The sequence below is a fragment of the Cajanus cajan genome, chromosome 8, assembly GCF_000230855.2.
Source record: "Cajanus cajan strain Asha chromosome 8, NIPB_CcT2T_4, whole genome shotgun sequence".
In the NCBI taxonomy this organism is placed as follows: Eukaryota; Viridiplantae; Streptophyta; class Magnoliopsida; order Fabales; family Fabaceae; genus Cajanus; species Cajanus cajan.
Window position 1 is genome coordinate 49,997,956 of NC_138524.1, and position 72,089 is coordinate 50,070,044.

General features: G+C 37.3%; 1 long non-coding RNA gene, 1 other non-coding gene and 1 pseudogene across 2 annotated transcripts; all 3 read right to left on the reverse strand.

Annotated features, from left to right (window-relative positions):
* Nucleotides 1-16,949: 16,949 nt before the first annotated feature.
* LOC145950982 (small nucleolar RNA R71) lies at nucleotides 16,950-17,056 on the reverse strand. The gene has a single exon (XR_014428808.1). It is a non-coding gene; the product is annotated as a small nucleolar RNA R71 (small nucleolar RNA).
* Nucleotides 17,057-39,357: 22,301 nt separating this feature from the next.
* Nucleotides 39,358-40,088, reverse strand: LOC145950938 (uncharacterized). Its single transcript, XR_014428764.1, has 3 exons — nucleotides 39,975-40,088; nucleotides 39,771-39,828; nucleotides 39,358-39,591 (listed from the first exon to the last, which is right to left on the reverse strand). It is a non-coding gene; the product is annotated as an uncharacterized LOC145950938 (long non-coding RNA).
* Nucleotides 40,089-40,801: 713 nt separating this feature from the next.
* Nucleotides 40,802-43,182, reverse strand: LOC145950499 (autophagy-related protein 18a pseudogene; annotated as a pseudogene).
* Nucleotides 43,183-72,089: the final 28,907 nt, after the last annotated feature.

Below are 72,089 nucleotides of genomic sequence, written 5' to 3' on the forward strand. Positions count from 1 at the left end.
TACAATTGTGTCATGGTCAGTTCCAGCCATCAAGCACAGGTTGTTCTCCTCACATTCAGATTCATCACTTGATGTGCTTGAGTTATTATCTTCCCAAGCAATGTAGGCTCTCTTCCCTTTTCCATTTTTCTTAAATTTCTTCTCCTCTTGTTGCTTCTTCAAGAGATTTGGACACTCAGCTTTCACGTATCCCGGTTTACCACATTCAAAGCAATTAAAGGAGGATGTGCTTGCTTCCTCTTTCTTGTTTGACTTCTTATTGAATTTGTAGGGGTAATTCTTCTTTCTTCTCATGAACTTTCTGAACTTCTTTACCAGCAGATTGAAGTTCTCGGTTTCGGAATCATCGGAGCTTGTTTCTTCACACACCTCTTTACCTTTGGTAGATTTCAAGGCTTTCAATGACACTCCTTTGCCTTTCTTATCGTGCTGCTCATGTTCATCAAATATGTGCAGCTTTTGCTCATGCTCCCTTAACTTCCCAAAGAGAGTAGCTAATGTCAAGGAGGTCAAATCCTTTGATTCTTCAATGACTGTCACCTTTGCTTGCCATGATCTGTCCAAACATTGCAGCACTTTTAAATTCAGCTCTTCCTTCTCAAATTTCCTGCCAAGGTCAACAAGGTGATTTATCAAGTGTGTAAATCTCTTTTGAAAATCAGAAATAGATTCACCATTTTGCATTCTAAACAGCTCATATTCTCTTATGAGAGTATGCTTTCTTGATCTCTTTACATCACTTGTTCCTTCATGAGTGACTTGCAAAGTATCCCACATTTCTTTAGCAGATATGCATTGTGAAATTCTAAAAAATTCATCAATAGACAATGCAGATGTTATAATGTTTTTGGCTCTCTTATCATTTTGGGCTCTTCTCTTTTCCTCATCACTCCACTCACTCCAATGTTTTTCCTTAAGCTCACAATCATCATCTTTTTTCATAGGTATATAGGGTCCATTTTCTATAGCATCCCATACAGCAATATCAATAGCTTCAATGAAAATTCTCATCCTAATTTTCAAATAGACATAGTTTTCACCATTGAAAACAGGAGGTCTATGAATAGACACACCCTCACCATAGGGTAAGTTGTTGTTGGCCATTTTTGAAATCTTGAATAACTCTCAAGAACCTTGCTCTAGATACCAATTGATAGAAAAGAATGGCACAATCCAAGAGGGGGGTGAATTGGATTCAATGACCCTTTAAAAATTTATCAGAGTATTTTGGATCTTAATTTCAATCAAAACTTTTCTATGACAGAATTTCCAAATGAAGCTCTTCTAAAGACTTGTTACAAAAATATGAATGCAATATGCTCACTTGATTACAACATAATGAGGTTCAACAATAATGTTCAATTACAGATTTAAACCATCAAGATTCACATACACTTGTTAATCAAGTTTTATCTTCTTTAATATTCAATTAAGCAATTACTCAAAGTAAGAGATAAGGTAGAAGAAGATTGCACAAGTCTTTTATACTAGTTCAGCCACTCCACATGTGACCTACATCCAGTCCTTAATCAACACCTGATTAAGATTTGTTCCACTATCTTTAATCAAGAAGGTTTACAAGCAAACACACATGCATATACTTCTATACTAAAGATAACCACTTTCTTGACCCCAAGAAAACACCCCTTGTAGAACCCACTACAAGAAACCTTATTACTTGAGAAACCCTTCTCAAGATTTTCCACAAAGATTCACAAAGAATAAAAGGAACGAATTCACCTGGAATTCTTGAACAAATCTTTATCTTCCCCTTTCAAGAATATGATGATGATGATCTCCTATCAACGCTTTTCACAAACGTTTTCACTCTTGGATTTCACAAAGAAAACTCTCCAAGATGTCACAAAGACTCACAAAAACGTTTTTCACAAATTGTTTATTAGTTCTAACTCATGTCTGAAGTTTCTCAAAGTTCAAACTATTTATAAAAGTTTCAGACACAGATAATCGATTATTTTAAAGAATAATCGATTATTTTGTTCTTCAGATTTTCTGGAAATCAACCAAGAACAATATAATCGATTATTTAGCTGGATAATCGATTATTCTAGAGAGTTGTTCCTGGGATAATCGATTATTTCGGCAAATAATCGATTATTACAGCAAGGCATTCCACTTAGCCTATTTGCTGAAATAATCGATTATTTTGAGTTAGTTCTTAAAACTTCATTTTAAGACTCAAAATAACTTTCCAATGTTTTTAACTCATCATCATATACTCTCTACTTGGTTTAGATAAGATTTGATTATGCACAAAGCATACCAAGCACACAAAATATAGAAACACATTCACAACAATTTATATCCTAAGTTCTATTACATAGCTCCAACTCATAGCATTTTCTTGACTCTTCTTTGACTTTGTTTTTGTGCTCCAAGTTTTTGTTCTCATGTTGTGATCATCAAAACTCTTTAAGCTCTCCTAAGCTCAACAAACAGTCCCCCTTACACCCGGGGCCAAGAGTGAGATAGCCATAGAGAGTGTTTAGTGTACGGGCGACTCAAGTGATGGCCTTGAGCTTGTAGGTTGTTGTCAGAAATCACACTCAAGGTGATAACTGATTACTCTAGCTCGAAATACTATGACAGACCCTAAAGTCTACTAGGTGATAGCGACAAAGATACTGGGTCCCTATAATGGGGGCACCTTGGGAGCCTTTTAAAGACCGATGAGAACAATCATAACCACCTTATACGATGCACCTTTCTTTGTAGGGATACTAACCCATGGATTTGAATGTGATTATTCGTGGGTGTACATTGTATTAGCATATGTGTGTTGCATTTATTTGTTTACATTGTTTATTTTTAATAAGAGTGGATTGAAATTTTAAAACAAGCAAACAGATAATAAAAATAAAATAAATAAAATAATTAATTAATATCCCTTTGCTCATTATTAGGTCATCATTCCATTAACATCACATAGGCAAGTTCTTTTTAGTAAAAAAATGAATAAAAAAGCCTTATCTTTACCATGCATCATCTCTCATTAGATAACAAAAACATGATAAAGTATAGGCAAAAAAAATTGTTGTACATTTTCAGGCTAGCTCATTACTCGAACATGCATTTATTTTCCTTAGATTATGGAAGGATTAGGTAGCATTATGCCTAGATAGTTAAGAAAGGTGAATGTTTTAATAATATATGATAGTATCACTACAAGGAAAATGATGAATTACGACGGACAAATTGCGACGGTTATCCTGAAATCGTCGTCGCTTTGATATTGCGACCCTTCATACGACGGTTTCTCCCAACCGTCGCAAAATTTTTTAACATTGCGACGGTTTCTCCCAAAACTGTCGCAAAATTTTCCAACATTGCGATGGTTTCTCCCAACCGTCGCAAAATTTTTCAACATTGCGACGATTTCTCTCAAAACCGTCGCAAAATTTTCCAACATTGCGAAGGTTCCTCCTAACCGTCGCAATTTACAAGATAAAAATTGAAATAAAAATTCATACAAAGTCATGCACACTCCAAAATTATATAATTTTACTTTCAATAATAATAATAAAAATAATAATGACATGTAATTACGTTTAGAAATGTTAAAAAGGAAAAAATACTTATACTATATTAATTTTATTTCTCTATCTTTTAAATTATTTTAGAATAAAAAAGTTTTATGTTAATCCTAGGAAGCTAAAAATATATATATATATATATATATATATATATATATATATATATGTTACATTTTTTTATGTGTTAGTGAAATTAATAATACATCTTAATTGTGTATTAAATCGAGAATATTGAAAAAATAATAAATAATTTATGAAATTTATTATTTTAATGGTTAATTAAATATGAGATATTTGATAAATTAATTATCTTTTCTCAAATAATAACTTAAAAATCACTTTTAGGTTTGAATATAATACACACACACACACACATATATAACCCCTATTTAATTAGAATTTAAAAGTTATTTTTAGTACAAACTAAATATTATTTTGTTCAAAAATTACGGTGAAATTTGATAAAGTTTAGGATTAAAAATACATTTAATAGTAGATTAGACCAAAAGTAATATTTTTCTTTTGGAAGTATTATATTATCTTAATAAACTTCTATTTTATTAACAATTTTATATATATATTGTTTAATATAAGATACACAATTATCATCAAAAAAATTATATATATATATATATAGAGAGAGAGAGAGAGCGAGAGAGAGAGACAGAGAGAGAGAGAGTAGGGATGGCAATGGGGCCGCATGGGGGCGAGTAATAGTAAACCCGCCCCCGCCCCGCTATATGAAAATTGGTCCCATACCCACCCCATATCCGTTCGGGTATCCATTAAGCGGGTATCCATGAATTTCTTGAATACCCACGGATATCCATGGATATTTATAAATTTTTTTAAAAATTAAAAAAATTATATTACAAATAATTTTAAGTTTATATTTAATGTCATTGAAATATTAAAAATGAAAATTCAATGTTAATTTTAAACTTGTATTTAACGTTAATTTTGTTAAAATAATAATAAAAATGTAAGATAATTAATAACTTAAAATACATCAATCTCACAAGTAAGATAAAGTCTCATCACAAAGCTACAATAATTCAATCTCATAATTCCAAACGAAAGTAAACAACTTAAAATACATAAATTTTATTGGTCCAATCAAAGCTAGAAAATTAATCAAATTACATCCAACATAATTCTATAACATGCTTAACACATGTTGGTAACTTCATCAACCTCACTTTTGTAAGAAAATAAGATGAGAGAGTGTAGTTTTAGGGTTATATGGTACAAGGATAATTAGGATATTTAAGAAATATTATTAAACGGGTACTCGCGGGTATGGATATCATCATATACCCGCCCCCGTCCCGTTTATAAATGGGTAAAAAATTATCCGTCCCCATTATCCACGGGTACCCAATTAGCCTATCCATTTATTATCCATAGCGGATTTTACCCGCAGATACCCGCGAGTGCGGGTATTTTTGCCATCCCTAAGAGAGAGAGAGAGACAAAGAAAGGAGGAGGAGGAATCAAATAACTCACAAAGTAACTCTTAATAAAGTTACTCCGCTCAATAACTCATGGTATAAGTTAAATTTTATCAATCCAATTATTAAATTAAAAGTTATTAAATTTTACTAATAATTAATATAGAAAAAATTCATTAGAAAATAAAACAAGGATAAATACATTTTTTGAATTTCATATCTTAGATTTAAGATGAATAAATAAATTAAGTTAATTAATAATTTATTTAAAATGTTAAAATTTAATTTATAAAAATAATATTTTAAAAGAGAAAGGTTATAATAATATCAGTGTAACTTTTACTTACACCACTCAATAACTTTATATTAAATGTGAATTTTATAAATTCAATCGTTAGATTGAAAGTTTTTTACTCTTAGATCATATATACAAAATTTTATATTAATTCAAAATATACTAAAATATGAACACTTTGATTACCTTCAAGTTGTTTAATTTTAACAAAATTTGATATAAACATATAAAGTGATATGAACTTTCAATCCAACGGTTGGATTTATAAAATTCACATTTAATATAAGATTATTAAGCGGTGTAATACTTAGTAAAAGTTACACCAATGTTATTATAACCCTTCTCATTTTAAAATATATAAATTATTATTTAAACTTTTAAATTTATAATAAATAATTTAAATTATATCATAATATTAATTTTAATTAGAAATAAGTAGATTGTTAATTATAAAAGTAAGTATATATATAAATAAAGATTAATTAAATATAATATAATTATTATTAGTAATATAATTATTATATATTTATAAAAGTTCGGACACACCAGAATGAGAGGGATCCAAAGATAGTATAAGTATGAGATTGTATAGTTGAGAATGACTTAAATGAATTAATTTGTACTACTTATATTGACAACATGTATCTGTTTTTCTGTAGCTTATGTCATCAGAACTCCACAGTTAAGTGTGCTTGACTTGGAGTAATACAAGGATGGGTGACCTTCTGGGAAGTTTCCTAGAAACTGTGTAAGTAAGGACAAAACATGCTAAAAAGTGAAGTATTGTGAAATAGAATCCTTGATAAGAATAGCAACCGAATTTGAGACGTCTAAAAAATTTAATAAAATAAAAAATAAATATTTAGCGACTGATTTAGATGCAGTTAGTGCGACGGGTGCTATAAGGGTCGTAATTCCAATTTTGTGACGGTTTGTGCAACAGTTCTAGTAACCGTTGCAAAATTCACTCGTGACGGACATTTCTGCGACGGTTGGTGAACCGTCGTAATGGTGTCTTTGCGGCAGTTCTAACCGTCGCAATGTAGGTCATATAACTGTCGCAAAATCATCATTTTCTTGTAGTGTATCTACACTATAGACAAAGACCCAAATCAATTTGAAAAAATACTATGGTTGACCCTCGTTTTGATTTAAAAAGTATATATCTGTTGAAACAAGCTGTCTTGGAATCTAATCTGCACTGCTTGCAAAAGCCCATTAGAACAAAAATGCAAAAAAATGTTCTAAGAAAAAGTACGGGTAAATTATGAGCTCACCTAAAAAAATATTAAATAAAAAAAACAAGCAGTGTAGACTTATGCATTAATAAAGCATGTTGCGCACAAACATCAATCACCTTGAAGTCTCTTTAGAATCTTTTGTAATATTGTCAAAATCTATTTAAGCATTCACCAATAAACAAATCAATGAGATTGATATTTATCAATTCTTAACTTTCTTTAAAATGCATTCAGTTAGAACATATCCTTCTTTGTAAATGAATAAATAAGAATAAAAAAGAAAATTAACCTATGCGCGTTAATCACGGAAAGTAAGCCACTGGTAATCAAGCCCGTACTTTGGAGCAGGGCATGCTTAAAGGCTAAACCAGTTACAATCCAAGTGGGTAAAGGGTAAGGAACGTCGAAACAGCTAACGATTAAGACGCCAAGTCTTTCCCCATACCATAAGGTAAAGCCATGCCATGGGTTCGCGAAATCGAAGCATCATCATCAAAAGATCCATCCAATATCATCGGGGTTGGAGGAATAACTAGGAGTGGCTAGGTCTACACTCCTAGCGAATTGCAAGCTAATATCTCCAAAAAGGAAAGAGTAGTTCAAAGAAGAAAGGAAAGGAACCTGAGGAGGAGGATAATTTTCTCAAACATATGAGGTGGAGTAAATCGAGCTTTCTCACCAAGATACTTGAAGGCATTGCTTGCTAAGAACTCACTAGGATGAAAACTCGCAAAGGGCGTTCTAGGAAAAAATTAGGGTAAGAAAAAAAAGGCCTGCCAAGACAAGGGTCTTAGGTAAAAAAAAAGGCTAAAGATCCCGATAAGATATGTCCTATACAAAAGTTAGAGATAAAAGAATAAAAAAATAATGTTTTCTCGAGTTAAAACCTGAAAGGCAGCTCAAGTATTCCCTCTGAGAAGCAAGACTCCATGAAAAGTTCCACTCCAAGCTATATTATTGCTCCTACTTACAATCATCTCCTAGGAAAGGCCATGGATGCATCAAGCACAAGTTGTACCCTCCTCGTTCCACCAAAAGTTAAGTTTGTGGTGGATGGCAAGCCGACAGTGATCTAAGCTGAGGATGATTTACTTATCAACATTTCTTATGTAGATACGATAGAGGAAACCCTAGGGATCACTCACATAGATAGGGTCTCGAGCAATGGAAGGTTTGTGGCACATATACTACTTAAAAAGGGTACCAGCCAGGACCTGGGCTTGGTATAAATGTTTAAGGAGTGACTAAGCAATCGTACTTTCAAGATAATCCAAGGTGATTGGGTTTAGGATATGAGCCAACCACATCTTTAAGGGAGGAGAAGTTGAGATGTCTCCCTTTGCATAAGGCTTTCCAAAGCCCCGACATGTAAACATCAGATAAAGGCTTTGGTGGACTAATGGACCAAACCTCTTTAAGGGGCACCCTCCCTCTTATTCTTTATGTACGAATCATGAACTCGGGGCATGCCCAGTCCCTCAAGATATACTAAATAGGCACGTGTAAATTGAAAATTCTATTTTAATGCCACAGATATTTCTACTTCATTTCTTTTCTTTATTTAATCTACTTTAAGCCTCAATAACGAACCTTAGATGAACAAGTACATTTGAAATAGGAATGTCAGTGAAAATAATGGTTTAATACGCAATAAGAATAGATAACACATAAAGATCAATTAGAATAACTCGACATGACTTGTGGATAAAAGTCCAAAAAAAATTAGTGCAAGGGGCATCCCCCTTTTAATGAAGGAATAAAAGGTGATCACAAATGTTGCAAATAAAAAAACAACAAAATCCCAGCAAGAAACCCACTAAGAGGGCTACGCAAAAATTAGGGCGGGACCCGTTAGGTAATAAGGAGAGAAACCTAGGCAAAAGTTAGGGTTCAAAAATAAATGTCCGCTAAGAATCCCACAAAGAAGGCAACCTAGGAGCAACATTCCGAGTAGAAAATTGAAAGGTGGTTCGGGAAGTTCATTTAATCAAAACACAATCCCAAGTCATCGCTTAACTTTGAAGGAAATAACAAGCTAACACGAAAAGTGGTTTTCCCATTTTGAATGTGCTTGTTCATCAGCCTAAACACCAACCAACCTTGGCCAGCCTTTCTTCTAAAAAAAATTTTTTGAAAAAAAAATCCTTTTAAATGAACCTTTTGAAAAGTCAAAAATATCCCATTTCTTTCTCCTCTTTTGACCTACATGACATTAATATAATATTGAGAGATACACGGAGTATGCACAGTGAACACTCATAAAGAGAAGTTGGAGGTGTCCTAGAACAGGGTCTAACCTAATGATGGAATAACACTAAGGTCGAGAAGACCAAGAGGTGATATACTAAAGGAGGCAAGAGGAATGAGATAGTAAGGCCATTTTTGGACCTTAGCTCCTAGGTTTTATAGCATTTATTTCTTTATTCCTATTTTGCCCTTGTCTTTAATTTCCTATTTTACCCTTGTATTTTGGGGTGTTTAGGACTTAGAATTTATTTTCTTTTGTATTTCCCATTTTACCCTTGTATTATGGGGTGCTCTAGATTATTAGGGTTTTTAATTTTGGGCTAGGGTGTTAATTAGAGGGTGACACATTTTTGGTGCTTATTGGGTCTATTTTTGGTGTTAGAAAGGCTTAGGCCCAAGTGGAGGGCAAAGGTTGCATGGTCTTATCATGCAACTAGATATAGCCAATCTAAACCCAAAGATTCCATCCTTGGCCACCAAGTTGCATCTAGGGTTCATTTGCATTTCATTTGGAATGCATTTGCCTACTCCAAATGCAACCCTAGATGCCTCCCCTCCTATAAATACCCAACACCCCACCACTTGTAAATACTTTGGATTATATAGATTTTGAGTGAGCATTCTTATGCCTCAACGTCTCATCCTTAGTCCCTAGGGTAAGTTTCGGCTATCCCCCTCCTATCTCCACTCTTGGAGAGTAGGAAACCTAGAGTGGCCTCCACCTACCTTGGAGTGAGCCAACTTTGAGCACCCAAACACCACCACCCTAAGTGCTTCCGCCCAAACACCATCATTTCCACGCCAACTTCCTTTTCTTCACCATACACCTTCCTTTTGTCTACCTTGTTGAACCTAGATCAAGGGCCAAGGCTTTCTCCCTTCAATCCCTACGTCATTCATGGAAGGAGGAATCCATCAAGTGGTATCAAGAGCCAAGGTTCTTCAAGGGTAACATCTAGTCTTTTCTTGTCTCCTTGAGTCTTTTTTTTTGCTTTCGGTCATTCCTTCTTCTTGTTCTTCTTTGTGTGGCCGAATAGCTTTTGGTTCATGTTCTTGTCCTTGTGAACCTTCCTTTAACATTTTAGGATTCCATTATTAGGTGTTGCCATGTTTTTCTAATTTTTAGGTTGAGTCTCACATGAAAATACCATGAATATGCTTTTCATTTTTGAATCCACCTAAAAGTTTTGTCTCTGTATGTTTCCTATAATTTGTCAAAAAAAATAAAAATTCCATGTATGTGCCCAAACACTTTGCATGACTACATGAACAAAATATATGCCATATTGCATAATAGTGGGCATGACATTTAGAAGCTTTTTAGAGGTCATTCATGCATGCTAAATAGTCCTAGCATGTTCCTTGTAATTTTGAGTTTCCATGTGTGAAATGCTTCCTTGCACATGCATATAACTTGCTGCCCACTTTTCCTTTGCATTCCACTTGTTTTGGTTAATTTTGTATGCTTAAAGGATCCCTAAAAGAATCTAAGAGGTGGCTGAAAAAAAAAAAAAAATTTGTGCAAACAACTTGTACTAACTAGTACAAAACCTTTTCCACTAAAAAGATTCCTTAAGGTACCTCTAAGAAACCGCCACTTGTCATCACTTCTTCTCCTAAATTTTAACCTAAATTTTGACCATCCACAAGTGCAAAACCTAAGCAACATATGGGCTTAATTTAAAAAAAAAATTTCGGATCCAAGACTTATAAAGAAAAGAAAAGAACAAAAAAAAAAATAATAAATTCTTGAACCAAAAAGGACTTGTTGCTAGACTTGTGGACTTGGACCAATACCTATGCATTTAGGAGTTGGACTTATGACATTTTGACCTTAATTTGGGACCTTACCTTTGGCTGGACCGAAACATATAAAGGACTTAATCAAGTGGACTAAACACTAACCTAATTCTAGTGCCTTTCTAGGATTACTCTTTGTGTGCTTCCTTTCTTTGATTGAGTCTTAATTTTTTGCTTGTCTTTCTTGGCCTCTTTTGTTTTGTCTCCATAAATTCTCTCTGAGTTTAGCCTTTCCTAATTGTGCTTTTCAGTTTTATTTCTTGGACTCTTGCTTTGGGTTGGTTTCATCTTGATTGTAGGTGAAAAACCACTCTAGTCAATTTTCACACCTTTGGTGGATTTGAGTGGAGGGGTGAACCGAATCCAAGCCTAGCCTTTGGAGGGATTTACACCACATCAAAAGGAGTGAACAAACACTTGGAGAGCTCTAACAAGTTTGCTCATTGTGAAGGAACCCAAGTGGAGGAGTTTGAAGACTTAAATTCTTGTTTTGCATAATTTTTGCTTGAAATTTTCTATTTTCGGCCTCTTTGTTTTTGGCCTTGGTTTAATTCTTTTGGTTTGTAATTTGGCCATTTCTAAACCTCTTCAACTTGGTTTTAGTTCGTGTAGTTGAAGGTGATTTGAAAACCTTCACCTAGGACCTCGACTAGAACATGTTTTAAGTGCTTTCCTTTTGCATGTTTTAGAGCTTTTGGTAGCATAATTGTTTAGGGTTTTATCTTTGTCTCCAAATCCGTTTAGAAGGCTTGCTTTGGCCTACTAGGGGTAACGTGCACACACACACTTTATTATTGTGCCAAATTGTTTTGTGAGAAAAGTAGAAAAGGCTTAGTGATTTTTACTTGATAGGGCTTGGTTATTAAGTGATTCTTTGTAGTCCACCTCCCCTTGAAAGTTCACTTTGTACACTTAGGCCTTTTCCTACCTATCTTGCACCTTGAAAACCCTTTTTGTAAAAATATTTTTATCACTCACTCTTTGTGAAAACCATTTTAAACCCTTTTTGAAAACAATTTTGTGAAAACCTTTTTGGATCAAAGATGAGTGATCATTCTAGTGTCCATGGTCATAATTCTCGTAGTACTAGGTCTAGTGTTAGGGATGAACTTAGGGAATTGAAAGAGTACCTAAGAAAAAATATAAAAAGAGAGGAAGAATTAAGACAAAAAGAAAAAGAGTTTGAAAAGAATAATGAGGAAATAAGAAATTTACTTGCAAAGTTGGTAGAAACTAGTGGATCCAAACCTAGGATTGTTCCAACTAGATCTCAAATAGGAAAAGAAGTTAGAGTCCCTAGGAGTATGCATGAGGAAGAAAATACAAAAAAAGAGGAAGAACTTGAAAGAAAAGAAAAAGAAAAGAAAAGAGAAAAGAAAGAAAAAATAAATAAAAGTATAAAGAAAGTTCAAGAGTGGTTAGAAAATAAAACACAACCAACACTCTTAGAGAAGAGTAAGGAGGATAATTTTTCTTCCAAAGGGCTTATGCTTGAAGAGAGTCACTTTCCCATTGAAAATGATTTAACAAAGACTTTCTTCATTCATCAAGACCTTAACTCTTTCTCTCACGTTGCCACTAGTCATGAAGTGAAGATTCAAAAACAAATCCTTTTTTAAAGAAAAAGAATCTCAACTTCAAGATTTAGTGAAGAAGAAGTGGACTTCACTTAGTTCCACTTCTTGTGCTACTTCCTTGGTGGTGCCCAAGGTAGATAGCCTTCCTTTGTGTAGGACTTTTCCTACCTTAGTTGTGTCAATAATGCACCCAATTTATGGAATATATTATTTGTTGGATATAACATATGAACCTTCAAGGTTCCTTGTGACAAATTCTTTTCAAAACTATCCAACAAATAATATAATCCAAAATTGCTTAGGAAATTTTCTAGTTGTATTTCCTTTGTTTTCTAGGAAATGCCTAGGTTACCACATAGGGTACTTTAGGCAAGATGTTCTAGTTTTTAGGACTAATGCATTAGTGTGCTATAGTTTTAGTCTTTTTACCTTTTTAGGTTTTAGTTATACACCTAGACTTCATCATGGGGAGGATCCTATCCTTAGCATTAGGGAGTCTAGTCTTTTTAGTTTAGAAAATCTTTTTAGCATTTTTAGTGGCACTCCTCTTAGGATGCACTTTCCATCTATATCATATACTATTACCTCTCATGCTTACTTTTGTGTTTTTGTTGGTCATGACGTCCACCATAAAGAACCTCTTGATTTGAGGTCAAATCCTTTTCAAGAGGGAGGGAATGATGGAATAACACTAAGGTCGAGAAGACCAAGAGGTGATATACTAAAGGAGGCAAGAGGAATGGGATAGTAAGGCCATTTTTGGACCTTAGCTCCTAGGTTATATAGCATTTATTTCTTTATTCCTATTTTGCCCTTGTCTTTAATTTCCTATTTTACCCTTGTATTTTGGGGTATTTTAGTCATACAATTTATTTTACTTGTATTTCCAATTTTACCCTTGTATTTTGGGGTGTTTAGGACTTAGAATTTATTTTCTTTTGTATTTCCCATTTTACCCTTGTATTATGGGGTGCTCTAGATTATTAGGGTTTTTAATTTTGGGCTAGGGTGTTAATTAGAGGGTGACACATTTTTGGTGCTTATTGGGTCTATTTTTGGTGTTAGAAAGGCTTAGGCCCAAGTGGAGGGCAAAGGTTGCATGGTCTTAACATGCAACTAGATATAGCCCATCTAAACCCAAAGATTCCATCCTTGGCCACCAAGTTGCATCTAGGGTTCATTTGCATTTCATTTGGAATGCATTTGCCTACTCCAAATGCAACCCTAGATGCCTCCCCTCCTATAAATACCCAACACCCCACCACTTGTAAATACTTTGGATTATATAGATTTTGAGTGAGCATTCTTATGCCTCAACGTCTCATCCTTAGTCCCTAGGGTAAGTTTCGGCTATCCCCCTCCTATCTCCACCCTTGGAGAGTAGGAAACCTAGAGTGGCCTCCACCTACCTTGGAGTGAGCCAACTTTGAGCACCCAAACACCACCACCCTAAGTGCTTCCGCCCAAACACCATCATTTCCACGCCAACTTCCTTTTCTTCACCATACACCTTCCTTTTGTCTACCTTGTTGAACCTAGATCAAGGGCCAAGGCTTTCTCCCTTCAATCCCTACGTCATTCATGGAAGGAGGAATCCATCACCTAAGAACCTGACAAATCATATCCTGTATAGGCAAGAAATGGCCAAACTGTAAAAACCTCATGTTCAAGAAATAGCACTCGGAATGAATTCAGCACAGGCTAAACACTTGTCAAAACCCAAAAAATTCTGATCTTATCCACAGGTGGTTTCAACTTCCATTTAGAAAATCTCATCGATTACAGAATGCTCGGACCCTAGACTAATCTCTAACTAATGGTTTTGAAATGAGTTAGAAGGAGTCGCCACCGATGTTTGACTCAAAACATCAAAAAAGGAAAAAGTGATTCTTAAACGTACCAAAAGTGGCCTTCACAATCAAGATTGGGTTCGAGGGTCGGTTACGTGTAGGGAAGGTGTTAAGCACCCTACAAAGCCCTAAATTGGTACCCTTATGATGAAACTAGCGCAATAACGAATAACAATTTAAATATTTTTTCCCCTTTATTAATGATTATTTACATGCTTTGAAGAATAAGGACAAAGAAATGATGAGGAGCAAGGAAGACGAATGAATGGTATAGGTAAAACAGGTATCATCTTATCTACTCAAATAAAGCATGTTCTATATGATATAAGAGTAGATCACATCTGATGCACTATAATACTTATACATGTACCACTCCGTATAATTAGAAACACAGTAGGAAAGTAAACGCGGTAAACCACTGCGTCTTAATATCTCTGAAAATGTTGTAAGAAATGACAGCATCTAAAACTCTTCGTCCTACGAAGAATGTAAACCTCCTTTTTCTACGTTCGAACATTCAGTTTGTCATACTCTCAGTGAACAATCCTCGTTAATAAACTCAAAAGAGTTGGATACAAACATTCTCCACATTTAAGGAATACAACGATTAAATTATTAAATGACAAAACCATTGTTTGGGATTTTCTCTTGAAAAGACAAATCCTTTACCCTAAAATTAATGCGAGTTGTACGAAATTCTACACAAGGAAGGCAAAAGGGTGCCACGTCATGCGAATCATAAGGGAAATAAAAATAGAAAATATCCTTTTTTTTCAAAAACCTTATATCTTCCCTCGTATTCGAAAACGTACTCCCTACGCTTCATACCTTTGAAACTCAAAACTCTTCATTTCTTTCTTAGATCTCTAAACCCTAATCTCTCATCTTAGAAACCTTTCTCTTCCACTACAATGGCCGCATGATGTTGTGTATTTTACTCATATTTTAGCACTTTAATTCACAAGAATTCATAGCATAATCATGCATATCTTTCATGTTTTTAATAAATTTTTATATCATTTTCCTATTTTATGCTTTTCTTGGTATGTGTTGTGTTTTCTCTGAGCAGGATCAAGATTTAAGAATTAAAGAGAAAATGCTGAGCTACAGGGAAAATCACGGCCGTGATTCTAAATCACGCCCGTGATTCACCAGAGAAAATCACGGCCGTGATTCCCAATCACACCCGTGAACGCCACTGACCCTTCATAGATGTGCTCCAGAGAAGATCACGGTCGTGATTTTCAGTCACGGCCGTGATTCACTTCGCGTCCCAGCTTTTTAAGTTTTATGTTTTATTTTTATTTTATCTTTGTAATTTTTATCTTGGTAGTTTTACCTTTTTACCCTTTTAGGTTATAAATTAGATTAGGTTAGCCTAGAACCGGGACTCTTTTGGGAGAGAGTTTTTAGTTTTTGACACTTGGAGAAGGTTGGGCGCCTGTGCCATCGACTCTAAGGTTTGCTTTTCTTTTATTCTTATTTTCTTGGAGAACTACTATGAACTCCTGTGAGTAGTTTCCCTTTTTCTGGGATCAGGGCTTAGCCTCTGAGAACCTCTTTATTAATGCATTATTCAGTTTCTTAATTTTATTCCAATTCTTGATCTGTTCTTTTATATTTTATATATGAACTTTAATATTATTGTTTTCATAATAACATTAATTAAGGATGAACTGAGAGGAGAACTTGATTATAATTATGATAAACAATTAATCTTAATTTTCATAATCATAGATAATTAGGGATGAACTGAGAGGAGAACCTAATTATCGGAACCTAAAGGAATAGACTTGAGTGTTAAATCACGAGAGTAGATTTAAGCTTTCGAGGAGCAATAGATTAACAAAGATCTTAACGGGTTTAATTGAACGTAATTACCACGAGAGTAGGGATTAATTTTAATTAAACACGTCCTCGTAGCCTGAGAAGGTGCAAGGATTAAATTAGGTTAAGACTACCTTCAAGATGGAATAGAATTAATTAATGAAAATAATAATTCAATAATGTTGGAACTCTTTGTGCGAACCCTAGATTCCCGGAAATCTCCTTATCTTATCTTAAAGTTTTATCTTATTCATTAATTGCATTACTATCTCTTTTACCATGAAATCTGATCTTATCATATCAAAACAGAAATTCCATCTGTTTTAAAATTCAAATTAAAATACTAGTAATTCTAGGTCAAACACGTAGTCCCTGTGATTCGATATTTATTACTTGACGACAACCGTACACTTGCGGTTTTTCATACATCAAGTTTTTGGCGCCGTTGCCGGGGACTACGTCTCTTGATTTAAATTACAATTATTTTAATTCGAATTTTTTTTTAAAAAAAAAAAAATATATATATATATATATATATATATTTAATAAATAAATAATATTTTTTTTTTTAGTGTTTACTTCTCCAATTCAGATTTCACGGGTCACTTTCTTTTTTTTTGCAGTGCCTTAGGATTAATGCAAAAGAGATCTCTACGTCTTGGGAAACCAACACCACTTGATCCTGAGATTGAAAGAACTCTCCTGAGAAGGAAAAGAAACCTTTCTAGAGAATTTGACATGGCTGCACAACGAGATAATTTACCGCTTCGGGATTACTCTGCACCCGTAGCTCGTGGGATACCTGGAGGGGAGATGCGAACTGGAGCTACTGTACCAGCTTCTCTGGTGAATATGCTCAAACAGAACACCTTTGGAGGACTACCATCAGAAGATCCTAATGACCACTTAGAGTGGTTCTTGGAAATCTGTGAGACCCAGCAATTTGATGATGAAGTTTCTGATGGAATGCGACTCCGCTTATTCTCACTCACCTTGAGAGATAAGGCAAAGGTGTGGCTAAGAACAGTGCCTAGAGAAAAGATAGCAACTTGGGAATTATGTGAAAGAGCTTTTCTAGAGAAATTCTTTCCTCCTTCTAAAACTAAAGAATTGAGGAAGAAAATCACTAATTTCCAACAAGGCACTGGAGAGACTATTTATGAAGCATGGGAGCGGTTCAAGGGATATCTTCAAGCATGCCCACAACATGGCTTCAACCGTTGGCTTACCATCCAATTTTTCTTTGAAGGATTGGACCAACAAAGCACCATGATATTAGACTCAGCAGCTGGAGGATCTTTCATGGGGAAACCTATTAATGACTGCATGATTATTTTGGAAAATGTAGCCTCAAATCACAGCCAATACAGTGAAAGAGAAGTCACAGCAAGGAAAGGAACTCCGGGGCGATATGAAGTGAACAATATTGAGTTACTCTTAGCAAAATTTGATACTCTTAATCAAAGGTTAGACAAGATGGAAAAAGCTAAGGTTAATTCAGTGGCTACAAATCAAGTATGTGACCTTTGTAGGGAACAAGGGCACACTGCAGTAGATTGTACCTCAATTTTTACTGGAGAAGAAGAAGATACTACTGAACAAGTGGCAGCTTCTCATAATTTCTATGACACTCCTCGAAGAGAGAAGAGTAATCCATATTCCAACACATACAACCCTGGTTGGAAGAATCATCCTAACTTTTCTTGGAAGAATAACCCAGTTCAAGGAACTAGCAATCAGCAACCTAATTTCCGTCCGTCCAATCACTTCATTAATGGGGAAGGAAATCCAGTACAGACACCCTCAATTCAACAAAGTGTTTCAAGATTAGAAAACCTTATGGAGAATTTTATCACTAATCAAAAACAGACCAATGATTCAATGGCAAATTCTATTCAAAACCTTGTTGTCAAGGTTGAGAATATTACTCTCCACAACAAGATGCTGGAAAATCAAATTGCACAGTTGATGCCTAGTTCAAACAATTCTCCAGGTAAGTTCCCAGGTAAAACAGTTGCAAACCCAGCTGAAAATGTTAATGCTGTTACTTTAAGGAGTGGGAAGAAATTAGACAGACCTGTGTCTAATCAAAATGATAATATTGAGATTGATGAAGACGCTTCTCCTATGGTTGAAAAACCTGAAAAAGAGAGATTAGAAAAAGAAAAAGTATCTTCATCAAAGCCTCAAACTGTTTATCACCATCCAATTCCTTTTCCTCAAAGGTTAGCAAGGACTAAACTTGATAGACAATTTGAAAATTTTTTAAATATGATCAAACAAGTGTATGTAAACATTCCATTTGTAGAATTTTTGAAAACTCACAAAGAGAATCACGGCCGTGATTTACAATCACGCCCGTGATTCCCTGCTGACGCTCAACAGATACAGCCTGTGATTTTTGCAATCCCCCTTTCCCTTATATATTTTTCCCCCTCCTTTTACATTCTCACTTCTCTCAAACTTACGTGCCCATTCTCTCTTTTCTTCTCTCCCAAACCCTAGCTTCTCACTTCTTCTTCCTCTTCTTCCCTCTTCCTCCCACATTCACTCCTTCCGTTCATCCATGGCTCCCAAGCGCACCCGTACCGTTGGTTCGTCCTCCACCGCTTCCGATACCCACAGTTACGAGGAAGAAGCAAGTGAAATTCCGCACCTTCCTCCGAGGTTCTATCGGAACGATGAACAGCGTGAGCGGAACGAGGTATTACGCTTCCGCACTATCCATCCCACCAGGTATCTCGACTTCCCATTTATTCGTAAGTTGGGTTTACGTGCTGATATCAATTTCATGTTAACTAACATTGGGTGGACAACCTTTGCTACCATGCATAATGATGTTGTTTATCCTCGACTAGTTCTTGAGTTCTTGAGCTCTCTCCACACGGAAATATTATCTGGGCCAAATTGTTCTGAAGGTTTGATTTCTTTCCGTATGTTTAACCAAGAACACGAATTAACCCTGGCTCAGTTCAATAATATTTTTGGATTTCCCACTGGAGGGAGCACGAGAACCCCAAGTTCTTTCAACCCTGGTTCTTTTTGGTATAGTTTGACAGGTACAAGTAATTGGGTCGCTGGAAAATGTAATTCCTCTGCTTTCCGCCATCCCGCCATCCGTATTATGCACCGCTTTATTGCCTCTACTATTTTGGCCCGAGGTGATTCTGAAGGAAAGGTTCGTTTGAGCGACCTTTTACTTTTATGGGCTATGATGGAAAACAGAGAGGAGCCTATTGATTCTGGCAGTCACTTGGCACGACAGTTCCAGAGTATTTCCAATACCAGCCACGGTGCGATTGTGAATGGCGGCCTCATTACCACTATAGCCAAACACCTTGGCTATCACGCTTGGCTGGACCAGTTAGAACCACTCCCTGGAAGCCGTACTATTAATTTTGCTACCTGCTCTTCTATGAACTGCATTGCGAAAGATGAAGATGATAAATACTACTTTGTAGTAACCCAGTCGGGAGTGCACCACCAGTTACCAAATCCAACATACACCGTGAAGAACCGGGCTACATGGCAGTTTCCACTGGAGCCATTAGAGGACCTACCTCTAGCAGCTGAGGAAGCGGCTCCTGCAGATGAGGAAGCAGCTCCTGAACAACCCCCTCTACATCCTGGACCTGAGGTGGACAATGCTGCTATCCTAGCAGCTATTCAATCAATGGATAACCGGCTCAAACAAATGGATGAACGCCAGCAGCATTATAATTACATGGTTGATCAAATGTATCAATGGCACATTCAACGGTATCCAGATGATTTTCCACCACAGTGAGATCTTTCTTATTCCTTATTTTACTCTGATGCTTAGGGACAAGCATTTCTTTCTGTTGTAGGTTGGTTGCATATTCATGCATTTTATAATTTTGTCAAAATAATCTATCATGCATTCATTAGCTCTTTGCTTCGGGACAAGCAAATCTTTAAGTTTGGGGTTAGGAGGATGTACGCATTTCATTCATTCATGCAAAAAAAAAAAAAGAAAAAAAAATATAAAAAAAAAAAAATTCATGCATATATACATATTCAGTTAATCCCAGCTTGAATTTGTGTTTGAAAAGTAAATATTTTTAATGAAATTGTTCGTCTTTGAAAACACTGAATGTGATGAATTGAATCTTGAAGTCTCAGAACAAAAGGTTGAAAAATTAGCTGGTTTTGTGGCTAGCACTTGTTTCTTAGTATTGAGGGTTGAAATGATCGAGAATTATAAAAATAGTCTCTTGAAGATAAATTCTTTTTAATTCGTGCTTAAAAGCTTTTGGGGGGTAAAAAAAAATAAAAAAATAAAAAAAATAAAAAAAATAAAAAAAAAATCACCTAGCACCCCTTTGAGGTCATAGGTTAGAGGGAGAATATTCTTAACCTTAGAAAACTAAGGGAACTAATTAGCTACTGGGGAATTGTTTAGTAAAATAGCTAGCACCCCTTTGAGGCTACGTGTTCTTGAAATTATCATCCTCTCTACACTGATTGGCTACTGGGGAAATGTTTTAGGTGAGACAAAAACAAAAATAAAAATATTACCCCTATTTGTGTCACAAGCATTGAAAAATTATTTCTGTTAAATTATCTTCATTTGACTAATGAGCTTTACAAGATTTGACATCATGAAACTCTTAGAAACTAAGAGCTGGCGCTAGTAATGAAAGATTAAGATTCTAATTGGACCTTGTGAGACTAAGAGTGAAGATTTTAAATGCTCAGTTAATTCTTGATGACTTTTTTTTTTTCAAAGTGCTAATTATTGTTTGAGGACAAACAAAAGTTCAAGTTTGGGGTTATTTGATGTTGTGTATTTTACTCATATTTTAGCACTTTAATTCACAAGAATTCATAGCATAATCATGCATATCTTTCATGTTTTTAATAAATTTTTATATCATTTTCCTATTTTATGCTTTTCTTGGTATGTGTTGTGTTTTCTCTGAGCAGGATCAAGATTTAAGAATTAAAGAGGAAATGCTGAGCTACAGGGAAAATCACGGCCGTGATTCTAAATCACGCCCGTGATTCACCAGAGAAAATCACGGCCGTGATTCCCAATCACACCCGTGAACGCCACTGACCCTTCATAGATGTGCTCCAGAGAAGATCACGGTCGTGATTTTCAGTCACGGCCGTGATTCACTTCGCGTCCCAGCTTTTTAAGTTTTATGTTTTATTTTTATTTTATCTTTGTAATTTTTATCTTGGTAGTTTTACCTTTTTACCCTTTTAGGTTATAAATTAGATTAGGTTAGCCTAGAACCGGGACTCTTTTGGGAGAGAGTTTTTAGTTTTTGACACTTGGAGAAGGTTGGGCGCCTGTGCCATCGACTCTAAGGTTTGCTTTTCTTTTATTCTTATTTTCTTGGAGAACTACTATGAACTCCTGTGAGTAGTTTCCCTTTTTCTGGGATCAGGGCTTAGCCTCTGAGAACCTCTTTATTAATGCATTATTCAGTTTCTTAATTTTATTCCAATTCTTGATCTGTTCTTTTATATTTTATATATGAACTTTAATATTATTGTTTTCATAATAACATTAATTAAGGATGAACTGAGAGGAGAACTTGATTATAATTATGATAAACAATTAATCTTAATTTTCATAATCATAGATAATTAGGGATGAACTGAGAGGAGAACCTAATTATCGGAACCTAAAGGAATAGACTTGAGTGTTAAATCACGAGAGTAGATTTAAGCTTTCGAGGAGCAATAGATTAACAAAGATCTTAACGGGTTTAATTGAACGTAATTACCACGAGAGTAGGGATTAATTTTAATTAAACACGTCCTCGTAGCCTGAGAAGGTGCAAGGATTAAATTAGGTTAAGACTACCTTCAAGATGGAATAGAATTAATTAATGAAAATAATAATTCAATAATGTTGGAACTCTTTGTGCGAACCCTAGATTCCCGGAAATCTCCTTATCTTATCTTAAAGTTTTATCTTATTCATTAATTGCATTACTATCTCTTTTACCATGAAATCTGATCTTATCATATCAAAACAGAAATTCCATCTGTTTTAAAATTCAAATTAAAATACTAGTAATTCTAGGTCAAACACGTAGTCCCTGTGATTCGATATTTATTACTTGACGACAACCGTACACTTGCGGTTTTTCATACATCACCGCACAAACTCAAAACGCCACAAATGTGAACATTCCTGTAGAAATGCGCGAATCTACTGACTGTTCTCATACCTTCTCTACAGAAGTAAAGCCAGTTATGTACTTAGAGCATCGCTTCGACATTAACAAAAGGTAGGAATGGGGTATACCTATCTGTGAGGATTTGGCCAACTGTGGAATACTTGGGTATTTCAACATTAAGGAAGTTGTTTACCCTAGGCTGATAAAGATGTTTTACAAATCTTTGAAGATCCATCGAGGATACTTCGAAGGAACGGTGCTCGGGGTAAGAGTCAAGATCTCCCTTTCCACCATCGCTCAAGCAGTTGGATGCGAGAGAGGCGGAAACATCTACTCGGAAGAGTGGATATCTGATGCTGGTGGGCTGACAAAGGTCACCAAAACTCTTCACAAAAAAGGTGAAAAAAGACCAATAGTCTATAACAAGCTTGATGACAAAGCAAAGATTTATCAACAAATTCTGAAGAAATCAATCCTCCACAAGATAGGTGGCAAGGATAACATATCAAACATGCACAAGTTCTATCTATTCCAAATGATGACTGGAACTACCTTTGACTTGCCTCAAACCCTATTTTAGCATTGGAAAGGATGCTTGAAAGACTACAAGAATTTTGTAGTTCACACCATGCTCTTGAAAAAAATCCTCTAGGATCAAAATGTCTATCACAATTTCACATGCTGGAAAAGGAAGAGGAGAAATAGAGGATTATGGATATGGGATTAAACAAGTGATTGCAACCCATCGTCTTTGGAAAGGCTAATCTAGGGAAGATGCTTGTAAACTACACCGTTCCTAATCCCACCGAAGCAATAAATATAAAGAAGGAGATTGGAGAAGAGCAACGTGCGACATGTTCAACCAGAAGATGCCAACCATCTCTATCTCCCAAAAAGATTGAACTACTAGTTGTAGCGGCACCAACAACTAAGAGGAAAATGGTTCTTCAACTAGACGAAGACTCGTCGTCTGATGTTGAGGAAAGCCAACCCATCGGGGAAGCTCTTAAAAGAAAATTTGCGCTACCTTCTCTTGCACCACCTCAACCCACAAAGAAAAAGGTCATAAAACTTTCATCCAAGGTGGTTTCTGAACCTGCAGCTAAAGTCATCGTCTCTTCAGCTCAAACAAGAACTCCTATGGATGTTTCTCCCGTCATTGTACATTCTCCATTTGTTGTCATTGTAAATACAACAGCATTAAGAAATAGAAATATGGAAATCAAAGCCGATCTTATGTTCTTACCTCCAAGGCCTCCTTCCTTTTCATCATTCTCCCTCAAGTAACCAACTGACCCACTAATTCCAGAAGGGATGCCTCCAAATACTGATGTATATTCACTTATTTATCTTGGTGTAGCTAACCCTGGGGGAAGAGCGGAGTTACTCCAAGAAGCTCACCTTACCACAAATAGAGATGTCATGCAGAAAAACAAAATTGGTCTTCGTTCAAAGCCACGCTCCTACATCGTTGACAAAATGATCAGTGTGCTTTGTGGATGATACTCCATCAACTGAGCTGGGCACTATGTCTTGCAGAAGCCCACTACAGACTCCTTGGGGTACTACAGACCAATGTACTCTTTGCTTGAGGAAGGCTCTATCATACTGGATGCTTCAGGGAATCCTCTATGCGACTCGCAAAGGAACACTCACATGCATGAAGCCATCCTGCCCAACATGCCTACATTCGGACCAGAGTACTACATCTAAGTCAACCTTGATGGAATAACACTAAGGCCGAGAAGACCAAGAGGTGATATACTAAAGGAGGCAAGAGGAATGGGATAGTAAGGCCATTTTTGGACCTTAGCTCCTAAGTTTTATAGCATTTATTTCTTTATTCCTATTTTGCCCTTGTCTTTAATTTCCTATTTTACCCTTGTATTTTGGGGTATTTTAGTCATAGAATTTATTTTACTTGTATTTCCAATTCTACCCTTGTATTTTTGGGTATTTTAGTCATAGGATTTATTTTCTTTGTATTTCCTATTTTACCCTTGTATTATGGGGTGCTTTAGATGATTAGGTTTTTAATTTGGGCTAGGGTATTACACTAGAAGGGTGACGCATTTTTGGTGAGTTTTGGATCTATTTTTGGTGATAGAAAGGCTTAGGCCCAAGTGGAGGGCAAAGGTTGCATGATCATATCATACACCTTGATGTAGCCAATCTAGACCCATAGATTCCAAACTTGGTCACCAAGTAGCATCTAGGGTTCATTTGGCATGTCATTTGGAGTGCATTTGCCTTGTGAATTTCGGCCATGCACACTCCAAATGCAACCCTAGATGCCTCCCCTCCTATAAATACCCAACACCCCACCACTTGTAAATACTTTGGATTATATGATATTGAGTGAGCCTTTTGTGCCTCAAAATCTATCCTTAGTCCCTAGGTTAGTTTCGGCTAGCCCCCTTCATTCTCCACCCTTGGAGAGTGAAACCCTAGAGTGGCCTCCACCTACACTTGGAGTGAGCCAACCTTGTGAGCACCAAACACCATTCCACCCTAAAACACTTCCGCCACCATACTCTTGTTCACGCCTATCTTCCTTTTCCCATCCTAAATCATCCTTTGTCTACCCTTTGGTGAACCTAGATCAAGGGCAAGGTGTCTCCCTTCACACACCATCATCAACCATGGAAGGAGGGACTCCATCAAGTGGTATCTAGAGCCAAGGATCATCAAGGGTAAACGTTGTCTTCCTTGTCTTTGTGTCTTCTTTTCATTCGATCTTTGTCTCCCCTTTTGCCTTTCTTTGAATGGCCGAATGCTTTGGGTTCATATTCTTGTCCTTGTGAACCTTTCTTGAACATTTTAGGTTTCCATTGTTAGGTTTTATCCATGCTTTCCTATTTTTTAGGTTGAGTCTCATATTAACATGATGAACATGCTTTTTGATTTTTGAATCTTTTGAAGTTTTGTCAAGTCTTGTTTCCTATATTTTGTCTACAAAATTCCATGTATGTGCCAAACACCTTTGCATGAATACATGAACAAAAAAAAATACCATAGTGCATGATATATATAGTGGGCGTGACATATAGCTACCATCTAGGAGTCATTCATGCATGCTACTTAGTCCTAGCATGTTCTTTGTATTTTTGAGTTTCCATGTGTGAAATGCTTCCTTGCACATGCATAAAAATTGCTGCCCACTTTTCCCTTGCATTCCACTTGTTATGGTCTTTATTTGATGCTTAATAACCCTAAAAGAATCTAAGAGGTGTGCTGAAAATTTTGTGCAAAACAACTTGTACTAGATAGTACAAATCAATTTCCACTCAAAAGATTCCCTAAGCACCACTAAGAAACCGCCACTTGTCCTCCTCTCCTTCTCCTAAAATTTGACCTAATTTCTCTCCACCCACAAGTGCAAAACCTAAGCAACAATTGGGCTGAACATTAAAAAAAAAATTGGACCCAAAGTATAAAAGAAAGTGACGTGAAAAGAAAGGAAAAGAAAGAACAAAAAAAAAAAATTTTGACCAAAAAGGACTTGTTGCTAGACTTGTGGACTTGGACCAATACCTATGCTTTTTGGAGTTGGACTTAAGACCATTATTGACCTATTTTGAGACCTTAAAGGTGGCTGGAACGAATCAATTAAAAGACTTAAGCAAGTGGACTAAACACTAATCCATTCTAGTGCCATTCTAGGATTACTCTTTTGTGTGCTTCCTATTTTTGATTGAGTCTTAATTTTAGTTTGTCTTTCTTTGGCCTCTTTTGTTTTGTCTCTATCAATTCTCTTTGAGTTTAGCCTTCCTAATTGTGCCTTTTCAGTTTTATCTTTTTGGACTCTTGCTCTTGGGTTGGTTTCATTTTGTTTGTAGGTGAAGAACCTATCTAGCAAACTAGCACACCTTTGGTGGATTTGAGTGGAGGAGTGAACCGAATCCAAACCTAGCCTTTGGAGGGATTTCCACCATACAAAAGGAGTGTTAAACACTTGGAGAGGACTAACAAGTTTGCTATTTGTGAAGGAACCCCAAGTGGAGGAGTTTGAAGACCAAGACTTTTGTTTTTCATAATTTTTGCTTGAATTGTTCTTTTTGGCCTTTTGTGTTCTTTGGCCTTGTTTTCATTCTTTTGGTTTGTAATTGGCCATTCTTAAACCTCTTCATTTTGGTTTAGCTTCGTGTAGTTTGAAGGTGATTTGAAAACCTTCACCTAGGACCTCGACTAGACTATGTTTTAAGTGTTTTTCTTTTGCATGCTTTATAGCTTTTGGTAGTATAATTGTTTAGGCTTTTATCTTTGTCTTCAAATCCGTTTAGAAGGCTTGCTATTTGCCTACTAGGGGTAACGTGCACACACACACTTTATTGTTGTGCCAAATTGTTTTGTAAGAAAAGTAGAAAAGGCTTAGTGATTTTTACTTGATAGGGCTTGGTTTTTAAGTGATTCTTTGTAGTACACCTCCCCTTGAAAGTTCACTTTGTACACTTAGGCCTTTTCCTACCTATCTTGCACTTTGAAAACCTTTTGTGAAAACCATTTTATCACTCACTCTTTGTGAAAACTTTTCTAACCCCTTTGAAAACAATTTGTGAAAATCTTTTCTTGATCAAAGATGAGTGATCATTCTAGTGTCCATGGTCATAATTCTCGTAGTACTAGGTCTAGTGTTAGGGATGAACTTAGGGAATTGAAAGAGTACCTAAGAAAAAAAGAAAAGGAAAATATAAAAAGAGAGGAAGAGTTGAGAAGAAAAGAAAAAGAGTTTGAAAAGAATAATAAGGAAATAAGAAATTTACTTGCAAAGTTGGTAGAAACTCGTGGATCCCACCCTAGGATTGTTCCATCTAGATCTCAAAAGGAGAAAGAAGCTAGAATTCCTAGGAGTATGCATGAGGAAGAAAATAAAAAAAGAGAGGAAGAACTTAAAAGAAAAGAAAAAGAAAAGAAAAGAGAAAAGAAAGAAAAAATAAAGAAAAGTATAGAGAAAGTTCAAGAGTGGTTAGAAAATGAGACACAACCAACACTCTTGGAGAAGAGTAAGGAGGATAATGTTTCCTCCAAAGGGCTTATGCTTAAAGAGAGTCACTTTCCCATTGAAAATGATTTAAAGGAAACTCTCTTTATTCATCAAGACCTTAATTCTTTCTCTCACATTGCCACTAGTCATGAAGTGGAGATTCAAAAGCAAATTCTTTTTAAAGAAAAAGAATCTCAACTTCAAGATTTAGTGAAGAAGAAGTGGACTTCACCTAGTACCACTTCTTGTGCTACTTCCTTGGTGGTGCCCAAGGAAGATAAGCCTTCTTTCTTTAAGACTCTTTCTACTTTAGTTCCCTTCATAAAGCACCCAACTTTAGATTGGTATGATTTGTTGGATACATCTCATGGTGTCCTATTTTTTATTTTTTATCTTGAGGGAAGTTCAAACTTATTTGAACTTAACTTGGACACTTCCCTACAAGACAAACTTAGATTATATGAGTTTTCTAAACTCCCCTTAACACCTTTTTCTCATATGTATCTAACAAATTATGCAATACAAAGTTGTTTAGGTAATTTTTTAGTTAAGTTTTCTTTATTTTCCAATACTTACCTAGGTCATTACATTGGGCACTTCCAACAAGATATTTTAGTTTTTAGGACTAGTGCTTTAGTGTGCTATAGTTTTAGTCTTTTTAACTTTTTAGGTTTTAGTTATACACCTAGACTTCATCATGGGGAGGATCTTATCCTTAGCATTAGGGAGTCTAGTCTTTTTAGTTTAGAAAATCTTTTTAGCATTTTTAGTGGTACTCCTCTTAGGATGCACTTTCCATCTATATCATATACTATTACCTCTCATGCTTACTTTTATGTTTTTGTTGGTCATGACGTCCACCATGAAGAACCTCTTGATTTGAGGTCAAATCCTTTTCAAGAGGGAGGGGATGATGGAATAACACTAAGGCCGAGAAGACCAAGAGGTGATATACTAAAGGAGGCAAGAGGAATGGGATAGTAAGGCCATTTTTGGACCTTAGCTCCTAAGTTTTATAGCATTTATTTCTTTATTCCTATTTTTCCCTTGTCTTTAATTTCCTATTTTACCCTTGTATTTTGGGGTATTTTAGTCATAGAATTTATTTTACTTGTATTTCCAATTCTACCCTTGTATTTTGGGGTATTTTAGTCATAGGATTTATTTTCTTTGTATTTCCTATTTTACCCTTGTATTATGGAGTGCTTTAGATGATTAGGTTTTTAATTTGGGCTAGGGTATTACACTAGAAGGGTGACGCATTTTTGGTGAGTTTTGGATCTATTTTTGGTGATAGAAAGGCTTAGGCCCAAGTGGAGGGCAAAGGTTGCATGATCATATCATACACCTTGATGTAGCCAATCTAGACCCATAGATTCCAAACTTGGTCACCAAGTAGCATCTAGGGTTCATTTGGCATGTCATTTGGAGTGCATTTGCCTTGTGAATTTCGGCCATGCACACTCCAAATGCAACCCTAGATGCCTCCCCTCCTATAAATACCCAACACCCCACCACTTGTAAATACTTTGGATTATATGATATTGAGTGAGCCTTTTGTGCCTCAAAATCTATCCTTAGTCCCTAGGTTAGTTTCGGCTAGCCCCCTTCATTCTCCACCCTTGGAGAGTGAAACCCTAGAGTGGCTTCCACCTACACTTGGAGTGAGCCAACCTTGTGAGCACCAAACACCATTCCACCCTAAAACACTTCCGCCACCATACTCTTGTTCACGCCTATCTTCCTTTTCCCATCCTAAATCATCCTTTGTCTACCCTTTGGTGAACCTAGATCAAGGGCAAGGTGTCTCCCTTCACACACCATCATCAACCATGGAAGGAGGGGCTCCATCAAACCTCCTCCTCCAGCTCCATTCTCCATTCTCACACGTCCACTAGCCTTTGGACTCAAGCAAGAATCTCCTCCATCCTCTTTACAACCAACAAAAGAACTACCCAGACATCCTCCGTCTGAATACTACCTTCTGAAGCACTTCCCAACACTTACTGTCACCGACCCTCGCCGTTAAACAGTCAAAGAAGAAGCATCTCCACTGTGCCAAAAAATTCTACCCGTGCCAGTGTCTGGATATGAGGAAGGTGTGTACAAATGCACACCTTACTGCCTAGACATTCCCTTCTCTTCGTCTGCAGCCTATCAGGCTTTTCCACTTGGCACAAAAATTGCTCTTCCTCCACCACCTTCAAGAGGAAGATTTATCCAGGTGGTGTGATCAAGCCCAAATTCGCTTGGACTCCACCACAAGGAACTCTTCAACTTATTTGTCCCCTACATCAACAATAATCGTCATCCTCATCACCCAAAAAGAAAACATCATCCTCCAGCCATCCAAGAAAGCCTCCATCTCCTCTTCCAAAGGTAGAGCTTTTCAATCCACCAACCAAAATTATTTCTATACATGTAGGTCACTATCGCTCCCTCCCTATGTCGGACCGTGCAACAACAGGCCATCTGTGCCTATGTATGGACACACCTCTACAGTTGTACATACCTCCCTCTCTATTCACCCTTGCAAAAACACAAATTTATGTCTACCCTCACTGTGTGTGCCCTCCTCTTCCCTCAATCAATCCAAACAAGATGAAGGATCCTGCACTACATTTAGGACCGATGCCCAAACCATCAAGGGTTGAGGTTCGTTACTATAAAGGAGTAAGCTTGGACAGGTAACAGGACCTCGCCATAGTGCTACAATATACTGAAGATGATGTTGTGAAGTTCTATCAGAACTTCATGTACAAGTGTAATTAAGAGGCAAGTTCGTCTAGACTCTCAAACGAAGAAATGGCTGAGACACTCATGCTACACGGGTATCGGTGGATGACCCCTTATAGACTGATGCACTTCAGTGACACATCTGCTGCTTTTCTTCACAGAAGACATGGGCTAGATCTTGATGCTCTTAGCAAGAGATAATTTGTCCACTTCGCTCTATTCAATCTCGACCTATACAAAAATGAGTGGAAGGCTGTCACAGACACATGGCACAAAGTCTCGTATAAATGGTGCAAACACATTCCACCATGGAAACCTGGGATGCCTAAGCCTTGTGATGCTCACTCCAATGTCGCACAATCTAAATCATCTTAGCCTATCTCTGTTGAAGTAATTTCTACATCTGCCCCTCTCGAGAAACTTCCAACTACATCCGAATCTGAACAACAATATGTTTCCATTGAGACATTCAAAACGTTCAAAGCGGATCCGGACAGCAAGTTTGACAGCTTGTTCAACTTGATTACATCTCGGCTTTCCAAGGATCCACCTCCATCATCTTGATCATTCTAAACAAACTAGCTTAGGGATAGCTAAATTAGAAATATAACTATCTGGTGTATTTTTTTTCTTGATGATTTTGAATTGTTTTTTGTTGTATACATTGAATAATTCAATTCACTATAACCCTGTTTCCTTTCAACTATAGTCAGCCATAAAGTACTCTGATCTGATTATGATTTTGGTTAATGATATATCTTGATACTGTATCTAATTTCTTTTTGATGATTACAAAGGGGGAGAAAATAGAAAAGAATTAATCAAATATATATAGGTCACAACGTCTAAAACGAATAATCATGTCAGGGGGAGATCATACACTAAGGGGGAGAGTTGAACTAGCTATAAATTATGCATTGCTATGATTTAAAGAATTTAGGGTATATCTGAAACAATTTGATCAATTATATTTGTCATCATCAAAAAGGGGGAGATTGTTAAGTCAAATGAAGAACGAGGCACTCCCAGCCTGGTTTTGAATGAGACAAATATAATACATATTGTTGTTTCTAACAAATGGGTTAGTGTTTTAGAAAAACATAAGTACAGGTAAAATGAAGAACAAGCATATGCATCAGACGATACAAGACGAAAGACGAAAGGCCAACACAAGCATCCAACAAGCCAAATCAAGAATAAGACAAAGCGTGTCAAGGACAACCTAAAGAGAAACATAAAGACTCAAACGAAGGTTGGTCAAAGATCATTTGAAAATCTGACCATATACAAGTTGACCAGACAAAAGGAAAAGTCAATGCGATAATGACAAATGCTCAGACAAAGGTCAAGTCTTGAGCTACACATTGACTACTAGACGCAGACGAAAGTTGTCATGCAATCACCTGAAGAATCAAGCTTCAAAGGGAAATTTGAATATCGTCTACTCTCACAGGAGAACACACGAAGTCATCGAAATTGTGAAAAGAAAAGAAGAAAGGAGAAGATCAAGCACAAAACTAAAAGCATGCATGTGTTAGAAATAATACATTACTTTTTTAGACAAGAACAAAACTCCACAGCTATGTGACCAGAAAAGGACAAAAAGGTTCCTAGGTATCCACTAAATTTAGACACTGCTGCTACCAAGACAAGAAATACTTCACACAAGGTCTATCACAGGAAGCAACATTTAATGCAAGATTCTGAGCATTAAATGAGAAGATCAAACCATTCATAAACGACTATATCTGCTTCAACGGTCACTTGCTACGGGCAGATCCTACAAGAATAAAAAATAAAAAAAAAAGATATATATATATATATATATATATATATATATATATATATCACTATCTCAAACCTTGGAAGGTTGGCTTCCATGTTTGCATTCTTAACCAAGTGATATCAAGCCCATGAAACAATGAAACCAGAGATAGAGCGTAGAGAGTCGAATGTACCAATAGTGTATTCATCTTTGTAAACTAAGGAGTTCCAAACATGTGTATCCACTAGTGAAAAATAAGGTTACTACGTCACCCCTTTTACGTCAGAAATACTAAAATTCGACGTAAAAAAAATGCGGTATGTTCTATTCGACGTAGATTTGACATTCTACGTTGGAGGTATGTTCTATTCGACGTAGATTTGACATTTTACGTCGGACCCTATCAGGTCCGACGTAAAAAAGTTCGCGAAATTGAATAAGAGAGTGCGAGGCACACCCGCACATTCACCCTTCATCACTTTTCATTTTTTTCTCTATAAACCCTCTCCCTCTCCTTTGTTACTGAATCATTTTTTTGTCTTTTGCAGAGGCGTGAACTCTTTGTTACTCATTCGCACACTGTTGCAACTCATCAGGTATGAATCAAGGTTTCATTAACACTTTTCTACTTCGCATTGCTACTGTGGCTATCTGTTTTATTCGATTTTTTGGTTGTTCTCTTTGTATAGGTCGTTGGAGTTTTCTTTTTGGTTGGAGAACGGCCCGTTCTGCTTGGAGAACGGGCCGTTCTACAAGCAGAACGGGCCATTCTTCTTGCATTCATATGTTTATTTATTTATTTGTTTTACTACTTTTTACGTCGAATTTGGTAATGTTCGACGTAAATTTACGTCGGTTTGACAGGTCCGACGTAGATTTACGTCTCCCGCTTTTACGTCGCTATTTTTTCTGACATAAAAAGCTCAAAATATCCGATGTGGAATACCTCTTTTGTACTAGTGATCTTAGGAACAAAACCTTAGTGAGTGTGTCAATTTATGTATCCTATCTATTAGAGCAGACCAAATACTCAATCATTGTAAAGACTAAGGTTATACATCCTTAGTGAGTGTAGAAACATGTGTATCCTCTCTATGAGAGTAACGCATACACTCAAAACTGAACCTGTCTTATTGACATTTGTAAATCCTGAAGAGGCTAAGGATAAAATACTTGTAAAGCCTAGAAATGATTGTCAAAGAATACTCACTACGAGCCAAAAGTGGTTGAATAAAGAATACTAGCGTTGATGATTGAAGTCAACAGGCCAGGAGTTGGTTGAGAATAGTCACTGAGAGCCAGAAGTGGCTGAGAAAAAAATACTAGTGTTGATGAGTGAAGTCAATGGGCCAAGAGGTGGTCGATAATACTCACTAGGAGCCAGAAGTGGCTGATCAAAGAATACTAGCATTAGAAAGTGAAGTTAACGAACTAGGAGTGGTTGAGAATACTTGGGCAACCAGAAGTGGTTTAAGAATACTAGCGTCTATGAGTGAAGTAGACAAGCCAGAAGTGGTTGATAATATTTGGAACCAGGAGTGGTCGTGACTTGGGTGGTCTATAATACTCACTGCGAGCCTGAAGAGGCTGAGTAAACAATATGTACTTAATTGTTTATCTAGTGGAACCCTTAAATTGAAGAAGACTGGACGTAGCTTAATTTGAGTGAGCTAGTATAAAAACGTGCTCTATGATTTAAATGATTTAGACGCACTTCACTCCGTTGGTTTTAAATATCGAAAACTTTGTCCAATACCTATCGTCTATTAAAACTATATTCAAACAAAAACCATATGTGTTTAATTGATTAGTTAAAGGAATGGTTTTTCTTTTTAGAAATATTTTATCTGAGTAGACGATGAAATTCCCAAACGTAAAATGTTTTTGTTAAACCTATCCTGGGTAGTTCATATCTAATATACAACAACTTCATTTTATAGGACAAAAAAAAGTCTTTTTGCGAAAAAATTTAAAATGCCCTTGTTCACACACACACACATATTCAACCCCCCTTCTATGTGTTTATCATCTAACTTCATGTAGCTGCAGAGGCATTGTCTTTTACTGATTCGTAGGTGTACTTGCTCTTACACGTGCAACTTTGACTTGTGGATAAGTGCTAGTCCATCTTTCTCTTCTTTCTTCTCCTAATTTTGATAACTTCATGTGTTATTCTGAGATTGTGGATGACAAGCAGTGCTTCTTGTTGTGATTTAGTAGACACTAGACGCAATCCAACATTCTTCATTTTCGTCTGTATATTCGAGTCTCCGTCTAAAAGATAAACTTTGACTTTTTCTTTCATTTGGTCAACTGTGAAAACTTTTAACTCTGTCTAGGATTCTTTGACTTAGATTTGTCCATCGTCTATGGTCTTGTATCATCTGAGGCTTCATTATTTTCCTTCTTGTACTGGACTTGATTTCGTTTGATCTCTTCATCTGATGTCATGTAGCTTTTACCCTTTATCTTTGTTGCTCATGCTCTATTCTTTATTTTATGTTGTGTTGGGAAGGAAGGATTGAATTTACTGTAATGCAAGGTTTGTAGTTTGTGGGTAGCTTTTTCTGGTGTATATCCTTCTTTTGATCAAACTTCATTCGGTCCTTAGCTTATTTTGTCTTGGTTCTAGTGTAGAAGGTGGTTCATGCATATTCTCTATTCTTCAACTTGCCTGTACTTATGTTTTTCTGAAACACTAACACATTCGTTAGGAGTAACAATATGCATTATATTTTTCTCATTCAAAACCTTATTGGGAATTGCTTTGTCTCACATTTTTTATTGAACTCACTCATTCTCTCAACTAAAACCACAAAACCCTAACCCTTAATTCATCTTCTTTTTCTCTTCTCCAACTAAGAACCCACATTCTTTGCAAAATAGCCTCATCCTCAAAAAGAATCAAGAAGCTAGAAGTCAGGGGGATCAAGAGACCTCTGCCCTCTAGACCCGAGAAGCTGATTAGCAAGTGGTTTACTAATGAGGAAGTCCAAGAGTACTACTTTGAATGGTATGCTAGTAAGAGAATCATTCCTCCAAAGACCCTGAAATTGGAGTGGTTCAAAAATGAGGGTTTTAGTTTTCCTCCTCTCTTGGAGTATCAAGAACTTAGAAAGTTCTTGGAATTAAAAGGTTCGTATTATCCAGATCATATTCAGCTTTTTCTTTGCTTTGCTTCAAGCAATGGGGGAATCACACAATCTGTGGTGAATGGAAAGCTAATTAAGCTGGAAGGGCCAACCTTGAAGGAGGCTACCGAGTTGATTGGAACCAGACTCACAAAGCCCCAACCTTTCAATTTTGGTGATTTTGAGGAGATGACAACCTTTAGGGGCTGTCAAAGGAACCCAGAGACAACAAATTATAGTAAGTTTTTGGCTGGAGGTATGAAGAAAAATTATAGGTTAATTTCTTTTATAATTGCTTGGATGCTTATGCCAAGATTGCATAATCATGCTCAAATGTCTAAAGATGATATTTTGCTGATACATGTGATTAAAAAGAAGGAAAAGATAGTTTGGGTCTCTATTGTGAATGACTACATTTGGAAGGATAGGAGAAAGGAAGATGGTCCTATTCCTCATGCCTTATTATTGTCTAGAGTTATTGAGAATGCAGGGGTAGATCTTCAGGGGGAGAAAAAGATAATTCTCCATGCTTCAAATAAGATTGAAAAATCTTCTCTACATGATATGGGGATGTTGAAGCAGGAAGACAAATGGATCTTCAAGAGTAATATTCCACCCACATCTAAACCGGAAACTAATGATGATGGTGTTCCATCTCATGATGAGGAACAACCACCTCAAGTGGAACAAGAACTGAAACAAGAACCAGAATCGGAGCTTAAAGAATTTTCCCCGTTTGGGCAAATAATTATTAACAAGATTGATTTTGTAATGGGGATGACTGGGAATCATGAGTCACAATATTCTGGCTTTCTTAATAAGTTTGATAATTTAGACCATGAGATTGCAAGAATCAAGGCTCAATTGGGAATTCAAGATGACTTGGAGTGATCAATTAGGCTATTGTTTTGTTTTATGAGTTTAATGTTCTATTTTTAGGATTTTTAGATTCAATTCAGTTTTTAAATTCCTAGTTCTAATTTTCAATTTGGTTGTAATAGTTTTAAGTCTTGAAAATTTTCGTTTGGTTTAATTTCAATTTGGTTGTAGTTTGAACAAATTTGATTTTAGTACAATTTAAATTTGGTTTTGTTTTAAAAATTGGATGATTTGGAATCATGGTTATGTTTGTTTGAGAAATTTGAGCTTTGATGCACATTTGTAATTCTTAAAATGATGCACTTGATATGTTTGGTATGTATTATAATTGCTAGTGCATATGGAATTATGCTTATGAAAATCATGTTTAAATCATTGATTGAGATTAATAGTGTATGAAATGTTGGACTGACTTTTATGAGTATTGAAATATATTCAATGAATCTACAATTTTATTTCTCTAGTTGGACATATTGGTTTTATTGGTTATATTGTATGTTTTTGATGATGTCCAAAGGGGGAGAAAGGTTAAATTTGTTTTGCAAGTCTGACTAAGCATAACTATTGTGATAAAACAAAACAAAGCAAGCAATCTAAACTACTCATGGTGATGTTATTACTTGAGCAAAACATATTAGTGTTTGTCATCATCAAAAAGAGGGAGATTATTGAGATTCATGGATGGTGAATCAATTTCTAAGAGTTTTGATGATAACAAAGGACATAAGCTTTGATGATAACAAAGGACATGAAAAAAAGAGAAGACATAAAGACCATGAATGAATACCAAATGTAATAGGAGTAGTTTATGAGTTCTTATGTGTTGAGTTGCTTTGATGGTCAATTTTATTTTCTATGCATCTTTGTGCTTTGTGCACGAGTTAAATCTTAATTCTAATGGTCTAAGAGTGAGTATGATGATGATTAAAAGTAACTTGGAAAGGTTTTGAATGTGTGAAATTGAATTTTGAGAACTTACTCCAAATAATCGATTATTACTAATAATAATCGATTATTTATGCTCTATTTTTCAAGAGATTGAGAATCCTTGCTGTAGTAATTGATTATTTGTGAAATAATCAATTATTCCAAAAAATGTTCTTTGGAATAATCGATTATCCTACAAAATAATCGATTATTCTATTTTTGAGTGATTTCGAGAATTCATGAGGAACAAAATAATCGGTTATCCTTAAAAATAATCGATTATCTGAGTCTGAAAACTTTATAAAAGTGGTTCTAACATGAAGAAACCAAGTGATATTGTGAAAACTTTGTGAAATACTTTTGATCTTTGTGATCTTCTTAGAGAGTTTTCTTTGTGAAACCAAGAAGTAAAACACTTTGTGAAATGCTTTGAGAAGAACCATCATCATCACTAAATTCTTCGAAAGAGGAATTAAGATTGCTAAAGAATTCACAGCCTGATTTGTTTAGTTTCCAGGTGAATTCGTTCCTTTAATCTTTTTGTGTATTGTGGTAAAAATCTTAAGTAGGTTTATCAAGTGGTAAGGAATTCTTGCAGTGGGTTTCTATAAGAAGTTCTTTCTTAGGTGCAAGAAAGGGTATATCTTGTGTGTTGAAGTGTGTGCATGTGTGGTATGCTTGTAAAACTTCTTCAATGAGATAGTGGAACAAATCTTGATTAGGTTATGATTGAGGACTGCAAGTAGGTCACATGTGGAGTGGCTAAACCAAGATAAAACACTTTGCACTCTTCTTTCATCCTTATCTCTTACATTGAAAAATCCTTAATTGAATGTCAAAATGGACGGTCTTGATTAATATGCTTGCATAATTAAAATGGTTTCTAATGGAACATTGAAGTTAGAGAAAAAACACATAGAAGGGGGCTTGAATATCTGTGTGTGATGGTTTAAAGAAATCTTTTCGCATATAAGGCTTTTCATGTTTCATTCTAACGTTTTCAAACTCAAGATGCATCTCATGTTTACTTTTAATATAACATTTAAAAGACTTTTGTGTTTGCAAGTTTTATCATCTGCACGAGAGTGTTTCTAGCAATAATAACTTAAACAAGAGATGTTTTCCGTCTGAAAGCTGTTGTAGTGTGAAATAAGCAGTGAGTAAGATTTTCAGTATGAAATACCAAATAAATAAATTTGCGTATGAGAAGAGTAAAACAGTGCACAAAGTTTTATACTGGTTCGCTCAGACTAAGCTACGTTCAGTCTCCTTCAATTGAAGGGTTCGGCTAGATTTTCAATTAAGTACAAGTATTATCACCACTTATCGTTTGTCGAGTATTGTCGACCACTTCTGGACCACCAACTTCACTCGTCAGTGCTAGTATTCTTTGTTCAGCCTCTTCAGGCTCTCAGTGAGTATTCTCAACCACTCCTGGTTCCCGAGTATTATCAACCACTCATGGTTCACCAACTTCACTCATTGGTGCTAGTATTCTTTGTTCAGCCTCTTTGGGCTCTCAATGAGGATTATCGACCACTCCTGGCCTACTAACTTCACCCATTAGCGCTAGTATTCTTTGTTTAGCCTCTTCAGGCTCTCAATGAGGATTATTGACCACTCCTGGCCCGCTAACTTCACGCATTAACACTAGAATTCTTTGTTCAGCCTCTTCAGGCTCTTAGTGAGGATTCTTTGACAAGCCTCTCCAGGCTTATACAAGTATTCTTTCCCTAGCCTCATCAGTCTTTACAAATGATAGATAATTTCTTTTGAGTGTGTGGTTTACTCTCATAGGGAGGATACAAAGATTTACTACACTTACTAAGGTTTATGTTCCTAAGTTACACTTAGAACTCCTTAGTCTATAGAGATAAATACAATATTGTACATTTGACTATGTATGCTCTGTCTCCGATTTCGTTGCTTCTTGGGCTTGGAATCACTGTTCACCAACCATTCCAGGTTTGAAGTCATGACATATTTATAGCCTCTATAAAATCTGCCCGTTGCAAGTGTGACCTAGGAGTTTCTTGTCCTTTTTTGGTCATCGTAGTTGTAGAGGCGTTGTCTTTATCTGAAAAAGTAATGTACTTTTTCTGACACACGCATGCTTTGACTTTTGGGCTTGCATTTCTTCTTCTTCTTCTTTTCCTTCCAACAGGCGATCATATGGAGAGCTCTTTGTATGATTGTAGACGATGCCTTAATTGTCCCTTGAGACTTGATTCTTCAAATGCTTGCATGACAGTCTTCGTCTGCGTCTGGTAGTCCATGTGCATCTCAAGACTTGATCTTCATCTGAGCATACTACAACATTTACTGTCTATGACAACAATAAAAAATTGTTGTTGAAAGCCAAAAAACCGTTCCTGAAAGTTTAGGGAACGGTTTGGCAACGGTTTGTCAAGCGTGGATTTATCAACCGTTGCCTATTCCAATATGCAACGGTTTTTTGGCCTATACCCACGATGTCAAAAAAACCGTTACCTAAACTTCCTGGAACGGTTTTCATGATCTTCATTGGCAACGATTTTTTTTTTATTTAAGGCAACACTATAAATTTTTAAAGAACGGTTTTAAAAATGTAGTCTTTTTTTATAGGCAACACTTTTATGACCATTGCTAGTGACATTAGAAATTTTTTTTAAGGTTGTCTATGAGATAATATAGGCAACAATTTAGACTAAATTTAAGCTATAATTTTGTAAACGTTGACTAAATAAACGTGCAACGATTATTTTTATATTGACTTATAATATTGGTAATAACACACCATTATTTAATCAATAATCTTCACCATACACTACTTTTAAATGGTTATGAATGTAATATATATATATATATATATATATATATGTATATATATATAATAAAGAATTGATTTCATCCTCAAAAAATAATAAAATAAATTACAAAATAAAATTCAAACACATGTAAAATTCACTTGCATTAATTAGTTCCAAGTATATGACAATTCAAAAGCATAAAACTCCAAATAAAATCATCCAAAGATGTCAAAGTTTACATAAAATTTCTAAATTTCAAAATAAAGTGTCATCTAGGAATATTATGCATAGCTAGTCATCCATCCATGTAAATAACATCATTCAGTCTCTTCATCATCATAAGGTTGATCTTCATCAAGTCTTTCATCATCAAGTCTTTCCTGCATATAAATATATTTTTTCACTTAGAAAACTTATAAAATTAATCCCCAATCATTCTCCAACAATTAACATAAGTTAAAGCTAGTTATACTGAAGAAAACTTTCATAACTGGTTTGGTATATGCAAATGAAATGAATTAAAATATAATTTAGAACTCGACAAAGGCATAAATTATACCTTACCATGACCAGGACTATGGGTTGAGGCAGAAGAAGGAGGTGTCCCAGTAATACCGCTTGTGACACAAGACAATTAATCAAAATCATAAAGAGAACTAAACCTATATCTGTCAAACCTCTACAATAATTTATCAAACAAATACACTATTACATTCTAAAGTAATCTATGAAACCAATAGCATTGTTGAGAGCACACAAATACCTTAGGAGGCCGTGCAACAACAAAGGCATGGCCATTTCCCAGCATTTCCATATGAGCCTGAATTATGTAACAAAGATTTTTGCAGTCACCAGGATCTTGAAAAGGTTGAAAACACATGGTATAACCCATTAAAACCCTGACCATACGAATTAAAACATCGCCCATTTTGGAAAATTGCTTAACTAAAGGATAAGAACTATGAACTGGAGGTAACAGTAAAGTTGATTGTTTATCCATGGCAAGTAGCCGTGAACATTTGCTGCACCACCAACAAATTGAGTTTAGTAATTTGACCAAAGGATAAGAAAATCTAAAGTTCTAGAAGCTGCAAATTGAACCTGCATGATTTTGAAAATAGAGTCTCGTAGCTGCAAATCCAGTGCTACAAAAAAAAAGGCAGAAATCTAAGAAAACCTAGTGTACATCGAGAATTAATACCTTCTAATCAAAAGAAGTTCCACGATTTGAAAAAAGAAAGAAAATTACAGTACCAAAACAGAATATAGACACGTTTCAGTTTGGTTCCCAAGAAAATACTGCAAAGCTATCGCTGCATACTCCTGCAATGTAAAACAAAAAGGATCTATAATAAGAAAGACTTTAAAGAGTAACTAAAAGAATCAAATGAAAAATAATAAGCAACAAAGACTGTTACCGTGATATTTTTAAATACACAAAAACAGAAAAACCCCTTGCATGCACATAGCTTCCGCTCTGTTAAGTAGTGCACAGTTAAATACACTAAGCCAGATGTATTAAGGAACTATAAAACTGGAATATGTAAATGTAAAGTTCAAGCAAATTTATTAAGAAATAACAAATTTAAGTCTCCTTATTATTATCATTAAAAAATAAGTCATATACACATTCGAGAGAAAATAAGTGAAGAACAACTAGGGAATAAGACATTCTCCAAAATCAAGTAAAAAGTATGAGAACACCATCTGTCTCTATTAAATCAGAAATAGAAACTCCCTTGAAACAGCCATGGGCTGGGCACCAAAGCTACCATCATCACAAGATTCCCAACACAAAGCTACCAGTGGAAAAGTGGGACTGTAACCATTTGACCATTTTCTTTTTTAAACGGAACCTAAAAATCCACAAAAAAATAAAAGGATATCAACCAAACATCCACATATAACAATACAAGTTGTTATGATGCAACGAAAATCTGATCTATTGAAAAATCAACTGCGTAAGTTACTTTCTTATTAATTAATTTCTTGGTTAAGCTTACCAAAATAAGTTACTTTAGTTTATTTCAATAAGTTTCATGGTTAAATTTATGAGATGAGCTCTCACATTAAACAATCTTATTAATTAATTACTTGCTATCATGCGAATAATACTCAGTTGTCAAAAGTTTTAAACAATCTTGGACAAAAATAGTAGAGTATACTTTATTGACCAAAATGTCAAAGAAAACAAATTAATCATGGTTACAACTATAAAAATGAATCCATAATAACCAGGAACATTCACAATTATTAACAATAGCTTCTAACACTAATTAAAGGTTCAAACTATCATGAAACAGAAAATACATGGAAATCAAATTTGCTTAGAGAGCTTAGCTTATGCCCTGTAAGAAGTTTTGGGTAAAAGTCATATCCAGGCACAGTCAAGTCAGAAATTAAATCTTCTTTAGCTAGGATAACACACTTTGAATAGAATCTGAAATCACTTTGGATTTGTGCAAATTAGGGGCAGAGTTATGTGGAAAAAGAACTAAAATGTCATGTTTGTTAATTAGGTATGCAAAATCTAAAAAAAATCCTTGTATGCAAGGAAGAAAACATTTTAAGTTTTATCCCAAGTGAAAAACAAGAAAGAATGAGATGGAATAGACCTCTTGGAGCAAGGAACCATCGAGGGTGTTGAAGAGCCTAACGAGGGTGCCCTTGGAGCTGGCGGTGGCGAGCAAGTGTCCATCGTGAGTGAGGGCGAAGGGTCCTCTTGGAGGCGTAATGCTCAACCCTAACCTGGCCCTTCTACAGGCTAGGGCACACCAACAACATGGTGGCGGAAACGTGAGAGAGGTTGCAGAGGCCCTTAGGGTTAGCAATAGTCTCAATCCTGTGGGCCAGGACCACCGCGATGCGGTCACGCCAGAGACGGACGCCCTTCACCTCCGACCGGAAGGAGAGCTCAACGATGCACCAGGACTGGTGGTCATCCCAGACCATCACCTTGTTCGGAGCCGCCGCCCATGAAGGCGAGGATGTTGCATCGAAAGAGCATGTGGACCAGGCCCATGCCGCCGTCGGGGCCGAAGTCACGGCGGAAGATCTCGCGGAAGGGGTCGCAGTTGTAGATGCAGAAGCCGTGGTTGGTGGTGGCAGCGAAGCAGCCGGAGTCTTGGTTGAAGGAGAGGTGGAGGAGGGTGGAGAAGTGGGAATTGGGGGTTTGGGTGGCGGTGGCGGTGGGAGGAGCTACCTCGTTGGAATCTAGGGTTTGTAGCGGTGTAGGAGTGGAGGAGGGTTTGGGGATTTGAAGAGAGGGGGAGGGGGTTGCTGATGAGTGAAAGGGCAGCGTGTAATATTTTTGGAATTAAAGGGAGAAGTTTAATTTTTTTAATTAATATTTCCCGCGAGCACGAAAGGGTGGGTATAATATTAAGCAACGTTTTTTATTGTGTTGCATGATATAAAATAAACTAATTTATAAATTGTTGCCTAATATCAATTTTAAGAACGGTTTTTAAACTGTTAGGTAGAAAAGTGGCCACGATTAGAAATTTGTTGCTTGTTTCATATTTCAAGAACAATTTTGTTAATATTGAAAAGAGAATAGTGCACGCTTTGATCAAGTGTTGCCTATATGTGCTTTTGGGAACGGTTTTATAATTGTTGTCAAACAAAGTGCCAACAGTTTACAAAGTTGTTGCCTATTCCATATTTCGAGAACACTTTTTTAGGCGTTGCCTAAAAACTCGTTGCCTAATATAAAAAATGTTGTAGTGATTTGTTATCAATGCTTTGACTTCCTTTGATTTGGTCAATATTGAAGATGGACAGACTTCATTTCTTTCTGGAATGTTTTTCAGTCTGTGCTGTCCTTTGTCTTATATGTAGTTAACTTTTGTTTGATTCTTGACCGGCCTTCGTTTGAATCCTTATGTTGCGCTTTATTTTGTGCTTGACACACCTGCATCTTGTATTTGATCCAACATCGTCTGGTGCTCATGTCGTATTTCATCTTGCATTTGACTCTGCTTGATCTGATCCTTGTGTTGTGCTTTGCCTTGACTAATCTTCGTCTAGTACTTGAAGAAGTTTTGTTTGTGGTTTGTATGGACTTCTTCTCATTCTTAAATGCGTTTCGTCTGAAGCTTGATCATTTTCCTTCTTGTGCTAGACTTGGCTTCGTTTGACCTTTCCGTCTGATGCTTGAAGCTTTCCTTACTTTATCTTGGTTCTAGTATAAGAAGTGGCACATGCTCTATTCTTCAACTTGCCTGTACTTATGTTTTTCTGAAACACTAACACACATGTTAGAAATAATAATATGTATTATATTTGTCTCATTCAAAACTTTGCTAGTAATTGCTTCGTCTAATTTAACAATCTCCCCATTTTTGATGATGACAAATATAATTGATCAAAGTATTTAAGATAAACTAAATCAGAGCAGTTTGTATATCATAGCAAGTTCACATATTATTAATGTATACTACGGCTCTCAACCTTAGTATATGTTCTCCCCCTTTCTAGATTGTTTCTTACTCATATCTGATTCATATATCATATTTGATTAATCCTTTTCTATTTCTCCCTCTTTGTAATCATCAAAAATAAATAGATGAATCTCTAAGAGAAATTTGATACCAGGATAAATAGCATAACAGAGCGAGGTCATTCATATCAAAACCATAACTTTTAGCAGAGCATTCCATACATCAAAACAATAACTTTGGATGATAAATGTATATTGAATTGAATTGAATTAGAAATGTATACAATGAGAAGAATCTATACAACCAAATAAATAAAAAAATACACCCGATTATTCTCCCCCTGACTTGGTTATCCCTAAGCCAGTTTATACAAATTATTCTCTCCTCCCTAATGTGATCATGAAGACGGAGGTGGATCCCTGGGAAGCTTAGAAGCCATCAAGTTGAACAAATTGTCCAACTTGTTGTCTAGGTTTTCTCTGAATTTGTTGAATGTCTTTATAGAGACATATAATTGTGCAGGTTCAGACGCATACGAAAGATCCTCAGGAGGGGCATACGCTGCAACTGGCTTAGCGAAGATAGGCTCAAATGTGGGTAATTCAGACGGTGCCATATTAGAAAGAGCATCCCAAGGCATTGGCATGCCTGGTTTCCACGAGGGAATGTCCTTTCACCAGTCATAGATGGGAGCTTTGTACCATGAGTGTGTAATTGCCTTCCATTCATCCTTATAGAGAACTAAGTTGAATAGCGCAGAATAGATGATGTACTCCTTGCTAAGAGCGTCCAGGTCTGGCTCGCGTCTTTCATTCTGAAGAAAGGCGACAAACATGCTAGAGAAGTGTATTAGCTTGCATGGAGACATTCAGCGATATCGACGCAGCATGAGTGTCTTTGCCTTTTCTTCGTCTGAAATACCAGAAGAACTGGCCTCCTGACTGCACCTATGCGTGAAGTTTTGATAATACTTCTCAACGTTGATGGAATAATACTAAGGCCAAGAAGTCCAAGAGGTGATGTATTGAAGGAAGAAAAAGGAATGGGTTAGTGTTGAAAAACCATAGGAGGAGTGAGGCCACTTTTAGACCTTAGCTCCTAGGTTTTTATTAGCATAGCATTTATTTTTATTCCTATTTTACCCTTGTATCTTGTGGTATTTTAGTCATAAAATTTATTTTACTTGTATTTCCAATTTTACCTTTGTATTTTGGGGTATCTTAGTCATAGGATTTATTTTCTTTTGTATTTCCCATTTTACCCTTGTATTATGGGGTGCTCTAGATGATTAGGGTTTTTAATTTTGGGCTAGGGTGTAACATTAGGAGGTGACGCATTTTTTTGGTGTTCTTGGACCTATTTTTGGTGTTAGAAAGGCTTAGGCCCAAGTGGAGGGCAAAGGTTGCATGGTCTTATCATGCACCTGGATATAGCCAATCTAAACCCAAAGATTCCATCCTTGGCCACCAAGTTGCATCTAGGGTTAATTTGCATTTCATTTGGAGTGCATTTGCCTTGTGAATTTCGGCCATGCATACTCCAAATGCAACCCTAGATGCCTCCCCTCCTATAAATACCCAATGCACCACACCTTGTAAATACTTTGGAAATTGAATATAAAGAGAGGATTTTGCCTTTATATCATCCTTAGTCACCTTGGCTATTTTCGGCCACCTCCCATCCTATCTCTACCTTGAGATCAAAAACCCTAGAAGTGGCCTTCACCTACCTTGAAGTGAGCCAAACCCTAGAGTGCCCTCTCAAACCTTTCACCAAACACTTCACCCACACTCTCCATTTTCATCCATTCCACCCTAGTCTTTCTCTAAACAAAACACCACCTTTGAAGAACTTGATCCAAGGAGTCAAGGTATCCTCACATTGATCAACAAATCCATCAATGCTAGCAAGGATGCCATCAAGTGGTATCAGAGCCAAAGGTTCTTCAAGGGTAACATTTTTTTGGTCTCTCATAAATTCGGTCATGTCTAATGTGTCTTCTTGTTTGTCTTAAAAGTTGTGCTTGATATACACATTCTCTTGACCTATATGTCTTGTGTTGATCATTGATTCATGCTCTAAATTTTCTTATGAATCATCCTTGTGCCTAGGATTCCTTGTGTAGGATTCGCCCATTTTTTTGGTTTAAGTGTGGGTGGCTGGAAAATTTTGGTGCATGCTAAGAAAATGATGATCATATGATTTTCTTTTTTTTAATCTATTAAGTTTTTTCATAAGAGTATGATTCTTCTTAATTTTTCTTGAAAAAAAATCCCAAGTACACATGCCTAAACACTTTCATGATCAAAATATGATATGTATGGCTTGTGTTTGTTGAAATGTTCGTGGGGTTTAGAGTGCTTTAGAGAGTCAATCATGCATGCTAATTAGTTCTAGCATGTTCTACATCGCTTAGAATATCATGTGTGATTAATTCCTTTACACATACTTGCTCAAATTTTCGGGCAATTTTTGTGTATTCCTTGGTGAACTTGTATGCCTACATGATATTTGATAATTTTAGTGTGAAATTGATTTCAATATGCCTATCTTTGCTGCTGGACGTGGGCTATTAAAAACCTAAGAAAAACACTCAAATTTTGTCTCATTGAGCTAGTGTAAGTTGCTAAAAGAATACTCCAAAAAGTTGCTAACAAAACCACCAAAAACAAGTGTAAAACCCAAGCAAAGGAATAGTATAAAATTAAAAAAAAAAAAAAAAATGGCTGGACCTTGAACATAAAAAAAATCTAGACTTGGACAAGCCCAAAAAGAACAAAGAAACCAAAAACAAGAAAAAGGGAACCCTTTGCTAGACTTGTGGAGTTTTGGACCAACTTTCATACCAAAGCACTTGGAGTTAATTCTTGGACCATTGGACAATACTTAATGGCCGAATGAGACAATAAATCAAACATGTTAAGTGCATAATTTTATTTTAAGCCTACTTGCTAAATTCTATTCTAGTGCCATTCTAAGAATTACTCTTTTGTGTGCTTTCCTTTTATTAATGTGCCTTAATTTCAGTTTTAAGTCTTCTTTCTACTCTTAAGTTTGTCTCATAAATTCCATTTGAGTTTAGCCTTTTCTTAATTGTTCCTTTTTAGTTTTTCTTTCTTGGCCTCTTGTACTCTTGGGTTGTGTTTTCTTCTTGACCTAGGTGGGAAAAACTTCTAAAACACTACACACTTTCTTGGTGGATTGAGTGGTGGGGTTTTCCGATTGGAGTTCAAGGAACTTTAGAGGATCACACCAATTCAAAGAGTGCAAACACCATTTCAAGACTAACATTGGGTGTTCATTGTGAAGGGGTGCAGAATTGAAGACTTGGAGGCTTCCTTTTTCTACTTATTTCTTTCTTGTTAAATTTTTGGCCTCTTGTGTTTTTGGCCTTGGTTTCATTCATTTTTTTGGTTTGTAATTGGTCATTTTTAAACCTCTTCATTTTGGTTTAGTTTCGTGTAGTTGAAGGTGATTTGAAAACCTTCACCTAGGACTTCGACTAGTATATGCTTTAAGTGCTTTCCTTTTGCATGTTTTAAAGCTTTTGGTAGTATAATTGCTTAGGATTTTATCTTTTGTCTCAAATTCCGTTTAGAAGGCTTGCTTTTGCCTACTAGGGGGAACGTGCACACACTCACTTTATTTTTGTGCCAAATTGTTTTGTGAGAAAAATAGAAAAGGCTTAGTGATTTTGACTTGATAAGGCTTGGTTTTTAAGTGATTCCTTGTAGTCCACCTCCCTTTGAAAGTTCATTTTGTACACTTAGGCCTTTTCCTACCTATCTTGCACCTTGAAAAACATTTGTGAAAACCCTTTTGTTTTATCACTCACTCTTTGTGAAAACCTTTTCAAACCATTTTGAAAAAACAACTTTGTGGAAACCTTTTTGGATCAAAGATGAGTGATCATTCTAGTGTACATGGTCATAATTCATGTAGTACTAGGTCTAGTGTTAGAGATGAGATTAGAGATTTAAAAGAGTACATAAGAAAAAAACAAGAGGATGAACACATAAAAAGAGAGGAAGAAATTAGAAAAAGGGAGAAAGAAAATGTTAGGAATAAGGAGGAAATAAAACAATTACTTGCAAAATTAGTTGAGGGGAGAGAAACTAGTGGATCCAAACCTAGGATTGTTCCAACTAGATCTCAAATAGGCAAAGAAGTTGGAGTCCCTAGGAGTATGCATGAGGAAGAAAATACAACAAGAGAGGTAGAACTTAGAAGAAAAGAAAAAGAAAAGAAAATAGAAAAGAAAGAAAAAATAAATAAAAGTATAAAAAAAGTTCAAGAGTGGTTAGAAAATGAAAAACAACAACCAACACTCTTAGAGAAGAGTAAGGAGGATAATGTTTCTTCCAAAGGGCTTATGCTTGAAGAGAGTCACTTTCCCATTGAAAATGATTTAAAAAAGACTCTCTTCATTCATCAAGACCTTAACTCTTTCTCTCACGTTGCCACTAGTCATGAAGTGGAGATTCAAAAACAAATCCATTTTAAAGAAAAAGAATTTCAAGTTCAAGATTTAGTGAAGAAGAAGTGGACTTCACTTAGCCCCACTTCTTGTGCTATTTCCTTGGTGGTGCCCAAGGAAGATAAGCCTTCTTTCTTTAAGACTCTTTCTACCTTAGTTGTCCTCATAAAGCACCCAACTTTTGATTTGTATGATATGTTGGATACATCTCATGGTGTCCTATTTTCTATTTTTGATCTTGAGGGAAGTTCAAACTTATTTGAACTTAACTTGGTTACTTCCCTACAAGACAAACTTAGATTATATGAGTTTTCTAGACTCCTCTTAACACCTTTTTCTCATATGTATCTAACAAATAATGCAATACAAAGTTTTTTAGGTAAATTTTTAGTTAAGTTTTCTTTATTTTCTAGCACATACCTAGGTCACTACATTGGGTACCTCCAACAAGATATTTTAGTTTTTAGGACTAATGCATTAGTGTGCTATAATTTTAGTCTTTTTACCTTTTTAGGTTTTGGTTATACATCTAGACTTCACCATGGGGAGGATCCTATCTTTCGCATTAGAGAGTCTAGTTCTTTTAATTTAGAAATTTTTTTTAGCATTTTTAGTAGAACTCCTCTTAGGATACACTTTCCGTTTCTATCATATACTATTACCTCTAATGCTTATTTTTATGTTTTTGTTGGTCATGATGCCCACCATGAGGAACCTCTTGATTTGAGGTCAAATCCTTTTCAAGAGGGAGGGAATGATGGAATAATACTAAGGCCAAGAAGTCCAAGAGGTGATGTATTGAAGGAAGCAAAAGGAATGGGTTAGTGTTGAAAAACCATAGGAGGAGTGAGGCCACTTTTGGACCTTAGCTCCTACGTTTTTATTAGCATAGCATTTATTTTTATTCCTATTTTGCCCTTGTCTTTGATTTCCTATTTTACCCTTGTATCTTGGGGTATTTTAGTCATAAAATTTATTTTACTTGTATTTCCAATTTTACGCATTTTTTTGGTGTACTTGGACCTACTTTTGGTGTTAGAAAGGCTTAGGCCCAAATGGAGGGAAAAGGTTGCATGGTCTTATCATGCACCTGGATATAACAAATCTAAACTCAAAGATTCCATCCTTGGCCACCAAGTTGCATCTAGGATTAATTTGCATTTCATTTAGAGTGCATTTGCCTTGTGAATTTCGGCCATGCATACTCCAAATGCAACCCTAGATGCCTCCCCTCCTATAAATATCCTATGCACCACACCTTGTAAATACTTTGGAAATTGAATATAAAGAGAGCATTTTGCCTTTATATCATCCTTAGTCACCTTGGCTATTTTCGGCCACCTCCCATCCTATCTTCACCTTGAGAGCAAAAACCCTAGAAGTGGCCTTCACCTACCTTGAAATGAGCCAAACCCTAGAGTGCCCTCTCAAACCTTTCACCAAACACTTCACCCACACTCTCCATTTTCATCCATTCCACCCTAGTCTTTCTCTAAACAAAATGCCACCTTTGAAGAACTTGATCCAAGGAGTCAAGGTATCCTCACATTGATCAACAAATCCATCAATGCTAGCAAGGATGCCATCAAACATCGTCTTTAGTGCATTGAAGTGCATTTGCAGGATACTGTGGCTTGTCCAAACTTGACCCTGGATAGTGGCGAACCTCAACCCTTGATGGTTTGGGCATTGCTCCAAGATGAAGTGCGGGATCCTTCATCTTGCTTTGATCCACTAAAGGAAGATGGGGGCAAATGCGGCCAGGGTAATCAAAAATTTGGGTGTCGTTTGTGGTGTATAGTGAGGGAGGTATGTATAGTTGTATGGGTGGATCTATACACAGGCACAAATGGCCAATTATTATAAGGTCAGACCCTGAAAGAGAGTGAAGGTGACCTATATGTACAAGAAAGAATTTGGTGGGTGTTTTGATGAACTCTACCTTTGGTAGAGGGTGTGGAAGCTGTCTTGGATGAATGGTTATGGTGGATGGTGTTTTCTTCTTTCATTTGGGTGGTGAGGAAGATGGTTGTTGACGTAGAGGAAGGATAAGTTGAGGAGTGCCCTATGAAGAAGTCCATGTAGTTTTTGATGGAATAACACTAAGGCCAAGAAGACCAAGAGGTGATATATTGAAGGAGGCAAGAGGAATGGGTTAGTGTTGAAAAACCATAGGAGGAGTAAGCCTACTTTTGGGCCTTAGCTCCTAAGTTTTTATAGCATTTATTTTTATTCCTATTTTGCCCTTGTCTTTAATTTCCTATTTTACCCTTGTATTTTTGGTATCTTAGTCATAGGATTTATTTTCTTTTGTATTTATCATTTTACCCTTGTATTATGGGGTGCTTTAGATCATAGGTTTTTAATTTTGGACTAAGGTATTTAATTAGGGAGCTAGACGCATTTTTGGTGGTGTTTGGACATGTTTTTGGACTTAGAAAGGCTTAGGCCCAAGTGGAGGGAAAAGGTTGCATGGTCTTATCATGCACCTAGATGTAGCCTAACTAAACCCAAAGATTCCATCCTTGGCCACCAAGTTGCATCTAGGGTTAATTTGGGTTTCATTTGGTGTGCATTTGGCATTGTGAATTTTGGCCATGCAACCCTAATTGCAACCCTAGATGCCTCCCACTCCTATAAATACCCTAGGCACCACACCTTATAAATACTTTTGGAAATTGAATATAAAGAGAGCATTTTTGCCTTTATATCATCCTTAGTCACCTTGGCTATTTTCGGCCACCTCCCATCCTATCTCCACCTTGAGAGCTGAACCCTAGAAGTGGCCTTCATCTACCTTGAAGTGAGCCAAACCCTAGAGTTCCCTCTCAAACCTTTCATCAAACACCTTCTACCCAACCTCCACACTTCCATTTCCGCCCCATTCCTCCGTTAAAAACGCCCCTTGAGGAACTTTGATCCAAGGAGTTCAAGCATCCCTTGCCATTGTTCAACATTCCTTCTTCAATGGAAGCAAGGATGCCATCATGTTGTATCTAGAGCCTATGTTCTTCAAAGGTAACTTCTTATTTTCCTTTGTATTTCCGGTCATGTTCATGTGTCTTCTTTCTTGTCTCTAAAGTTGTGCTAAAGTGGGTCATCATCTTTCTATACTTTCATGATCCATATTTCTTCTTTGATGTGTTGATTCATGCCATACTCCTTCTTGTGAATCATCTTGGTGTTATAGCCTTCTTTGCTTAAGTTCTTACCATTTTTTCTTTTAAGTTTGAGTTGCTGGAAATTTTGGGGCTGCATGATAAATATTAATGAAATGATGATTTTTATTTTGTAATCCATCCGGTTTTGTCATAAACTTGTCTCTTTTGAACCCACCTTGAAAAAAATTCAAAGTATTCATGCTTAAACCTTGAAAAGATCAAAAAAATGACATGCATGCCACTTGTTTGATGTAATGGCCGTGAGTCTATAGTGTGCTTTAGAGAGTCAATCATGCATGCTAATTAGTTCTATCATGTTCTACATCACTTAAAATATCATGTGTGATTAATTCCTTTACACATACTTGTTTCAAATTTTCGGCCAATTTTTTGTGTATTCCTTGGTGAACTTGTATGCCTACATGATGTTTGATAATTTGAGTGTGAAATTGATTTCAATATGCCTATCTTTGCTGCTGGACGTGGGCTATTAAAAACTTAAGAAAAACACTCAAATTTTGTCTCATTGAGCTAATGTAAGTTGCTAAAAGAATACTCCAAAAAGTTGCTAACAAAACCACCAAAAACAAGTGTAAAACCCAAGCAAAGTAATAGTATAAAATTCAAAAAAAAAAAGAGAAAAGTGGCTGGACTTTGAACAAAAAAAAAACCAAGACTTGGACAAGCCCAAAAAGAACAAAGAAACCAAAAACAAGAAAAAGGGAACCTTTGCTAGACTTGTGGAGTTTTGGACCAACTTTCACACCATAGCACTTGGAGTTAATTCTTGGACCATTGGACGATACTTAATGGCCGAATGAGACAATAAATCAAACATGTTAAGTGCATAATTTTTTTCTTTTAAGCCTACTTGCTAAATTCTATTCTAGTGTCATTCTAGGAAATACTCTTTTGTGTGTTTTCCTTTTATTAATGTCCCTTAATTTCAGTTTTGAGTCTTCTTTCTACTCTTAGGTTTGTCTCATAAATTCCATATTGAGTTTAGCCTTTTCTTAATTGTGCCTTTTTAGTTTTTCTTTCTTGGCCTCTTGTACTCTTGGGTTGTGTTTTCTTCTTGATCTAGGTGGGGAAAACTTCTAAAACACTACACACTTTCTTGGTGGATTGAGTGGAGGGGTTGTCCGATTGGAGCTCAAGGAACTTTGGAGGATCACACCAATTCAAAGAGTGCAAACACCATTTCAAGACTAACATTGGGTGTTCATTGTGAAGGGGTGGAGAATTGAAGACTTGGAGACTTCCTTTTTTTTCTACTTATTTCTTTCTTGTTAAATTTCGGCCTCTTGTGTTTTTGGCCTTGGTTTCATTCATTTTTGGTTTGTAATTGGCCATTTTTAAACCTCTTCATTTTGGTTTAGTTTCGTGTAGTTGAAGGTGATTTGAAAACCTTCACCTAGGACTTCGACTAGTATATGTTTTAAGTGTTTTCCTTTTGCATGTTTTAAAGCTTTTAGTAGTATAATTGCTTAGGATTTTATCTTTGTCTCCAATTCCATTTAGAAGGCTTACTTTTGCCTACTAGGGGTATCGTGCACACTCACACTTAACTTTATGCAAAAAAAAATGTTTTGTGAGAAAAGTGTGAAAAGGCTTAGTGATTCTTACTTGAAAAGGCTTGGTTTTTAAGTGATTCATTGTAGTCCACCTCCCTTGATAGTTCACTTTCTACACTTAGGCCTTTTGATACCAATCTTGCACCTTGAAAACCTTTTGTGAAAACCTTTTTATCACTCACTCTTTGTGAAAACCTTTTTACCAACCTTTTGAAAACAAATTTGTGAAAACCTTTTCTTGATCAAAGATGAGTGATCATTCCAGTGTACATGGTCATAATTCTTGTAGTACTAGGTCTAGTGTTAGGGATGAACTTAGGGAATTGAAAGAGTACCTAAGAAAAAAAGAAGAGGAAAACATAAAAAGAGAGGAAGAAAATAGAAAAAGGGAAAAAGAAAATGCAAGGAATAATGAGGAAATAAAACAATTACTTGAAAAATTAGTTGAGGGGAGAGAAACTAGTGGATCCAAACCTATGATTGTTCCAACTAGATCTCAAAAAGGCAAAGAAGTTAGAGTTCCTAGGAGTAAGCATGAGGAAGAAAATACAACAAGAGAGGAGGAACTTAGAAGGAAAGAAAAAGAAAATAAAATAAAAAAGAGAGAAAAAATAAAGAAAAGAATAGAGAAGGTTAAAGAGTGGTTAGAAAATGGAAAACAAACAATACTCTTAGAGAAGAGTAAGGAGGATAATGTTTCTTCCAAAGGGCTTATGCTTAAAGAAAGTCATTTTACTATTGAAAATGATTTAAAAAAGACTTTCTTCATTCATCAAGACCTTAACTCTTTCTCTTACATTGCCACTAGTCATGAAGTGGAGATTAAAAAACAAATCCTTTTTAAAGAAAAAGAATCTCAACTTCAAGATTTAGTGAAGAAGAAGTGGACTTCACTTAGTCCCACTTCTTGTGCTACTTCCTTGGTGGTGCCCAAGGAAGATAAGCCTTCCTTCTTTAAGACTCTTTCCACTTTAGTTCCCTTCATAAAGCACCCAACTTTAGATTTGTATAATTTGTTGGATACATCTCATGGTGTCCTATTTTCTATTTTTGATCTTGAGGGAAGTTCAAACTTATTTGAACTTAACTTGGTTACTTCCCTACAAGACAAACTTAGATTATATGAGTTTTCTAGACTCGTCTTAACTCCATTTTCTCATATGTATCTAACAAATTATGCAATACAAAGTTGTTTAGGTAATTTTTTAGTTAAGTTTTCTTTATTTTCCAATACATACCTAGGTCATTACATTGGGCACCTCAAACAAGATATTTTAATTTTTAGGACTAATACATTAATGTGCTATAGTTTTACTCTTTTTACCTTTTTAGGTTTTAGTTATACACCTAGACTTCACCATGGGGAGGATCCTATCCTTAGCATTAGAGGGTCTAGTCCTTTTACTTTAGACAATCTTTTTAGCATTTTTAGTGGAACTCCTCTTAGGATACACTTTCCATTTCTATCATATATTGTCACCTTTAATGCTTATTTTTATGTTTTTCTTGGTCATGAGGCCCACCATGAAGAACCTCTTGAGTTGAGGTCAAATCCTTTTCAAGAGGGAGGGAATGATGGAATAACACTAAGGCCAAGAAGACCAAGAGGTGATATATTGAAGGAGGCAAGAGGAATGGGTTAGTGTTGAAAAACCATAGGAGGAGTAAGCCTACTTTTGAGCCTTAGCTCCTAAGCTTTTATAACATTTATTTTTATTCCTATTTTGCCCTTGTCTTTAATTTCCTATTTTACCCTTGTATTTTTTGTATCTTAGTCATAGGATTTATTTTCTTTTGTATTTCTCATTTTACCCTTGTATTATGGGGTGCTTTAGATCATAGGTTTTCAATTTTGGACTAAGGTATTTAATTAGGGAGCTAGACACATTTTTGGTCGTGTTTGGACATGTTTTTGGACTTAGAAAGACTTAGGCCCAAGTGGAGGGAAAAGGTTGCATGGTCTTATCATGCACCTAGATGTAGCCTAACTGATGGGTTCCTCCTTCCATGAATGACGTAGGGAATGTAGAGAGGAAGCCTTGGCCCTTGATCTAGGTTCAACAAGGTAGACAAAGGAAGGTGCTTGGGGAAGAAAAGGATGATAGTGTGAAAATGGATGGTGTTTGGCGGAAGCAAGTTTGGTGAAGGTGTTTGGTGGCTCAAAGTTGGCTCACTCCAAAGTAGTTGGAGGCCACTCTAGGTTTCACTCTCCAAGGGTGGAGAATGGAGGTAGGCTAGCCGAAGCAACCCTAGGGACTAAGGATAAGGATTTGAGGCAAAATGTGCTCTCTCAAATTCATATAATCCAAAGTATTTACAAGTGGTGGGGGGTGGGGTATTTATAGGAGAAGTTGCATTTAGGGTTGCATTTAGGGTGTGCATGGCCGAAAATGCCAAGGCAAATGCACTCCAAATGCAATGCCAAATTAACCCTAGATGCAACTTGGTGGCCAAGTTTGGAATCTATGGGATTAGATTGGCTATTTCTAGGTGCATGATAAGTCCATGCAACCTTTGCCCTCCATTGGGCCTAAGCCTTTCTAATCACCAAAAATAGGTCCAAACTCACCAAACTAGGCGTCACCTCCTATGTAATACCCTAGCCCAAATTAAAAACCCTAATCATCTAAAGCACCCCATAATACAAGGGTAAAATAGGAAATACAAAGAAAATAAATCCTATGACTAAAATACCCCAAGGGTAAAATTGGCAAATAAAATAAACCCTATACTAATGAGGCTTAGGAGGGTACTAATACTCTATGATCATGAGGAGAGTATCCCTAGGTGTGTGAACACCCTCCTCCTCTTCGACCCTCCTAGCCATGGACCTAGTGATGGGGCCCACATGTGTCTTCAAGGATGGTCCTCCATCATCCCCTCCTTCTTGAGAAGCATCTGTCCTCAGATTAATTTCTTCATCCAACTCCTCAGCTCCTAAAAATGGTGTGAGATCACAAACATTAAAAGATGAGCTAGTGCCATATTCAGAAGGAAGGTCTAATATATATGCATTGTCATTTATTTTGTGAAGAACTTGGAATGGTCCATCTCCCCTAGGGTTTAGTTTGGACATCCTTTGAGTAGGAAATCTATCCTTCCTCAAATGAAGCCAAACCCAATCCCCTACTTCAAAAGTGATTTTCTTTCTTCCTTTGTTGTTGTATTTGGCATATTTTTGAGTTTGTTGTTCAATTTGACTCTTGATCTTTTCATGGTATTTCTTAATGAAATCTGCCCTAGATACTCCTTCTTTGTGAAACAAGGAAGGGGTATTAGGGAGGGGCAAAAGATCAAGAGGAGTGATTGGGTTAAAGCCATAGACAACTTCAAAGGGGGAAAGATTAGTAGTCTTATGGACTACTCTATTGTATGCAAATTCTATATGGGGGAGACAATCATCCCAAGTTTTCTTATTTCCTTTGAGGAGTACCCTCAACAAAGTGGATAGAGATCTATTTACTACTTCGGTTTGGCCATCGGTTTGAGGATGACAAGTAGTGGAATAGAGGAGCTTAGTTCCTAGTTTTTCCCATAAAACTTTCCAAAAATGACTAAGGAACTTGGCATCCCTATCGGACACAATTGTTTTGGGTAGACCATGCAAACGAACCACTTCTTTGAAGAAAAGTTTAGCTATATAGCTAGCATCATCCACTTTGTGGCATGGTATAAAATGAGCCATTTTGCTAAAACGGTCCACTACCACAAAGATGGAGTCAAATCCCCTTTGAGTTCTTGGAAGACCAAGCACAAAGTCCATGCTAATATCTACCCAAGGGGAGCTAGCTATAGGAAGGGGGGTATAGAGTCCATGAGGCATTACTCTTGATTTAGCCTTCAAACAAGTAATGCATTTGGAGCAATGCCTTTGGACATCTATTCTCATGTGTGGCCAATAAAATTTAGCTTTCAAGAAACTTAGGGTTTTATCAACCCCAAAATGGCCCATGAGACCTCCTTCATGACTTTCTTTGACCAAAAGATTTCTAATGGATCCTTGGGGTATGCAAAGTTTGCCCATTCTAAAAAGATACCCCTCAAGAAGATAGAATCCATCAAAAGGCTTTTGGAGACATTTGGCATAAGTGGCTTGGAAGTCTAAATCAAGCTCATACAATTCCTTGACATCATCAAAGCCAAGTATTTGAGTTCCTAAGGTGGAGAGCAAGGTGTGCCTCCTTGAAAGGGCATCGGCTACCACATTGCTCTTTCCCTTCTTATATTTGATGATGTAGGGGAATTGTTCAAGATATTCCACCCACTTTGCATGCCTTTTATTCAACTTTCCTTGCCCTCTAAGATACTTGAGTGACTCATGGTCGGTGTGAATAACAAATTCTTTAGTCACCAAGTAGTGCTCCCAAACTTGGAGAGCTCTTATGAGGGCATAGAGTTCTTTGTCATAGGTGGGATAATTCAAGGTGGCCCCATGAAGTTTTTCACTAAAGTAAGCAATGGGGTGACCTCCTTGAAGTAACACAGCACCTATGCCCAAACCGGATGCATCACATTCTAGCTCAAAGGTTTGATCAAAATTTGGTAGAGCTAGAATGGGTGCATTGGTGAGTTTCTCTTTTAGGTTTTTAAATGCTTTTTCTTGGGCTTCACCCCAAAGGAAGGGTACATCCTTCTTAACAAGCTCATTAAGAGGGGATGCAAGTATGGAGAAGTCTTTTACAAATCTTCTATAGAAGCTAGCTAAGCCATGAAAACTTCTAACTTCTCCAACACTTTTTGGGGTGGGCCATTCTTGGATAGCTTTTATTTTCTCGGAGTCAACTTGCACTCCCTCTTTGCCAACAATGAAGCCCAAAAATTTAACTTGTTCTTGACAAAAAGTGCATTTTTCAAGGTTGGCATAGAGGTGGTTGACTCTAAGAATTATTAGGACTTGCCTTAGATGTCCAAGATGTTCATCTAAGGTCTTACTATACACAAGGATGTCATCAAAGTAGACAACCACAAATTTACCTATGCAATCCCTAAGAATATGATTCATTAGGCGCATGAAAGTACTAGGGGCATTAGTGAGGCCAAAAGGCATCACTAACCACTCATATAAGCCAAATTTGGTCTTAAAAGCAGTTTTCCACTCATCACCTTCTTTGATTCGAATTTGGTGATAACCACTTTTAAGGTCAATCTTGGAAAATATGATGGCCCCATGTAATTCATCTAACATATCATCTAACCTAGGAATTGGGTGCCTATACTTTATTGTAATGTTATTGATGGCCCTACAATCCGTGCACATCCTCCATTTGCCATCTTTCTTAGGCACCAATAGAACGGGGACGGCACAAGGGCTAAGGCTCTTTTGAACCCAACCCTTCTTCAACAAGTCATCAACTTGAGCTTCTATCTCTTTGGTCTCTTGTGGGTTAGTCCTATAGGCGGGCCTATTAGGAAGACTAGAACCCGGTATGAGGTCTATTTGATGTTCTATTCCTCTTAAAGGTGGAAGTCCACTAGGGACTTCTTGAGGAAATAGATCATCAAACTCCTTTAAAAGTTTTTGAACCTCTTGAGGTAGAGACTCAAGCTCATGACTAGTGGCAGCAAGTGTCTCTTTGAAGTAGAGAAGGTACAAAGGTTGTTCAATCAAAAGTGTGTTTTTGATATCATTTTTAAGGGATAAAACACTTTTATGAACAACTTCTTTAGAGGGGACACTTTCCTCTAAACTTGGCACCTCCTCTTTCTTTATTCTTAAGGGAAAGGTCTTTTTTTTTTCTTTCTTTGGCCTTTTACTTTTTTTTCTTTCTTCCTCTCTTTTGATTTTCATCTTGAGTTGGTCCTCATACACTTGAAAAGGTGATAGAGGACACAACACAATTTTTTTACCTAAGTGATGGAAACTTATTTTGTTGGTTAGGCCATCATGAATAGTTTTTTTTATCAAATTGCCAAGGCCTCCCAAGTAGAATATGACTAGCATCCAATGGCACTATATCACATAAAATTTCATCTTGGTATTTGCCAATGGAGATAGGTATATTCACTTGTTGATTAACTTCAATACCTCCTTCCTCATTGATCCATTGTAATTTGTAAGGCTTTGGGTGAGGCATCGTAGTTAAGGATAGCTTATCCACCAATCTAGTACTACAACAATTGCAACTAGATCCACTATCCACAATAAGAGAACAAGTGTTTTCTAAAACCTTGCACCTTGTATGAAACAAGTTCTCTCTTTGGGATTGGTCTAGGGTACTAGATTGGTTTCCAAGAAGCCTTCTAACCATTAATAAGTCTCCTTCACAAGGGTGAGTTTCTTCCTCGGACTCTAAGTTTTCTTCATCACTTGAAGGTGAAGAAGTAGCTTCATCAAGGCTACTATAGTGGTCTTGGCCCTTTAAAATCATGGTTTTCTTTGTTGGGCATTGAGAGGCAATGTGCCCTCGACCAAGGCATTTAAAGCACTTGATGTCACTTGTCTTAGTGTCTTTGGAAGTTGTCCTTTGAGAGGTTTCTTTTTCTTTTTCTTTAGGGAAAGGATTGGAAGAGGGGCCCTCCTTCTTGAAGCTCTTGAAATAAGATGGAGTGGAGTCTTTTCTAAAAGTTTTTCTTTTGAGTTGGTGCTCCACTCTAGAACAAAGTTGAACAAGCTCATTCAAATCTCTATATGGTAAGAGCTCAACTTTGTCCCTTATTTCAAGGTTAAGACCACTTTGGAATCTTGAGATGGTGGTCCTCTCTTCTTCCCTTATCCCAGCCCTCATCATGAGTAACTCCATAGATTGCCTATATTCTTCCACACTAGAGGACCCTTGTTTTAATCTTTGAAGCTTATCCATAAGCTCTCGGTCATAGTATGGAGGAATATGCCTCCTTCTTAAGGCACTACGGAGCTCATTCCAATATTGAATTGGAGGCTCATGGTTTATTCTTTTTTCTTTTTCTAAGGAGGTCCACCAATACATAGCATGCCCTTGGAAGCTAAGGGTTGCTAAAGAAACCTTTCTATCCTCGCTTATCCCATGGCAAGAGAAAAGTTGCTCCACTTTCATTTCCCAATCTAAATAAGTTTCAACATTATCTTTGCCATGAAATGAAGGAAGATTGATGTTGGGTTCCCTATTGGAAGACTCCCTATTTCTATGATGCCTTGGGGGTCTTTGATAGTAATCATTATTGTGATGACTACTATGGAAGATATCACTTAGAGGTTGGGTATGATGCCCTTCCTCCTCATGAACACTTGAATACATATGCCCCTTGCCTCTTGAAGGTTGAGGAGAAGTGACTCTTGGTTTTGAACCACTAGCCTCTCCTCCCACAACTAGTCTTTCTAGCAATCTTTTTATTTCATCATTATTCTTTTCCAACTCTTTTTCTTTTCTTCTTAATTCTTCCTCTCTTTTTATATTTTCCTCTTCTTTTTTTCTTAGGTATTCTTTCAATTCCCTAAGTTCATCCCTAACACTAGACCTAGTGCTACGAGAATTATGACCATGGACACTAGAATGATCACTCATCTTTGATCAAGAAAAGGTTTTCACAAATTGTTTTCAAAAAAGGATTGAAAAGGGTTTTCACAAAGAGTGAGTGATAAAAAGGTTTTCACAAAAAGGGTTTTCAAGTGCAAGATAGGTAGAAAAGACCTAAGTGTACAAAGTGAACTTTCAAGGGGAGGTGGACTACAAAGAATCACTTAATAACCAAGCCCTATCAAGTAAAAATCACTAAGCCTTTTCTACTTTTTCTTACAAAACGAATTGGCACAATCAAAAGTGAGTGTGTGCACGTTACCCCTAGTAGGCAAAACAAGCCTTCTAAACGTAATTGCACAAAGATAAAGTCCTAAGCAATTATACTACTAAAAGCTTTAAAACATGCAAAAGGAAAGCACTTAAAACATGTTCTAGTCGAGGTCCTAGGTGAAGGTTTTCAAATCACCTTCAACTACACTAACTAAAACCAAGTTGAAGAGGTTTAAAAACGGCCAAATTACAAACCAAAATAATGAAACTAAGGCCAAAAACAACAAAGAGGCCGAGAGAGAAAAAATTAAGCAAAGATTAAGCAAAACAAGAATTTAAGTCTTCAAACTCCTCCAAATGGGTTCCTTCACAATGAACAAATGTGTTAGACCTCTCCAAGTGTTTGTTCACTCCTTTATGTGTGGTGTAAGTCCCTCCAAAGGCTAGGCTTGGATTCGGTTCACCCCTCCACTCAAATCCACCAAAGGTGTGAAGATTGACTAGAGTGGTTTTTTTTCCTACAATTAAAATGAAACCAACCCAAAGCAAGAGTCCAAGAAATAAAAACTGAAAAGCACAATTAGGAAAGGCTAAACTCAAAGAGAATTTATGATGACAAAACAAAAGAGGCCAAGAAAGACAAGCAAAAAAATTAAGACTTGTCGCCACCGGCCCGAAACGGGCCTCGGCGGTCGCGAAGACGGTCGAGCTCGCTTTTTATTTTGGTTTTGAAAATGTATTGGATTATTAGAACGACTTATTCTCAAACTGAGACCTTGTCGATCTTATCCAATTTATTTATTAAAAGTCTCACCAATCCATATTAATCCCAAGCGGGACCCTCCATGGATTAGCGGTTTTCGTAAAAAGAGGGTTCGTGGAGTCGCCACCAATGTTTTACTCAAAACATTGGAAAAAGGGATAAGGCAATCGATTCAAAAATCGACTTCGGCCATTACAACCAGAGTCGGGTAAGGGAGTCGGTTACGCGTGGGGAAGGTGTTAGCACCCCACAGCGCCCCTTTCGGGTTCCCTATGACAGATTATTTCTAAAATAACAGCGTAAAATTACTAAATTACCCCTATTTATTCTAAGCGATTATAAATTAACTATCTACATGATGACAGTTAAATATGCACACAGAAAGCAGTAAAAGGAAGGATTTTGAAGAAGAAACCTTTGAAGCGTGCTTTTTATATATTTCGTAAAACTGGGAAGCTTTTTGGCGTTCCCTCGCTCTACAAGCCCGCTCGCTCCCTCCTATAAAATTTTAACTATGGAAATCCGGAGGATTTCCCTTCGACTAGGTTCGATCCTCAAGCAAAATGGCTCGGGGCTCAAGAACTTCGTCGGATCAACTCTCCAAGTGATTTCTAGGGAGAGCACTGCTCAAAAAACCCCAGAATACTCAAGGAGAGGGTTAAAACTGTGTGTGAAAGTGTCCAATGACGTCCAATTGACGTCATATTTATAGGGAATAGGCGCAATACGGTCCCTGGAGCCAATACGGCCGTATTGAAATTTTTGAACTTCAATACGGCCGTATTGAGTTCAATACGGCCCGTATTGAAGTTTTTGAACTTCAATACGGCCGTATTGAATTCAATACGGCCCGTATTGAAGTTTTTGAACTTCAATACGGCCGTATTGAGTTCGCTGCGGCCGTATTGAAGTTTCAAGACTTCAATACGGCCGTATTGAGTTCGCTGCGGCCGTATTGTAGTTCAAAATACTCAATACGACCGTAGTGAACCCCTGAGAGGCCGTATTGGCTTCATTCCTCCCACTTTTCTTATTTTTGGCTATCCTAAGACCTCTAGACCTATAGAGAACCCTCCTTGGGCCTTCTAGGAGTCCTTCTGGATGATCTTCCTTCAGTCTTCGAGGGTCTTCAAGCTTTATTTCCGACCCGGACAATTTTAGGGGTCTACAGCTGCCCCCCCTTTACTTGGTCAAACGGTCTTTTGGTGTACCGGCTGACAAGTAAAGGAGTTGACCCAATTGTCCGGGTGATGTGCCGACCTTCTGACTTGTAATGTCTTCCGGTGGAAAAATCGTTGAGTAGCCTCTCCAGGTTGATGCATACCTTGGCGCTTCTGACATCCTCGGTAGCTGAGTTTACCCTCTCCAGGGTCAACTTCACTCGACGCCCGAGCCGGAAGTTGAACACCAACGCACCTCTGATGACGCTGATGGTTGAGTACCGTCTCTCCAGACTTTGCCACTTAACATGCGGCAGGTGAGTAACGTCTCTCCAGACTTTGCCACTCAACATGTGGCTGATGAGTACCGTCTCTCCAGACTTTGCCACTTAACATGCGGCAGGTGAGTATCGTCTCTCCAGACTTTGCCACTTAACATGCGGCAGGTGAGTACCGTCTCTCCAGACTTTGCCACTTAACATGCGGCAGGTGAGTACCGTCTCTCCAGACTTTGCCACTTAACATGCGGCAGGTGAGTATCGTCTCTCCAGACTTTGCCACTTAACATGCGGCAGGTGAGTATCGTCTCTCCAGACTTTGCCACTCAACATGTGGATGCCTCTCAACATGAGGCGGTTGAGTTTACCCTCTCCAGGGTTTGCCACTCAATCATGTGGCTGCCTCTTAACATGAAGCGGTTGAGTTTACCCTCTCCAGGGTTTGCCACTCAATCATGTGGCTGCCTCTTAACATGAAGCGGTTGAATTGAGTTTGTCTCCACAGTCCACGATGCTGCTTCGACGGTTTTTCTGATTTTGTGCCGCTGAGGGCTGGATAACGCAGGGATCCGTCTAGGGGATGTGCAGTCATTCATAGGTTTTTGTGCCCCAACTTGCATTGCTTAGTTGGTACCCATGGGGAATTTCTAACTCCTTGGGGTGTAGACACATATGCTCTCTCTTTGAGTTGAGCAATGCCTTATGTTTGGCTGACGTCCTTTTGACGTAAGTGGAGTATCCCGGTTGTCCTTATTCGGGTGACTCTTTTTGATTTTCTGGTTTTATTGCCTCTGTGTAGGCTGTTATCCGCTGGGGGATTCTGTCATGATGATTTTGTCTCTACAGTCCACGATGCTGCTTCGACGGTTTGTTTTTTGATTTTTGTGCCGCTGAGGGCTGGATAACGCAGGGATCCGTCTAGGGGATGTGCAGTCATTCATAGGTTTTTGTGCCCCAACTTGCATTGCTTAGTTGGTACCCATGGGGAATTTCTAACTCCTTGGGGTGTAGACACAAATGCTCTCTCTCTGAGTTGAGCGATGCCTAATGTTTAGCTGACGTCCTTTGACGTTGGTGGAGTATCCCGGTTATCCTTATTCGGGTAACTCTTTTTGATTTTTGGATTTTGTTGCCTCTGTGTAGGCTGTTATCCGCTAGGGGATTTTATCATTGGTTGTGATTGGCCTCTTCTGTTAGGCGTATCAGCTTGACGTTCAATGATTGGCTAAGAGCCGGATTCCACTTGGGGAATGATTATTTGATCTTTTCGATTTTTGCTTTTTGAAGGAAGTGCCTCTGAGTAGGCGAATTATCTTGATGTTTGATGATTGGCTGAAAAAGCCAAATTCCGCTTGGGGAATTGTTATTGATTTCTTTTTTTGGGTTTTCCTTTTTGAAGGAGTGCCTCTTGAGTAGGCGACTGGGGATTTGAAGTTCAGTGTTCGGCTGAGTGCCGGATTCCGCTTGGGGAATATTTATTGATATTTTTGATTTTTTCTTTTTGTAGGAACGCCTCTTGAGTAGGCGACTGGGGATTTGGGGATCTTATGTATCCCAGAGTATTATTTAGGAAGCCTCTGCAGGCTTAGCCTCACTCAACGCTTGAGTTGGAGAGCTATCTTCACTGAGGAAGTTTAAGTCCTTTGACTTGGATATTCTGCTTGGGAGATCGTGCTTCCATTGGGAATTTTGTCGATCTTGTTTTGATAGCTCTCGCTGGGGATTTTTTCTGAGCGCGAGCTGAGGTTTCTCTGGGGAGTATTATTTCTGCGAGCCTCTCCAGGCTCAGTTATTCTTTGATGAAGGAGTATTATTTCCGCAAGCCTCTCCAGGCTCAATTATTTTGTGGGAGTATTATTTCGGCAAGCCTCTCCAGGCTCAATTATTTTGAGAGAGTATTCTTTCTGCGAGCCTCTCCAGGCTCAATTATTATGGGGGAGTATTGTTTCGGCGAGCCTCTCCAGGCTCAATTATTTGGGAGAGTATTGTTTCGGCGAGCCTCTCCAGGCTCAATTATTCTGTACGATGGATTGGTTTTTTGTTCAGCCCAAGAATGCGAGCTGAGGCGTCTTTTGGAGAGTATTATTTCGGCAAGCCTCTCCAGGCTTAATTATTCTGTGGGAGTATTATTTTAGCAAGCCTCTCCAGGCTCAATTATCTTGTGGGAGTATTATTTTAGCAAGCCTCTCCAGGCTCAATTATTTTGTGAGAGTATTATTTTGGCAAGCCTCTCCAGGCTCAATTATTTTGTATGGTCAGAGAGTATTGTTTCGGCGAGCCTCTCCAGGCTCAGTTATTCTGAGAGTATTATTTCGGCAAGCCTCTCCAGGCTCAATTATTCTGTGGGAGTATTATTTTAGCAAGCCTCTCCAGGCTCAATTATTCTGTATGAGGCGATTGATTTTCTAAATCTTTTGCCTTTTTTGTCGTTTTTTGGCTTTTTCTGTATTTTTGCCTCTTTTGTTAGTTTCGGCTTTTTCTGTAGTTCGCCTTTTTTGTTGATTTTGGCTTTTTCTGTATTTTTGCCTTTTTTGTTAGTTTCGGCTTTTTCTGTACAGAAATGTCTCAGTTATTCTGAGAGAGTATTATTTCGGCGAGCCTCTCCAGGCTCAGTTATTCTGAGAGAGTATTATTTCGGCGAGCCTCTCCAGGCTCAGTTATTCTTCGAGAGTATTATTTCAGCAAGCCTCTCCAGGCTCAGTTATTCTTGAGAGAGTATTCTTTCGGCGAGCCTCTCCAGGCTCAGTTATTCTGTGAGAGTATTCTTTCGGCAAGCCTCTCCAGGCTCAATTATTCTGTTCAATTTTGTGGATTTTCCATGTTTGCCTTTTTTCATTTTCGGCTTTTGTTGACTGCTGCCATACACAAGCAATTTTCTATTTTTTTCTATTTTATGTGATTGCCTCATGAAGAGGTCTTTGAAAATTTCTTTATGGCCAATACGGCCGTATCCATTTCAGTACGCCCGTATTGAGTTGAAATTTTGTTCATAACCCCCATTTTAGTACGGGTGTACTGAACATGGTACGGGCGCATTGTTTTTTCTGAAGTTTATATTTTTTGTTTTTTTGTTTGTTTTTTCCAATAAACAGAGAATAAGTGATCTTCCAGTACACCTATCATCTGTATGCATGTATGCAGTATGATGCACCTAATTCTATTTGATTCATTTTTCAAAAGAATTAACCGATGCGTTTTTGGATTTTGCCATTCCTCCAGACGGGCTGTGCGCTGCCGATTTCTGTAACCGAGGAATGATGCGTGTTATATTGGGATTTGGTGTCATCAACCAAATGATCCTTACCTTCCTTTAAAAGATATGTCAACCCTCCTATTGACCACTATATCTCCATGTTTCCACTAGATTATTCAAAAATCGTTGGGACAAGAGAGAAAAGAAGGAAAGGATATATTTTCAAAAGTTTGTGTTTTAGAGGGGATTATTTATTTTTGAAAAAATTGGATTTTGAAAGAATGGCTGGCCAGTGGTAGGCTCAAGTGTTTAGGCTAGTTTGATTAAACACTTATGAAGTTAAGCACATCTTTGTTATTAATGATTGTGCTTTGACAACTTGGATAGCTTTTCTTGAGCCCCTTGTTGAATTCAATTGATGGTACCATCATGGATTTATTTTGTTTTTTCTTTTTTGACGGCCCTAACTTTTGCCTAAAACACCCATTTGTGGAGTTTTAGCGGGCTTTTGTTTTTGTTCATTATTTTGTAACCCTAATTTTCGCCTAGGTCACCCTTTTGTGGGATTCCTAGCGGGTCTTTTGCTCTTATTTTGTGCAGTCCCCTTTTTGGGTTTCCTGCCGAGCTTTTTGTTTTTTAGGATTTTTGTCCTGAATGGATTTCTTTTTATCCATGACGGCACTTATTGAGGCCAAGAAAAGGTGCTCCAAGCTGTCACACACTTCCACATAAAAATGATGCGGGTTTATTGATTATTAAGATGATTTTAACCTCATTTATGTTTATTCAAACAGGGTTACATAATGCGGTTTAGAATTTTATTGCAAGCAAGAAAAGAAGCAATAAGAAATAATGAAGAATGATTTTATTATAATCTTAATGGAAACATGTGCCCTATCGAGGCTCGGGGGTCGGGCTGTCCCCGAGGAGTGATCTCTAATAGTCACTGAGTCTATACATCCCTATCGGAAGGAAAAAAAACATTTTGACGACGACGACCGGCCTTGACGCTTGTGAACCGGCCTTCCTAAAGATCTGGCTTAAAGAACGTCGAGAAGGATCTTGATTCTTCTTCGTTCTTTGATCTTTGTTAGGGTTGTATCCTAACCCTTGTTTCCCCGGATTATCTTTGATAACGGGTAGCTCCGGAATTCCTTGGGAATCCTCGCCAAGTCCTTGTCCAGGCAAGTATCCGTGCTTCGTGAGTATGTAGGCTACCTTCTTCATTTCTCGGGGAAACGTCTCAACATTGGCAATTTCCAATGCTTGGAAGGCGGTTTATAAAGCTTCCTCCGTTGCATCCACATAAGGTATGGTGGATGGCTTGCTGATGAGTATGTCATCTTCAGCTTGTACGGTCACCAGTTTGTCACCCACTATGAACTTGACTTTCTGGTGGAGCGTAGAAGGAACAGCTTTCGCATCGTGAATCCAAGGTCGGCCGAGGAGACAGCTGTATGCGGGAGTAATGTCCATCACTTGAAATTCGACGTTGAAGATAGTGGGTCCAATTTGGATTGGGAGATTGATCTCTCCCACCACTTCTCTTTTAGAACCATCGAAGGCTCGAACGATCATGTTGCTCGGGCGCATTTGGACTCCCTTGATTGCCATTTGATCGAACGTTCTTTTTGGCATCACATTCAAGGAAGATCCATTATCCACCAAGACTTTTGCGATGTGATACTCCTTGCACTTTTATAGAGATGTGCAAGGGCTTGTTGTGGTTTGATCCCTCGGCGGGGATTTCTTCATCGATGAAGGTGAGGTGATCATTAGCCTTGATGTGACTAACAATCCCCTCAAACTCGTCTTGGGAGATAGTGTGCGACACGTATGCCTCGTTCAAGACTTTCAACAGAGCTTGCCGATGCGGTTCGGAGCATAGGATCAACGACAACAGCGTAATCTTTGCTGGCGTCCTATGAAGTTGATCCACGATGGAGTACTCGCTCTGTCGGATAAACTTTAACAGCTCGTCTGTCTCCTCCTCGGATTCTTTTTCCTCGGTTTTCTCCTTTTCTTTTCCTTTATTCTTGGGAGCTTTATCGTGAAGATCTTCGGGAGTGTAGATCCTTCCACTCCTAGTCATGCCCCCAAGTCCAGCGATATTAGAGATATCGCTGTCGGCAGAAGAATGGATGTCGTATATCCATGGCACAGCCTTATTCGATTCGTAAGGGAAAGGCCTTGGAGCAGTGATCCTTAATGGTGTTGGACCTTCCCTTTTGTTCGTCTTGATTACCAACAACGGAGTTGACGTGTGTTCGCTTGGCGCGGTTGTTGGCTTACACTTGATAACGAACGGCGTGCGATCCACTCTTTGAACATACGCATCGATTTAATCCTTTCTTTTTATTTATGTTTATTAATGAATTACTAGGAGGGATGTATGAAATGAATGACTCCTAGATCCCTCCATGATCTATATGCATGATATGAGATGATGATGTTGAATATGCATGCATAGTGTTTATTCAACTAAGCATTATCATGTTTTGGGATTTTCCTAAGATGATGCATGATATTGCTTGGTTTGGGTACATACATATTTTTTCCTTTTGGATGTTTTGTATCTTTTTGTATTTTTGGGTGAAAAGGGAAACTACCTATATGAATGCAATGAAGGTAGATGTTAACACCATGTACTAGAAGATCTTTATTTCTATTTATTCTTTTTATTTAAAAGAATGTTGTATGTTTAAAAGGTGCAATGTATGCTCATACAATGTCACATAAAAATGCACAAACAATTCACTCATCCACGAACAGTCACGAGCGAATCACGAGGTAGGGGTCTCCTGCAGAAAAGTGCATATTCAAGGAGGTTCTAACTGTTCTCACTTGGTCAAAGGCCCCCAAGGTGCCCCCATTATAGGGACCCAATTCCTCTCGTCGTAAGTCGATGGAAAGCTCCAACGCACTGTCGGACTCAAGTTCATGGTTATCACCTTGAGTGATGTTTTCCGACAACGGTCTACGGGCACCTATAGACCCATTCGACAACCGGCCGTACTAACATCCACTCCCTATGGTTAATCACTCATGCCCCCGGGTATAGAGGGAACTGTTGTGTGCAAAGGTTTGTGTACAGTTTGTATTTCAAACAATTGCGAAAATTAAACATACAACAGTTATTTAAAGCCATATAAATAAATCATATACAAACAAGGGGTAATAGAGTAATTTTAACTATTATTTGTTAAAAATAATCCGTCACTAAATGGGACTGACTCTCGAGGCTTCCCCAGTGGAGTCGCCATCTGTCGCCACCGGCCCGAAACGGGCCTCGGCGGTCGCGAAGACGGTCGAGCTCGCTTTTTATTTTGGTTTTGAAAATGTATTGGATTATTAGAACGACTTATTCTCAAACTGAGACCTTGTCGATCTTATCCAATTTATTTATTAAAAGTCTCACCAATCCATATTAATCCCAAGCGGGACCCTCCATGGATTAGCGGTTTTCGTAAAAAGAGGGTTCGTGGAGTCGCCACCAATGTTTTACTCAAAACATTGGAAAAAGGGATAAGGCAATCGATTCAAAAATCGACTTCGGCCATTACAACCAGAGTCGGGTAAGGGAGTCGGTTACGCGTGGGGAAGGTGTTAGCACCCCACAGCGCCCCTTTCGGGTTCCCTATGACAGATTATTTCTAAAATAACAGCGTAAAATTACTAAATTACCCCTATTTATTCTAAGCGATTATAAATTAACTATCTACATGATGACAGTTAAATATGCACACAGAAAGCAGTAAAAGGAAGGATTTTGAAGAAGAAACCTTTGAAGCGTGCTTTTTATATATTTCGTAAAACTGGGAAGCTTTTTGGCGTTCCCTCGCTCTACAAGCCCGCTCGCTCCCTCCTATAAAATTTTAACTATGGAAATCCGGAGGATTTCCCTTCGACTAGGTTCGATCCTCAAGCAAAATGGCTCGGGGCTCAAGAACTTCGTCGGATCAACTCTCCAAGTGATTTCTAGGGAGAGCACTGCTCAAAAAACCCCAGAATACTCAAGGAGAGGGTTAAAACTGTGTGTGAAAGTGTCCAATGACGTCCAATTGACGTCATATTTATAGGGAATAGGCGCAATACGGTCCCTGGAGCCAATACGGCCGTATTGAAATTTTTGAACTTCAATACGGCCGTATTGAGTTCAATACGGCCCGTATTGAAGTTTTTGAACTTCAATACGGCCGTATTGAATTCAATACGGCCCGTATTGAAGTTTTTGAACTTCAATACGGCCGTATTGAGTTCGCTGCGGCCGTATTGAAGTTTCAAGACTTCAATACGGCCGTATTGAGTTCGCTGCGGCCGTATTGTAGTTCAAAATACTCAATACGACCGTAGTGAACCCCTGAGAGGCCGTATTGGCTTCATTCCTCCCACTTTTCTTATTTTTGGCTATCCTAAGACCTCTAGACCTATAGAGAACCCTCCTTGGGCCTTCTAGGAGTCCTTCTGGATGATCTTCCTTCAGTCTTCGAGGGTCTTCAAGCTTTATTTCCGACCCGGACAATTTTAGGGGTCTACAAGACTCAATCAAATAAAGGGAAGCACACAAAGAGTATTCCTAGAAAGCACTAGAATGAGTTTAGTGTTTAGTCCACTTGATTAAGTCCTTTATGGTTTTCGGTCCAGCCAAAGGAAAAGTCCCAAAATGTGGTCAAATTGTCATAAGTCCAACTCCCAAATGCTTAGGTATTGTCCAAGTCCACAAGTCTAGCAACAAGTCCCTTTTTGGTCCAAGAATTTTTTTTGTTCTTTGATTTTGTTCTTTTCTTTTTTTTTTTTTTTGTTGCTCACGGCAATTTTTTTTTTTTTTTAATATGTCTTGGGTCCGAATTTTTTTGTTAATTTAAGCCCAATGTTGCTTAGGTTTTGCACTTGTGGTTGGTCAAAAATTAGGTTAAAAAAATTTAGGAGAAAGGGACAATGACAAGTGGCGGTTTCTTAATGGTTCCTTAAGGAATCTTTTTAGTAGAAATGGATTGTACTAGTTAGTACAAGTTGTTTGCACAAAATTTTCAGCCACCACTTAGATTCTTTTAGGGTTCCTTTTAGGCATAGAAAGGTGACTTAATCAAGTAAGAATGCAAGGAAAAATGGGCGGTTCACACTTGGAAATCAACAATCACATAGAACATGCTAGAACTAGGTAGCATGCATGAATGACTCCTAAAAAGAATTAATATATGTCACGCCCACTTTGTAATGCAATATGGCATATTTTGTTCATGTGTTTCATGCAAAGTGTTTGGGCACATACATGGAAAATATGTTGACAAAATATAGGAAACAAAGAATGACAAAACTTTAGGTGGATTTAAAAATCAAAATGCATGTTCTTCATGTTCATATGAGACTCAAGAAAGTGAAAAGCATGGCAACCCTAAAATGGAAACCTAAAATGATAAGGAAGGTTCACAAGGAATGAGAAAATGAACCTAAACTATTCGGCCACACAAGAGAAGCAAGGAAGCAAGAAATGACCGAATAGAAAAATAACAAGGAGACAAACAAAAGGACTAGATGTTACCCTTGATGAACATGGCTCTTGATACCACTTGATGGGTTCCTCCTTCCATGAATGACGTAGGGAATGTAGAGAGGAAGCCTTGGCCCTTGATCTAGGTTCAACAAGGTAGACAAAGGAAGGTGCTTGGGGAAGAAAAGGATGATAGTGTGAAAATGGATGGTGTTTGGCGGAAGCAAGTTTGGTGAAGGTGTTTGGTGGCTCAAAGTTGGCTCACTCCAAAGTAGTTGGAGGCCACTCTAGGTTTCACTCTCCAAGGGTGGAGAATGGAGGTAGGCTAGCCGAAGCAACCCTAGGGACTAAGGATAAGGATTTGAGGCAAAATGTGCTCTCTCAAATTCATATAATCCAAAGTATTTACAAGTGGTGGGGGGTGGGGTATTTATAGGAGAAGTTGCATTTAGGGTTGCATTTAGGGTGTGCATGGCCGAAAATGCCAAGGAAAATGCACTCCAAATGCAATGCCAAATTAACCCTAGATGCAACTTGGTGGCCAAGTTTGGAATCTATGGGATTAGATTGGCTATTTCTAGGTGCATGATAAGTCCATGCAACCTTTGCCCTCCATTGGGCCTAAGCCTTTCT